Raw genomic sequence first — 72,089 nt, 5'->3', positions numbered from 1 at the left:
CACCCAGAAACTGGATGATCATCACTCCCAGAAACTGGCTGATCATCACTCCCAGGAACTGGCTGAACATCACTCCCAGATGCTGAGTGATCATCACTCTCAGAAACTGGGTGATCATCACTCCCTGAAACTGGATGATCATCATTCCCAGAAACTGGATGATCATCACTCCCACAAACTGGGTGATCATCACTCCCTGAAAGTGGGTGATCATCACTTACAGAAACTGAGTGATCATCACTCCCAGAAACTGAGTGATCATCACTCCCAGAAACTGCGTGATCATCACTCCCAGAAACTGGGTGGTCATCACTTCCAGAGACAGGTTGATCATCACTCCCAGAAACGGCATGATCATCACTCACAAATACGAGATGCTCATCACTTAGAGAAACTGGCTGATCATCACTCCCAGAAACTGCATGATCATTATTTCCAGAAACAGGTTGAACATCACTGCCAGAAACTGAGTGATCATCACTCACAGAAACCAGTTGATCTCACTCCCAGAAACTGCATGATCATCAATCCCAGAAACAGGTTCATCGTCACTCCCAGAAACTGCGTGAACATCACTCCCAGAAACTGCATGATCATCACTCCCAGAAATAGGTTCATCATCACTCCCAGAAACTGCGTGAACATCACTCCGAGAACCTGCATGATCATCATTTCCAGAAACAGGTTGATGATCACTGCCAGAAACCAGGCAATCATCACTCACAAAAACTGGATGATCATCACACCCAGAAACTGCAGGATCATCACTCCCAGAAACTGGATGATCATCACTCCCACAAACTGGGTGATCATCACTCACAGAAAGTGGGTGATCATCACTCCCAGAAACTGGCTGATCATCACTGCCTGAAACTGGATGATCATCACTCCCTGAAACTGGATGACCATCACTCACAGAAACTGGGTGATCATCACTCCCTGAAAGTGGGTGATCATCACTCCCAGAAACTGGCTGATCATCACTGCCTGAAACTGGATGATCATCACTCCCAGAAACTGGATGATAAAAACTCCCAGAAACTAGATGATCATCACACTCAGAAACTGGCTGATCATCACTCCCTGAAATTGGATGATCATCCCTCCCAGAAACTGGCTGATCATCACACGCAGAAACCGGGCGATCATCACTCCCAGAAACTGCATGATCATCACTTCCAGAACCTGGGTGATCAACACTCTCTGAAAGTGGGTGATCATCACTCCCAGAAACTGAGTGATCATAACTCCCAGAAACTGCGTGATCATCACTCCCAGACACTGCGTGATCATCACTCCCAGAAACAGGTTGATCTCACTCCCCGAAACTGGGTGATCATCAGTCCCAGAAACTGCGTGATCATCACTCCCAGAAACTGCGTGATCATCACTCCCAGAAACAGGTTGATCATCATTCCCAGAAACTGAGTGATCATAACTCCCAGAAACTGCGTGATCATCACTCCCAGAAACTGCGTGATCATCACTCCCAGAAACAGGTTGATCATCACTCCCAGAAACTGAGTGATCATAACTCCCAGAAACTGCGTGATCATCACTCCCAGAAACTGCGTGATCATCACTCCCAGAAACAGGTTGATCATCACTCCCAGAAACTGGGTGATCATCAGTCCCAGAAACTGCGTGATCAGCACTCCCAGAAACGAGCTGATCTCACTCCCAGAAACTGGCTGAACATCACTCCCAGATGCTGAGTGATCATCTCTCTCAGAAACTGGGTGATCATCACTCCCTGAAACTGGATGATCATCACTCCCAGAAACTGGATGATCATCACTCCCACAAACTGGGTGATCATCACTCCCTGAAAGTGGGTGATCATCACTCCCAGAAACTGCGTGATCATCACTCCCAGAAACTGGGTGATCATCACTTCCAGAGACAGGTTGATCATCACTCCCAGAAACGGCATGATCATCACTCACAAAAACTGGATGTTCATCACTTAGAAAAACTGGCTGATCATCACTCCCAGAAACTGAGTGATCATCACTCCCAGAAACTGCGTGATCATCACTCCGAGAAACTGCGTGATCATTATTTCCAGAAACAGGTTGAACATCACTGCCAGAAATTGAGTGATCATCACTCCCAGAAACTGTGTGATCATCACCCCCAGAAACTGGCTGATCATCACTCCCAGAAACCAGTTGATCTCACTCCCAGAAACTGCGTGAACATCACTCCGAGAATGTGCATGATCATCATTTCCAGAAACAGGTTGATTATCACTGCCAGAAACCAGGCAATCATCACTCACAAAAACTGGATGATCATCACACCCAGAAACTGGATGATCATCACTCCCAGAAACTGGCTGATCATCACACGCAGAAACCGGGCGATCATCACTCCCAGAAACTGCATGATCATCACTTCCAGAACCTGGGTGATCAACACTCCCTGAAAGTGGGTGATCATCACTCCCAGAAACAGAGTGATCATCACTCCCAGAAACTGCGTGATCATAACTCCCAGAAACAGGTTGATCATCATTTCCAGAAACAGGTTGATGATCACTGCCAGAAACCAGGCAATCATCACTCACAAAAACTGGATGATCATCACTCCCAGGAACTGGCTGAACATCACTCTCAGAATCTAGGTGATCATCAATCCCTGAAACTGCATGATCATCACTCCCAGAAACAGGTTCATCATCCACTCCCAGAAACTGCGTGATCCACATTTCCAGAAACAGGTTGATCATCACTGCCAGAAACCCGGCAATCATCACTCACAGAAACTGGATGATCATCACTCCCAGAAACTGGCTGATCATCACTCCCAGGAACTGGCTGAACATCACTCCCAGAAGCTGAGTGATCATCACTCTCAGAAACTGGGTGATCATCAATCCCTGAAACTGGATGATCATCACTCCCAGAAACTGGATGATCATCACTCCCACAAACTGGGTGATCATCATTCCCTGAAAGTGGGTGATCATCAATCCCAGAAACTGGTTGATCATCACTCCCTGAAACTGGATGATCATCACTCCCAGAAACGACATGATCATCAAGCCCAGAAACTGGATGATCATCACTCGCTGAAACTGCATAATCATCATTCTCAGAAACTGCGTGATCATCACTCCAGAAACTGTGTGATCATCACTGCCAGAAACCAGGAAATTATCACTCCCAGAAACCAGGCAATTATCACTCCCAGAAACTGGCTGATCATCACTCCCAGAAACCAGGCGATCATCACACCCAGAAACTGCATGATCATCACTCCCAGAAACTGGCTGATCATCACTCCCAGAAACTGGCTGATCATCACTCCCTCAAACTGGATGATCATCACTCACAGAAACTGAGTGATCATCACTCCCTGAAAGTGGATGATCATCATTCCCAGAAACTGGATGATCATCACTCCCAGAAACTGGCTGATCATCACTCCCAGAAACTGACTGATTATCACTCCCAGAAACTGAGTGATCATCACTCCCAGAAACTGGGCGATCATCACTCCTTGAAACTGGATGATCATCACTCACAGAAACTGGCTGATCATCACACCCAGAAACCGGGCGATCATCACTCGCAGAAACTGCGTGATCATCACTTGCAGAACCTGGGTGATCAACACTCCCTGAAAGTGGGTGATCATCACTCCCAGAAACTGGGTGAACATCACTCCCAGAAACTGCATGATCATCACTTACAGAAACTGGCTGATCGTCACTCGCAGAAACTGCGTGATCATCACTCCCAGAAACAGGTTGTTCATCACTCCCAGAAACTGTGTGATCATCACTCCCTGAAACTGGATGATCATCACTCACAGAAACTAGGTGATTGTCACTCCCAGAAACCAGGTGATCATCACTCCCTGAAACTGGATGATCATCACTCCCAGAAACTGGGTCATCATCACTCCCTGAAACTGGATGATCATCACTCCCTGAAACTGGGTGATCATCACTCCAAGAAACTGGATGATCATCTCCACAGTAACTGGCTGATCATCACTCCCAGATACTGGGCGATCATCACTCCTTGAAACTGGATGATCATCACTCACAGAAACTGGCTGATCATCACTCCCAGAAACTGAGTGATCATCACTCCCAGAAACTGGCTGATCATCACTCCCAGAAACTGGGCGATCATCACTCCTTGAAACTGGATGATCATCACTCCCAGAAACTGGCTGATCATCACACCCAGAAACCGGGCGATCATCACTCGCAGAAACTGCGTGATCATCACTTGCAGAACCTGGGTGATCAACACTCCCTGAAAGTGGGTGATCATCACTCCCAGAAACTGGCTGATCATCACTCCAAGAAACCAGTTGATCTCACTCCCAGAAACTGTGATCATCACTCCCAGAAACAGGTTGATCATCACGCCCAGAAACTGCGTGATCATCACTCCCTGAAACTGGATGATCATCACTCCCAGAAACTGTGTGATCATCACTCCCAGAAACTGGGTGATCACCACTCCCTGAAAGTGGGTGATCATCACGCCCAGAAACTGCATGATCATCACTCCCAGAAACTGGCTGATCATCACTCCCAGAAACCAGTTGATCTCACTCCCAGAAACTGTGATCATCACTCCCAGAAACAGGTTGATCATCACGCCCAGAAACTGCATGATCATCACTCCCAGAAACTGGCTGATCATCACTCCCAGAAACCAGTTGATCTCACTCCCAGAAACTGTGATCATCACTCCCAGAAACTGGCTGATCATCACTCCCAGAAACCAGTTGATCTCACTCACAGAAACTGTGATCATCACGCCCAGAAACTGCGTGATCATCACTCTCAGAAACTGGGTAATTATCACTCCCTGAAAGTGGGTGATCATCCCTCCCAGAAACTGGCTGATCATCACTCCCTGAAACCAGGTGATCATCACTCTGAGAAACTGGGTGATCATCACTCCCAGAAACTGCGTGATCATCACACCCAGAAACTGCATGATCATCACTCACAGAAACTGGGTGATCATCACTCCCAAAAACTGGGTGATCATCATTCCCAGAAACTGCGTGATCATCACTGCCAGAAACCAGGAAATTATCACTCCCAGAAACCAGGCAATTATCACTCCCAGAAACTGGCTGATCATCACTCCCAGAAACCAGGCGATCTTCACACCCAGAAACTGCATGATCATCACTCCCAGAAACTGGCTGATCATCACTCCCAGAAACTGGCTGATCATCACTCCCTCAAACTGGATGATCATCACTCACAGAAACTAGGTGATCATCACTCCCAGAAACTGAGTGATCATCACTCCCTGAAACTGGATGATCATCACTCCCAGAAACTGAATGATTATCACTCCCAGAAACTGAGTGATCATCACTCCCAGAAACTGGCTGATCATCACTCCCAGAAACTGGGCGATCATCACTCCTTGAAACTGGATGATCATCACTCACAGAAACTGGCTGATCATCAAACCCAGAAACCGGGCGATCATCACTCGCAGAAACTGCGTGATCATCACTTGCAGAACCTGGGTGATCAACACTCCCTGAAAGTGGGTGATCATCACTCCCAGAAACTGGGTGATCATCATTCCCAGAAACCAGTTGATCTCACTCCCAGAAACTGTGATCATCACTCCCAGAAACAGGTTGATCATCACGCCCAGAAACTGCGTGATCATCACTCCCTGAAACTGGATGATCATCACTCCCAGAAACTGGGTGATCACCACTCCCTGAAAGTGGGTGATCATCACGCCCAGAAACTGCATGATCATCACTCCCAGAAACTGGCTGATCATCACTCCCAGAAACCAGTTGATCTCACTCCCAGAAACTGGTTGATCATCACGCCCAGAAACTGCGTGATCATCACTCTCAGAAACTGGGTGATTATCACTCCCTGAAAGTGGGTGATCATCCCTCCCAGAAACTGGGTGATCATCACTCCCTGAAACCAGGTGATCATCACTCTGATAAACTGGGTGATCATCACTCCCAGAAACTGCATGATCATCACTCACAGAAACTGCGTGATCATCACTGCCAGAAACCAGGAAATTATCATTCCCAGAAACCAGGCAATTATCACTCCCAGAAACTGGCTGATCTTCACACCCAGAAACCGGGCGATCATCACTCGCAGAAACTGCGTGATCATCACTTCCAGAACCTGGGTGATCAACACTCCCTGAAAGTGGGTGATCATCACTCCCAGAAACTGGGTGATCATCATTCCCAGAAACCAGTTGATCTCACTCCCAGAAACTGTGATCATCACTCCCAGAAACAGGTTGATCATCACGCCCAGAAACTGCGTGATCATCACTCCCTGAAACTGGATGATCATCACTCCCAGAAACTGTGATCATCACTCCCAGAAACTGGGTGATCACCACTCCCTGAAAGTGGGTGATCATCACGCCCAGAAACTGGCTGATCATCACTCCCAGAAACCAGTTGATCTCACTCCCAGAAACTGGTTGATCATCACGCCCAGAAACTGCGTGATCATCACTCTCAGAAACTGGGTGATTATCACTCCCTGAAAGTGGGTGATCATCCCTCCCAGAAACTGGGTGATCATCACTCCCTGAAACCAGGTGATCATCACTCTGATAAACTGGGTGATCATCACTCCCAGAAACTGCATGATCATCACTCACAGAAACTGCGTGATCATCACTGCCAGAAACCAGGAAATTATCATTCCCAGAAACCAGGCAATTATCACTCCCAGAAACTGGCTGATCTTCACACCCAGAAACCGGGCGATCATCACTCGCAGAAACTGCGTGATCATCACTTCCAGAACCTGGGTGATCAACACTCCCTGAAAGTGGGTGATCATCACTCCCAGAAACTGGGTGATCATCATTCCCAGAAACCAGTTGATCTCACTCCCAGAAACTGTGATCATCACTCCCAGAAACAGGTTGATCATCACGCCCAGAAACTGCGTGATCATCACTCCCTGAAACTGGATGATCATCACTCCCAGAAACTGTGATCATCACTCCCAGAAACTGGGTGATCACCACTCCCTGAAAGTGGGTGATCATCACGCCCAGAAACTGCATGATCATCACTCCCAGAAACTGGCTGATCATCACTCCCAGAAACCAGTTGATCTCACTCCCAGAAACTGGTTGATCATCACGCCCAGAAACTGCGTGATCATCACTCTCAGAAACTGGGTGATTATCACTCCCTGAAAGTGGGTGATCATCCCTCCCAGAAACTGGGTGATCATCACTCCCTGAAACCAGGTGATCATCACTCTGATAAACTGGGTGATCATCACTCCCAGAAACTGCATGATCATCACTCACAGAAACTGCGTGATCATCACTGCCAGAAACCAGGAAATTATCATTCCCAGAAACCAGGCAATTATCACTCCCAGAAACTGGCTGATCTTCACACCCAGAAACCGGGCGATCATCACTCGCAGAAACTGCGTGATCATCACTTCCAGAACCTGGGTGATCAACACTCCCTGAAAGTGGGTGATCATCACTCCCAGAAACTGGCTGATCATCACTCCCAGAAACCAGGCGATCATCACACACAGAAACTGCATGATCATCACTCCCAGAAACTGGCTGACCATCACTCCCAGAAACTGGCTGATCATCACTCCCTCAAACTGGATGATCATCACTCACAGAAACTGAGTGATCATCACTCCCTGAAAGTGGATGATCATCACTCCCAGAAACTGGCTGATCATCACTCCCTGAAACTGGATGATCATCACTCCCAGAAACTGGGTGATCATCACTCCCAGAAACTGGCTGATCATCACTCCCAGAAACTGAGTGATCATCACTCCCAGAAACTGGCTGATCATCACTCCCAGAAACTGGGCGATCATCACTCCTTGAAACTGGATGATCATCACTCACAGAAACTGGCTGATCATCACACCCAGAAACCGGGCGATCATCACTCGCAGAAACTGCGTGATCATCACTTCCAGAACCTGGGTGATCAACACTCCCTGAAAGTGGGTGATCATCACTCCCAGAAACTGGGTGATCATCATTCCCAGAAACCAGTTGATCTCACTCCCAGAAACTGTGATCATCACTCCCAGAAACAGGTTGATCATCACGCCCAGAAACTGCGTGATCATCACTCCCTGAAACTGGATGATCATCACTCCCAGAAACTGTGTGATCATCACTCCCAGAAACTGGGTGATCACCACTCCCTGAAAGTGGGTGATCATCACGCCCAGAAACTGCATGATCATCACTCCCAGAAACTGGCTGATCATCACTCCCAGAAACCAGTTGATCTCACTCCCAGAAACTGGTTGATCATCACGCCCAGAAACTGCGTGATCATCACTCTCAGAAACTGGGTGATTATCACTCCCTGAAAGTGGGTGATCATCCCTCCCAGAAACTGTCTGATCATCACTCCCTTAAACCAGGTGATCATCACTCCCAGAAACTGCATGATCATCACACCCAGAAACTGGGTGATCATCACTCCCAGAAACTGCGTGATCATCACTCACAGAAACTGGGTGATCATCACTCCCTGAAACCAGGTGATCATCACTCCCAGAAACTGCATGATCATCACTCACAGAAACTGCATGATCATCACTCACAGAAACTGCGTGATCATCACTGCCAGAAACCAGGAAATTATCACTCCCAGAAACCAGGCAATTATCACTCCCAGAAACTGGCTGATCTTCACACCCAGAAACCGGGCGATCATCACTCGCAGAAACTGCGTGATCATCACTTCCAGAACCTGGGTGATCAACACTCCCTGAAAGTGGGTGATCATCACTCCCAGAAACTGGGTGAACATCACTCCCAGAAACTGCATGATCATCACTTACAGAAACTGGCTGATCATCACTCGCAGACACTGCGTGATCATCACTCCCAGAAACAGATTGATCATCACTCCCAGAAACTGTGTGATCATCACTCCCTTAAACTGGATGATCATCACTCACAGAAACTAGGTGATTGTCACTCCCAGAAACCAGGTGATCATCACTCCCTTAAACTGGATGATCATCACTCACAGAAACTAGGTGATTGTCACTCCCTTAAACTGGATGATCATCACTCACAGAAACTAGGTGATTGTCACTCCCAGAAACCAGGCAATTATCACTCCCAGAAACTGGCTGATCATCACTCCCAGAAACCAGGCGATCATCACACCCAGAAACTGCATGATCATCACTCCCAGAAACTGGCTGACCATCACTCCCAGAAACTGGCTGATCATCACTCCCTCAAACTGGATGATCATCACTCACAGAAACTGAGTGATCATCACTCCCTGAAAGTGGATGATCATCACTCCCAGAAACTGGCTGATCATCACTCCCTGAAACTGGATGATCATCACTCCCAGAAACTGGGTGATCATCACTCCCAGAAACTGGCTGATCATCACTCCCAGAAACTGAGTGATCATCACTCCCAGAAACTGGCTGATCATCACTCCCAGAAACTGGGCGATCATCACTCCTTGAAACTGGATGATCATCACTCACAGAAACTGGCTGATCATCACACCCAGAAACCGGGCGATCATCACTCGCAGAAACTGCGTGATCATCACTTGCAGAACCTGGGTGATCAACACTCCCTGAAAGTGGGTGATCATCACTCCCAGAAACTGGGTGATCATCATTCCCAGAAACCAGTTGATCTCACTCCCAGAAACTGTGATCATCACTCCCAGAAACAGGTTGATCATCACTCACAGAAACTGCGTGATCATCACTCCCTGAAACTGGATGATCATCACTCCCAGAAACTGTGTGATCATCACTCTCAGAAACTGGGTGATCATCACACCCTGAAAGTGGGTGATCATCCCTCTCAGAAACTGGCTGAACATCAGTCCCTGAAACCAGGTGATCATCACTCCCAGAAACTGCGTGATCATCACTCCCAGCAACTGGATGATCCTCACTCCCAGAAACTGGGCAATCATCACACCCAGAAACTGCGTGATCATCACTCACAGAAACTGGCTTAAAGTCACTCCCAGGAACTAGCTGATCATCACTCCCAGAAACCAGTTGATCTCACTCCCAGAAACTGCGTGATCATCACTCCCAGAAACTGCATGATCATCACTCCCAGAAACTGCGTGATCATCACTCCCAGAAACTGCATGATCGTCACACCCAGAAACTGGGTGATCATCACACCCAGAAACTGGGTGATCATCACTCCCAGAAACTGCGTGATCATCACTCACAGAAACTGGGTGATCATCACTCCCAAAAACTGGGTGATCATCACTCCCAGAAACTGCGTGATTATCTCTCCCAGAAACTGGATGATCATCACTCCCAGAAACTGTGTGATCATCACTCACAGAACCTGCGTGATCATCACTCCCAGAAACTGGTGATCATCACTCCCAGAAACTGGGTGATCATCACTCCCAGAAACTGGGTGATCATCACTCCCAGAAACTGGGTGATCATCACTCCCAGAAACTGGTGATCATCACTCCCAGAAACTGGTGATCATTAGATGGTAAGACCTTGGCAACATTCAGGCACAGGGAGAGGCTGAACAGTCTGGTGCGGTTGTCCCTGGAGCGTCCGAGGCTTAGGGATGATCTTATAGAGGTTTACAAAATTGAGGGGCATGGATGGGGTAAATAGACAAAGTCTTTTCCCTGGGGTTGGGGAGTCCAGACCTACAGGGCATAGGTTTAGGGTGAGAGGGGAAAGATATAAGAGAGACCTAAGGGGCAACTTTATCACACAGAGGGTGGTACGGGTATGGAATGAGCTGCCAGAGGATGTGGTGGAGGCTAGTACAATTGCAAAATTTAAGAGGCATTTGGATGGGTATATGAATAGGAAGGTTTTGGAGGGATATGGGCCGGGTGCTGGCAGGTGGGACTAGATTGGGTTGGGATAGCTGGTCGGCATGGACAGGTTGGACTGAAGGGTCTGTTTCCATGCTGTACATCTCTATGACTCTATGACTCTAAGTGGCAAGTAGCATTCTTTCTCCACAAGTGACAAACGACCATTTAATATACACCCTTGCCATTGCCATCACAGAATCTTCCACTATTGATATTTGCCATTGATCGAAAACAAAATTGCAGCTATATACATACTGTGGCTACAATCTCAGGGCCCAGCTGGGAATCCGAAAGGGAGTAACTCACCTCCTGACACTCCAAAGGCTGTCTAATATTGACACAGTCAAAAATCACACAACACCAGGTTATAGTCCAATAGGCTTATTTGACATCACAAGCTTTTGGAGCTCTGCTCCTTTATCAGGTGAAGTCCTCAATGCTCCGAAAGCTTGTGATTTCAATAAATCTTGTATCGTGTGACATCTGACTTTGCCCACCACAGTCTAACATCAGTATCTCCACACCATAACATCGACACAGCATAGGAGTGTGAAGGAATACTCCCCACCTGCCTGGATGGGGGCAGCTCCAACAACACTCAAGAAGCTCGACACCATCCAGGATAAGTTGCTCACTTGATTGGCACCACATCTACAACTATCCACTCCATTCCCCACCAGTGTACAGAGACCATCTACAAGGTCACAACTCTGGCTTCATTTTGATCAATCAACATACAACTTGCATGCTTTGGGACATTTGTCCATGGTAACTAGAGAGTCTGGTAAGTTCAGGATTTCTTCCACATCCCTAGTTGCCCCTTGAACCGCTGCTGTCCATGTGCTGTGGGTTGACCTACAATGTTATAAGGAGGGGTTTCCAGGATTTTGACCCAGCAAAGGAACTGCGATATATTTCCAAGTCAGGATGGTGAGTGGTTTGGAGGGGAAATTGCAAGGGGGTGGTATTCCAATGGATCTGCTGCCCTTGTCCATCTAGATGCGAGTGGGTTTGGGTTTGAAAGGTGCTGTCTAAGGTGCCTTGGTGAATTTCTGTAGTACACCCTGTAGACGGTACACACCGCTGCTACTGAATGCCAATGGTAGAGGGGTGGATGTTCAAGATAGTGAATAGGATTTGATCAATTGGGCTGCTTTGACCTGGATGGTGTTGAGTTTCTTGAATGGTGCTGAATAAATTTAAAATATCAAGTCAGTAACCACACTCAGCAAAGTAACATGGCAGATGGTGTGAGGGCAGCAAATATTTCAGCAAAGCAATCATTTTCAGAATGAAATTTCTTCTCACAAAAATAGGAAAATACATATTCATTTTTGCATTTATTGACTTCCTAATACAATCATACCCTGAGAAATTTTATTTTATAAAGGAACATATTAACTGCAAAGAAATCTAAAAAGTCTGACATTTTTCATTGAAAGAGGAAGCTTTGCTCCATTATTAAGAAGGCTAGATGGAATGTTATGTTGCCTTGAACTCTTTGTAGGCAAGAGTTCCATTAATGAGCCCAACAATTCGCCAAGATAATGAGGAAATAGACAACAGTGCCAGACAACATAGTGCTGGCTGTTGAACAACTGTAGAATCCTCTCATTAAATAAATCCCTTAATGAAAATGCATGTAATTAGACTAAAAGCTTTAATATCTAATATATACTGTCATTCAATGCATGCCAATATTTAATTGAAAATCTCTCATTCTCTATTCCCTGCATTTCATTAAAGAAATCCCTTTTAAAAACAGATCAAATTGCTTCAGCTCACAGACCATCTGATAGTTAATCAACTAATTGACACAACAAAGACCTCGCTTTAATTTGTGTGTTCTATTAAGGCCTTTATGAAATTTAATCACGTTGAAGCTTCTCACATTAATGATAAATTATTAAAAATTTGTTCAAATATTAAATATTTTGCTGCAGCAGGAACTTAAATTTCTGTGCTGGTGAAATGTGATTGTTTATATCACTAAGAAAATAAAAGCTGTTCTATTTGCAAGGAACACAATGTGAATGCAAGGTGTAATCGAAAGGTTAAACTTTCAACTTCAAGTCTACTTATAATATTTGAAATATGATTTGCTGCACATTTTATATCGTATCTCACACACAGCTCATACACTTCCTTCCAAAGATTCAAATAGATGTCAAGATGCAGAAATAATTGTTAAAGCAATTTGTTGTGATGCAGTGTTCTGCTGTATATCATCTCAGTCCTTCAATTAGTCAGGATTCTTCTATTGTTCATCCACCTATGTCCATTTCAAGACTGAAGTGGTTTGTTTATCCTCAGTTGTGTGTGAACGTGTTGTCGGGACACTCACATTTCTTCACTGTGGCACTGTCGTGCTGCTTTGACCCTCGATGCCAATGATGCAACTGACAAGGACAGAGTCTGCAGCCTGAACTTTTTATTAAGTCTTCCTTCTATCCTCTGGAATTGACTTGGCTCAAAGTTACCATGTGTAGCACTGTTGTGTAAGCTCTAACTCGCTAACTAGGTGATGATGTGTAGTTAACAAGATACTGCCAGAATTCAGTTTCAGGTCTTTGGGTTTTACTCACCATCACCAACCCGGAAACGGCCTTGAGGGTTTTTCAGCAAATGGATTAACTGCTGCTTTGTCCTCAAACGGTCTGACCCAATCCCTACTGGAAACATGGTCCCAACTTCGATCTACTTTCAAACACTGTTCTCGGTCTTTTGTTACAAAGAACAGTTTGACAAGCAAACCACTTCTTAATAGAAGCCATCAAAAATGCCACAAATTAAATCTTCACCTGTGCAAACATTGACTCTTGTATCTTTCCCAACTCCAGTAAGTCTTGTGGACACACAGCTCTTGGGTTTACTTTCATGACCTTGACCTTCCTGATCTTTTACCCTCCTCCATCCTCACATCAGCACCTGACAAACTCTCCGCTCTCCAGGCACATCCTCCCTGAATCGTTTTCTGCAATTTTTATCCCTACTGTTTGAGTAAGTTCCTCAAAACCCTTTTCTTTGACTTTGCTCTTAATTGTTCCTCTAACGTGCACCACTTAATCTCCTTCTTGGAGTCATTACTTCCTCCATTGAAATGTGAAGTACTTTGAGATTCACCAATTGGTGGTAGCAGAGGAGAGGAGGCTATTTGGTTCGTCATGTTCATACTGGCTCTCTCCAGGAGTATATCACCCAGAGCTAATCCCCATACCCCTCCACAGATTTCCTTCTCTCATAACAACCCCATTCCCTCTCAATACTTTGACTGAAGCTGCCTCCCAAGATGTCAGGCAGGTCTTTCCAAATCCTGACCATTCACTGCAGCAAAGACATTCTCCATGTTGCCTTTGCTTCTTTTGCCAATTGCCTTAAACTTGCAACTTCTGGTTCCACCAATGGCAATGGTTCCTCCCTCTCTACTGCATTCCTCATGGTTTTGAATACTTTGGTCAAATCTCCCCTCAGCCTTACCTTCTCCAATGGAGATCAGTTCTCCAACATGGCGAGTCTTGAAGATAAAGCACTAACTATCACCTAGTGATGTTGATGGTGAGGACCAACATCAGAAATCCCTGAAGCAGCTCCTCATTGATCACGTCTATAGCCCAGTGGTGAATCTGATCCTCATCCCTGTTGTGGTATTGATGAAGACAATACAATTCATTTCTTTTTTATTTATTCACTTGTGGGATGTGGGTATCCCTGGCTGGCCCAACGTTTATTGCCTGTCTCTAGTTGCCCCCTTGGGAAGGTGGGGGTGAGCTGCTTTCTTGAACCACTACAGTCCATGTGCTGTGGGTTGACCCAGAACGTCCTCAGGGAGGGAATTCCAGGATTTTGACCCAGCAACAGTGAAGGAACACTGATAAATTTCTAAGTCAGATGGCGAGTGGCTCGGAGGGGAATTTGCAGGGGGTGGTGTTCCCATGTATCTGCTGCCCTTGTCCTTCTGGATGAAGTGGTCCTGGGTTTGGAAGGTACTGGGGATCTTTGGTGAATTTCTGCAGTGCAGCTTGTAGATTATACACACTGCTGCTACTGAGCATTGGTTGTGGAGGGAGGGGATGTTTGTGGATGTGGTGCCAATCAAATGGGCTGCTTTGTCCTGGATGCTGTCAAGCTTTTTGAGTGTTGTTGGAACTGGTGGTCTTCACTTAAAGACAAGAAACCAGTCAATGCTGAGTAGTCATAGAGTCATAGAGATGTACAGCATGGAGACAGACATTCAGTCCAATTCATCCATGTCGACCAGAAATCCTAAATTAATCTAGTCCCACCTGCTAGCACCCAGCCCATATCCCTCCAAACCCTTCCTATTCATATACCCATCCAGGTGCCTTTTAACTGCTGTAATTATACCAGCCTCCACCACATCCTCTGGCAGCTCATTCCATACACGTACCACCCTCTGAGTGAAAAAGTTGCCCCTTAGGTCCCTTTTATATCTTTCCCCCCTCACCCTAAACCTATGTCCTCTAGTTCTGGACTCTCCCATCCCAGGGAAAAGACCTTGTCTATTACTTTACCCATGCCCCTCATATTTTATCAACCTCAATAAGGTTTATAAACCTCAGCCCCCAACGCTCCAGGGAAAACAGCCCCAGCCTATTCAGCCTCTCCCTATAGCTCAAACCCTCCAACCCTGGCAACATCCTTGTAAAATCAGCAGATAAGTGATTTAGACCCATCTGTTGGATGCATTTGTGAGTCTTTATACAATTAGTCAATTTACATTAATACAAAAAGTTAGAAAAGGTAACAAAGTTTACTCGGTAAAAATTCAGTAATGCATCCATATTAGCAATGGCAAAATGACCAGTGCGTCCTCAGGACAGTCCATTCATTTGTGAGTTTTTCATTTTAAAAGTAACCAGCAGCACAGCTTTAAACTCTAAATAAGATCAAAGGTTAGTTTATCAGATAACTATTGCCGGAAGATACAGAAGTAAATAATTCATAAGGCTCTTTGTTAAATACAGGTAAAAGGTTTGAAAGTAATAAGGCTAAAAGAAACTAGTGGTTTCCCAGACTGGTTCTGAGGATGACAGGTCTGACGCATGAAGAGACACTGGATCAGTTAGGATTATATTCACTGAGAGTTTGTAAGAATGAGCGGGATCTCAATGAAAGATACAAAATTCCATCAGGACTAGACAGGGCAAATGCAGGAAGGATGTTCTTGATGACTGGGGAGTCCAGATCCAGGAGCTCACAGTTTAAGGAAACAGGGTAGGCCACATAGAAGTAACATGAAGCAAAACGCCTTTATCCAGAGAGTGGGGGAGCCTGTGGAATTCTCTGTCACAGAAGGTGGTTGAGGACAAAAACATTAAATGTTTTCAAGAAGGAGGCAGTCACTGTTCTGAGGGGTAAAGGGTATGGGGGCAACAGCAGGAACAGGATAGTTTTAAAAATTTATTCATGGGATGAGGAGCTCACTGGCTAGGCCAGCATTTGTTGGCTATCCCTAATTGCCAAACCGATCAGTTAACAGTCAGTGACATTATTGTGGGTCTGGAGTCACCTGTAGGTCAGACCAGGTATGGGTGGCAGATTTCCTTCCCTGGAGAACATGAGTGAACCAGATGGGGTTTTCCCCAACAATGACAATGATTTCATGGTCAGAACTTTTTTATTGAATTAAATTCCAACCTCTCCCATGCTGGGTTTCAAACTTGGCTCCCCAGTACATTCCCTGAGTCTCTGGATTAATAGCCTAGCTACCCATGGGGACTGAGTTGGACGATCATATTGAATGAAGGGCTGAATAGCCTGCTCCTGCCACTGGTCTCCATGTTTCCGTATAAAGGTGAAGGTGAAGAGGAAGTCAGTTTCTAATACAGGCCTGGCTTACTTCAAGATGTTCTTTCTGATGTGAAAGGGCTGGACCTCAAAGTGAGATTCAGCAGCTGCTATAGCCCCTGTAATGGGATGATTGGAGGTTTTCTTCAGAGATGGACTCAGTCGATGCAGCAGCTTCAATGAATGAATAAAGGCCCTTTTGCCTCACTGAGACAGCTGGAACAACACTTGAATTCTTTACCAACAGATCGAGCAGATTGAGGGGCATGTTCCTCTCTAACTCCTGGGTTCAGAGAGAAAACCAAACTCGACCTGTGACAGACACTAATTCAGCTGAGGGTGGTGGCTCCCACAGGCTCCCCTCAGAGCTCTGCACAAAATAGCTCATAACACTAAAGTCGGTGGACTAGTGGACAGTGTGGAAGAATGTTACAGGTTGCAGGGGGACTTGGATAAACTGCAGAATTGGGCTGAGAGGTGGCAAATGGAGTTTATTGCAGCTAAATGTGAGGTGATGCACTTTGGGAAGAATAACAGGAAGGCAGTGTACTGGGTCAATGGAATGATTCTTGGTAGTGTGAATGTGCAGAGGGATCTTGGAGTCCATGTACATAGATCCCTGAAAGTTGCCACCCAGGTTTGATAGTGCTGTTAAGAAGGCATACATTGTGTTAGGTTTCATTGGTAGAGGGATTGAGTTCCGGAGCTGCAATGTCATGCTGCAGCTATACAAAATTCTGGTGAGGCCACACTTGGAATATTGTGTACATATTTCGGGAAGGATGTGGAAGCATTGGAAAAGATGCAGAGGAGATTTACCAGGATGTTGCCTGGCTGGAGGGGAGGTCTTATGAGGAAAGGCTGAGAGACTTGGGTCTGTTCTCACTGGAAAGAAGAAGGCTAAGAGGGGATTTGATAGAGACATACAAGATGATCAGAGGATTAGATAGGGTAGACAGTGAGAGTCTTTTTCCTAGAATGATGACATCAGCTTATACGAGGGGCATAACTATAAATTGAGGGGTGATAGATTTAAGACAGATGTCAGAGGCAGGTTCTTTACTCAGAGAGTGGTAAGGGTGTGGAATGTCCTCCCTGCTAATGCAGTCAACTCAGCCACATTAGGGAGATTTAAACAATCCTTAGATAAGCACATGGATGATGATGGGATAGTGTAGGGGGACGAGCTTAGATTAGTTCATAGGTCGGCGCAACATCGAGGGCTGAAGGGCCTGTTCTGTGCTGTATTGTTCGATGTTCTATCACCCAACCATTACACAATTCAAATCTTTAAAATGGAGGTTAGAAGGATGCGGGGGGATCTGACTGAAATTTACAGAATACTGAGGGTCCTGGATAGAGGGGACTTGGAGAAGATGTTTCCACGAGGAGGAGAGACTAGGACCCGAGGGCACAGCCTCAAAGTGAAGGGATGATCCTTCAGAACAGAGATGAGGAGGAATGTCTTCAGCCAGAGGTTGGGGACTCTGTGGAGAGGGCTGTGCTGCAGAGGGCTGTGCAGGCCAAGTCATTGAGTGTGTTTTAGACAGGAAGAGGTTCTTGATCAGTAAGGGTTGATCAAGGGTTATGGGAGATAGGTAGGAAAATAGGTTTGAGAATCACATCAGCCATGATCAAATGGTGGAGAAGACCTGATGGGCCAAATGGCCTAATTTGCGATCCCAAAATATTCGATATTTGGTTAGCCCTGGTCTGGAGCACAGACCAATCCACTGGCTTTTAGCTGAAGTAATTAATTTTGTCACAGCCATTAATCTGGAGAGTCCTCAGTCTTTCAGAGTCTTCCTGAGACAAGAAGAGCTATGTACACCTCTGGGGCAGTTACTGTCAATGAATTCCTGTTTAGCCTCGAAAATGTTAATTGAATTTAAGAAGGTCCCTTGTGATTCTTCCTGGAGTCATTTCATTCTGGTTCCAGTTCCAGTTGAATTCACTCAGGAAATCAGGTGGCTTTTGGGAGACCCTCTATGTCCATTTCAAAGTCAGATTATTTTTCTTTACAAATGTATACAATATTATAACTACACATTTGTGATCAGTTACTAATGGTGTGATTGTTATGAAAACAATAGAAGATATTTATCTTTTGGTTAATTTCCAGGTTTTTTGTTTCTAGATGTTAAAGAAGTGTCCTTTGACGCATGGACTAGATAGATTGGTATTTGCCAGGTGGCTAACTGGATAAATTCAGGTTTGGAGAGTAGACCATCCACTGTGCACTCATTCCCACCGGCGGGCCAATTCTGACCAGGGACAAACCCACATGCAATGAACCCTTTACACAGTTCCACTGTGTGGACAATCAATATCACCAAAAACAGCAACGTCAACTCGCAATTTTCAGATATTCAAGATGATTGACGTGGCAGTGATAGTTGGAGATAAATTACCAAAGCCCAGATCATTCTCAAGAATCTGTGGGAGATTCTCAATAAATTATTCAGTGTTCATTATTCAGCTTCCATCTCAGCCTCTTCAAGAGGCCCCCAGCCAAGGTCGCAGTATTCAGCCAATTCGATTCACTCCACATGAAAGCAAGAAACAGTTGGAGACATTGGATACTGCCGAGGCTATGGACCCTGACAACATTCTGATAAGAATGCTGAAAACCTAGGCTCAAGAGCTTGCTACTCCCCTAGCCAAGCTATTCCAGTACAGTTACAAAACTGGTATCTCCCGACAATGTGGAAAATTGCCCAGATATGTCCTGTATATAAGAAACAGGAGAAATCCAACCCGACCAATTACCGCCCCATCAGTCAACTCTCAATCATCAGTAAAGAGATGGAAGGTGTCATAAATAGCGTTATCCAGCAGCACCTGCTCAGCAATAACCTGCTCAGTGACGCCCAGTTTGGGTTCCCCCAGGGTCACTCAGCTCCTGACCTCATTCCAGCCTTAGGTCAAACGTGGACAAAACAGCTGATTTCCAGAGGAGAGGGGAGAGGGACAGCCCCTGACATCAAGGTTGCATTCGACCGAGTGTGACATCAAGGAGCCCTGGCAAAACTGGAGTAATTGGTTTTAGGGGGCAAACTCTCCACTGGTTAGAGTCATACCTGGCACACAGGAAGATGGCTGTGGTTGTTGGAGGTCAGTAATCTCAGCTCCAGGACATCTCTACAGGAGTCCCTCAGGGTAGTGTCCTAGGCCCAACCATCTTCAGCTGCTTCATCAATGACCTTCCCTCCATCATAAGGTCAGACATGGGAATGTTCACTGGTGAGTGCACAATGTTCAGCACCATTCGTGACTCCTCAGATACTGGAGCAGTCCATGTTCAATGCAACAAGATCTGGACAATATCCAGGCTTGGGCTGACAAGTGGCAAGTAACATTCGTGCCATACATATGCTGGCAAAGACATCACAAATAAGAGACAATCTAACAATCTCCCCTTGACATTCAATGATGTTACCATCACTGAATCCCCACTATCAACATACTGGAGTTACTATTGACCACAAACTCAATGGGACTCACCACATAAACACAGTGGCTACAAGAGCATGTCAGAGGCTGGGAGTACTGCGGTGAGTAACTCACCTCCTGACTCCCCAAAGCCTGTCCACCATCTACAAGGCACAAGTCAGGAGTATGATGGAATACTCCCCCCTTGCCTGGATGGGGGCAGCTCCAACCACACTCAAGAAGCTCAATGCCATCCAGGATAAAGCAGCCGCTTGATCAGCACCACATCCACAAACATCCACTCCCCCCACCACTGACAGTAGCAGCAGTGTGTACCATCTACAAGATGCACTGCAGAAACTCACCAACGATCCTCAGACAGCACCTTCCAAACCCACGACCACTCCCAATGGGAAGGACAAGGGCAGCAGATACATAGAAACACCACCCCCTTCCAAGCCACTCACCATCCTGACCTGGAAATACATCGCCATTCCTTCACTGTCATTGGGTCAAAATCCTGGAATTTCCTCCCGAAGGGCATTGTGGGTTATCCTACAGAATATGGACTGCAGTGGTTCAAGAAGGCAGCTCACCCCCACCTTCTCAAGGGGCAACTAGGGACGGGAATTAAATGCTGATCCAGCCAGCAACAACCCTGACCCATGAATTAATGAAAATAATTATGAAGTCAGGCAGATCTCCGATAATTTCCATGGTGTACAGCTCCATTCACCACTCCGATTATAATGAAAGAGCCCACACAACTGCAAGAGTTGGACAATATCCAGGTTTGGTCCGATACATGACAGGCACCATCTGTGCTGCATAATTACTGTCACGTAAAAGACCATTTCAAATACAGCTCTCTAGACCATCAACACCTCTCCCACAGCATCAACCTCTTGTGAGTCACCAGTGACCAGAAGCTTACACTGGGTAATAATTTTTGTGTACAGGAGTAACAAAGTCTTACTGTAGCAGTATGGGGCCTTGGTGAGACCTCAGTTGGAATAATGGGTGCAATTTTGGTCACCTTATTATACTTGCAATACTTACTATACAAGCTATACTTGTCATAGAGAGAGTACAGTGATGGCTGACCGGACTTATTCCTGGTATTGTAAGGCTGTCCTGTGAGGAGTGATTGGTCAACTGGCTTTGCATTCACTGGAGTTTAGGAGAATGAGAGGGATCCCATTGAAACATTCTGATAGGGCTGGAGCGACTGGTCAATGGGAGGATGGTTGCCCCTGGCCTCAGGAGTCATAGTCTCAGGTTATGGTGTAGGCCATTGCAGACTGAGATGAGGAGAACTTTCTTCCCTCACCAGAGGGACTGGTGGGCTGAACAGCCTTCTCCTATTTTGCTTGTATGATAGGTACATCGCTGGTTGGGAATTGCTCTTGAACTGACTGGTTTGATCAGCCATTTCAGAGGGCAGTTAATGGTCATCCACATTACTGTGGGTACTGAAGTCACAAGTAGGCCAGAGCTCCTTCCCCAAAGGGCATTACATGGTCACTATTAGACGAGCTTTTTAATTGCAAATTCTTATCTGAATGGTAGGATCAGAATCTACCTGGTCAGGACGTTAGCCTGGGGCTCTGATTTCCAGACCAGTGACATTACCACTACGCCTGCCCCTCCCCATGTTCAGTAGCATCAACATTTTGGCTACAAGAGCACACAGGAGGATGGGTGATCTCTGATCAATGACTCATTTCAAGATCCTTTAAAACTTCATCACAATCCACAAGTCAGGAATGTAATGGAACAGTCATAGAGTCAGAGAGTCATACAGCACAGGAACAGACCCTTCGGCCCAACTAGTTCATGCCGACCATAATCCCAAACTAAACTAGTCCAACCTGCCTGCACTTGGCCCATATCCCTCCAAACATTTCTTATTGATGAACTTATCCAATATTTTTTAAACATTGTAACTGTATCCACATCTATCACTTTCTCTGGAAGTTCATGACACATACAAACCACTGTCTGTGTAAAAATATTGCCCCCCTGACTTTTTTAAATCTTTCTCCTCTCACCTTAAAAATATGCCCCTGAGTCTTGAAATCCCTCACCCTCTGGAAAAGACACCTGTCATCCACCTTATCTATACCCCTCATGATTTTATAAACCTCTATAAGGTCACCTCTCAACCTCCCACACTCCAGTGAAAAAAGTCCCAACCTATCCAGCATTTCCTGATAACCCAAAACTTCCATTCCCAGCAACATCCTGGTAAATCTTTTCTGAACCCTCTCTAGCTTAATAATATCCTTCCTGTAGCACAGAGACTACAGCTGGACACAGTACTCTACAGGAGGCCTCACCAACATCCTATACAACCTCAACGTAACGCCCCAACTCCGAGACTCAAAGGGCTGAGCAATGAGAATAAGCATGCTAGCCACCTTCTCAATCACCTGGTCTACATCTGATGCAAACTGCAATCTGTTACAGAATTATGCAACTGAACTCCTGGGTCTCTCTGTTCCACAACACTACCCAAGGAGAACATGAGGACTGCAGATGCTGGAGATCATAGTTGAGAGTGTGGTGCTGGAAAAGCACAGCAGGTCAGGCAGCATCTGAGGAGCAGGAGAATCAATGTTTCGGGCAAAAGCTCTTCGTCAGGAATGAGGGCTTCATGATGAAGAGCTTTTGCCTGAAACATCGACTCTCCTGTTCCTCAGATGCTGCCTGACCTGCTGTGCTTTTCCAGCGCCACACTCTCAACACTACCCAAGGCTCTACTTTTAAATGTATAAGTCTTGTTTTTGTTTGTTTTACTAAAATGCAATACCTCGCAATTATCCAAATGAAACTCCATTTGCCACTCTTCAGCCCACTGACCCAATTGATCAAGATCTCTTTGTAATCTCAGATAACCTTCATCACTGTCCACTATACCACCAATCTTGGTGCCATCCACAAATTTACTAACCATGTTTTCAACATTTTCATCTACATCACTTACACAAAGGACAAACAAAAGAGGACCCAGAACCACCTCCGGTCTGAAAAACCACCACTCTCTGTCTCCTGCCATTAAGCTAATTGTGTATCCAATTGGCAAACTCACCCTGAATCACAATCAAAAAGTGTGGTGCTGGAAAAGCACAGCTGGTCTGGCAACATCCAAGGAGCAGGAGAGTCGATGTTTTGAGCATATGCACTTCGTCAGGAATGATGAAGGGTTTATGCTCAAAACATCGACTCTCCTGCTCCTCAGATGCTGCCTGACCTGCTGTGCTTTTCCAGCTCCACGTTTTTTGACTCTGATCTCCAGCATCTACAGTCGTCATTTTCTCCTTACCCTGAATCACATGTGACCCAACTTTACTAATTAGCCTATCATGTGGAGCTTTGTCAAAACCTTTACGAAAGTCCAAGTAAATAACATCCACCACTCTGCCCTCATCAATCTTCTTTGTTACTTCCTCAAAAAACTCAATCAAGTTTGTGAGACATGATTTCCTTCACACTAAATCATGTCGACTGTCCTTATTCCGACTTCGTTGGATGAGAACAGCTGCAAGAGCAATCAAAACCTCAGTGACATTCAGAGTAGTTTGCTTCCTTGTGCCTTGCCAACAAATTCATTATTCTCCACAACCATCAGTAGGGCAGTGGGACTGACATTTCAATGCAGTGAATCACTAAAGTTACTTCACCTGCATCTCCCACCACAGTGACCTCTACTATTCAGAAGGACAAGGGGAAGCACCAGCTCCTCTAAGTTCCTTTTGGAATCACATACCATTCGACTGGAATGGATATCACTCTTCCTCCTTGCTCATTAAGGCGATATTCCAGAATTCCCTCCCATCAGGGGAATTCCATCAGCAGCTGGTCAAGGAGCAGGTCAATGAGCAGGGACCAACAGGTTCTGAACGACAGTACTGTCCAGATCCCAAACACAGAGAAGCACTGATACAACACCAGCTCACTGTCGGGTGGCATGCAGCTACTTTGGCCTTTCCCTCAAAACTATATTTTTTTAAAATCCTATAATCCATCCCCTCTGATCCCCAGGAATCTCGTTAAAAGGTCAGATATCATAAAGATTTGACAGACGGTGCTGTGAGTTTTGATTTGGCTTTTGAAATAATTAACTGTCAACTGAACAGCAGAAAGGTCACTACAAAGGTCTCCCAATGAGTGTCCCTAATCTTTTAACCAGTTCATTTTATCCAAAAACTCTAAAAATGTTATTAATTTATGATAGTTTTAAAATTGTTATATGACATATAAGGCTTTTCAATAAATGTGGAGAAAAAACTTGAACTTTATAATGACATGCACCTCCTGTAACATTCACAGAAACTTCATTTTTAAATGATACATCAATTTTAAACAGGACTGAGCTGCAGGATGAATCCAATAACTTGATGTTAATATCAATCAGATCATGAGGTGATAATGCTACAGTCAAAACATGTCGAGGGTATACAAATGCACAAAATTTCTGACATTAAAGATTTAAAGCCGAGATGGGAGAAATTACTTTTCTCAAAGGGTCATAAATCTGTAGAATTCATTGTCCCAGAGTGTGGTGGCTGCTGGGACATGCAGTAAATTTAAGGAGGAGATAGACAGATGTTTAATTAGAATGGGTTGAAGGGTTATGGAGAACAGGCAGGAAAATGGAGTTGAAGCCGAGATTGAATCAGCCAGGATTGTATTAAATAGGAGCAGGCTTGAGGGGCTGAATAGAGAAAGTGAGGACTGCAGATGCTGGAGATCAGAGTCCAGAGTATGGTGCTGGAAAAGCACAGCAGGTCAGGCAGTATCCAAGGAGCAAGTGAATCGATGTTGCTTGTGGGCCAAGGAGATGGAGAGAAAAATAGGAGGGGGGTGGGGCTGGGGGAAGGTAGCTGAGAGAGCAATAGGTGGATGGAGGTGGGGGTAAAGGTGATAGGTCAGAGAGGAGGGTGGAGTGGATAGGTGGGAAGGAAGATGGACAGGTGGGACAGGTCATGAAGACAGTGCTGAGCTGGAAGGTTGGATCTGGGGTAACATGGGGAGAGGGGAGATGAGGAAATTGGTGAATGGCCTACTCCTGCTCCTAGTTATTATGTTCTCAAAATCATAAGAATGGAGCACACACCAACTTACAAAATTAACTCTGCTCCAATATTGTCATACAACAGGAAGAAAGAATTAGTGACTATCTTTGAAGCATCACTTTTAACCTTTCAGGACCTTTCAGGGAGGTCAGCTGTCAGCGAAGAACATCTTTTGCATTCATTAGCACCTCATGAATATTCATTAACACCCAGCCCAGAGGACTTGTTTTCATGGATATCATCTTATTAGGTAGTAATAGGAAGCATGTGTGCACGTAAACATGGCTATGTCTACGGGGTGTATGCCCCATGTGAGAGACTTCCTCCTGTAGGCTCTAATCAGTGCAAACTCCTTCAGCAACTTGGCTCCTTTGTAACTGAGGCATTCCTTTGTTCAAGCACTCAGAGTGAAGCCTATCTGGGTCGATCAGCCCATGAGAAGCCTCAGCTAAGCAGCTTTGCTTATTATTGGAATGGACAGCAACTGCTTTTTGTGCAGGAACCCAGGATTGACCAGGGACCTTTAGACTTCAGTGTAAAGCTCTCTTAACCGAACTGTTCCAGCTGTTGTCACACACTAACTGTGTAAAGGGTGAAGCCTCATAAGGCCAAGTGAGGCAGACCCTTGGCTGATGTGAGCAAACCAGATTGGGACAGGCAAACAGGACTGAACTCAACACTCCACTGAAAAGAGTCCGATAAGGATGGGTTAGGATGTGGTAGCGAGGGCACTAGAGGGACTTGGGGAATAGAGGAAGGAAAATGAAATGCAGTGGGGAGAGTCACAGTGATAGGGAAGGGGGAGAAGGGAGGAGGCGAGTTGCAGATTTACACTCTGGAATAAAATGGGGTAAGGTGTGCTGGGAGGGAGAAAGAGCGGGTGAATTGAGGAAGGGGGTGGCATAAGGCAAAGGCCAGGCCTGAGGATCTCGATAGGAATGGGATCGGGTCACAGCAGGAGTATAAAGGCAGATAATGAAAAGGCTGCTTGTCACAGGGAGAGATCGATGAAGGACAGAGGGGAACCCGAGAGGAAGGGAGGCGGCCATCCGCCAGTGTCAGTGGGAACACAAAGTATGGAGGGGGAATGTAGATTGTGACCAAGTTAAATGAAACATTAACAACAACCATCTTATTCCCGAAAATAGCTCAGAAAGAAAGTCATTAAGAAGATGCACAGAAGAAATGGGAAGAACCCAAGATCTGTTTTCATGTTTCCCTGCACAGGGGAGCCGCTAATGACAAACAGAAACTGACTAATCTTATTGTGCAAAGTCTCAGCTCAGGACTTGTTACAATTGTGATAAAAATGGACTGTTGATATTCAACTTTCACCAATCCCTCCATGGCCTTGCCTTTCTCTCTCCCTGGAATCTCCTCCAGCCCTTGGAGAACTCTGCAGTTCGGTAATTCTGACCGGTACAGTGTTGCCTACCATTGGCCTTAACCGATGGGATTCCCTTCGACCTACAACCTCCCCTCTTCTTTGAAAATGTTCCTTAAAATTCATTCCTTCAGCCAAAATTTTGGTGATCCATTTTAATATCTTCCTCTTTGTCCCCGTGTCACTGCTGAGCTGATTATAAACCTATGAAGAGCCCCTACTTGTGGTTTTGGCCAGGAAAAATTGGAACAAAAGGAGCTGAGCGAAACTAAAGTGTCAATACACAACAACCTGATTTTTTACAATGAATTTTTAAAAAGCAGTGGTTATGTATCAGTCACAGCTCAGTCTGTGGCATCCTGCCTCAGAGACAGTTTTGGGTTCAAGTTCCACTCCAAAACTTGGCTGACGCTCGAGGGCGATGACAGTTTTTGGGTGAAATGTTAAACAGAGACCCTGACTGTCCCCTCTCTGTTAAGATCCAGTCTTTCAAAGGGAAGAAAAGGAGATCTTCTCACTGTCACGCCAATACTTAACCCTCAATCAACAAGACAATCAAATGATTATTTGATAATGATCACATTGATGATTGTAGGAGCTTGCTGTGAGCAAATTAGCTACAGTACAACATTTCAAAAATGCTTCACTATGATCTCCTAATGTCATGAAATTAGAGCCTTTCTTTCTGAAAATGATACTTGTCTGACAGCAGTGGAAATGTCGATATCACTGTTAGATCTGGTTACATGTAGCTCCAGGATCACACAGTGTGCATTAACATAGAGACCCTGTGATGTGGTCCAAAAACATCACGACTTTGGCTCAGTCAGCCAAGATCCTTAAAGATTCATCGGTATCATCACCTTCACAGGTCACCACGGGGCAGAGATGTTGTAGCTGCCAGCATTGCCTCAGGAGAACACGAGGAAAGAGGCTTCGAGATAAACTGATGATCCAAAGTAATAGAGTCATAGAGTCATGGAGATGTACAGCATGGAAACCGACCCTTCGGTCCAACTTGTCCATGCCAACCAGATATTCCAACCAAATCTAGTCCCACCTTCCAGCACCCAGCCCATATCCCTCCAAACCCTTCCTATTCATATACCCATCCAAATGCCTCTTAAATGTTGCAATTGTACCAGCCTCCACCACTTCCTCTGGCAGCTCATTCCACACACATACCACCCTCTGGGTGAAAAAGTTGCCCCTTAGGACTCTTTTATATCTTTCCCCTTTCACCCTAAACCTATGCCATCTAGTTCTGGACTCCCCAACCCCAGGGAAAAGGCTTTGCCTATTTATCCTATTCATGCCCCTCATAATTTTGTAAACCTCTATAAGGTCACCCCTCAGCCTCCGACACTCCAGGGAAAACAGCCTCAGCCTGTTCAGCCTCTCCCTATAGCTCAAATCCTTCAACCCTGGCAACATCTTTTCTGAACCCTTTCAAGTTTTACAACATCTTTCCGATAGGCAGGAGACCAAAATTGCACGCAAGATTCCAACAGTGGCCTAACCAATGTCCTGCACAGCCGCAACATGACCTCCCAACTCCTGTCCTCAATACTCTGACCAATAAAGGAAAGCATACCAAATGCCTTCTTCACTATCCTATCTACCTGCGTCTCCACTTTCAAGGAACTACGAACCTGCACTCCAAGGTCTTTTTGTCCAGCAAAACTCTCTAGGACCTTACCATTAAGTGTATAAGACCTGCTAAGATTTGCTTTCCCAAAATGCAGCACCTCACATTTATCTGAATGAAACTCCATCTGCCACTTCTCAGCCCATTGGCCCATCTGGTCCAGATCCTGTTGTAATCTGAAGTAACCCTCTTCGCTGTCCACTACACCTCCAATTTTGGTGTCATCTGCAAACTTACTAACTGTACCTCTTATGCTCACATCCAAATCATTTATGTAAATGACTAAAAGTAGAGGGCCCAGCACTGATCCTTATGGCACTCCACTGGTCACAGGCCTCCTGTCTGAAAAACAACCCTCCACCACCACCCTCTGTCTTCTACCTTTGAGCCAGTTCAGTATCCAAATGACTAGTTATCCCTGTATTCCGTGAGATCTAACCTTGCTAATCAGTCTCCCATGGGGAACCGTGTTGAAAGCCTTAGTGAAGTCCATATAGATCACATCTACTGCTCTGCCCTCATCAATCCTCTTTGTTACTTCTTCAAAAAACTCAATCAAGTTTGTGAGACATGATTTCTTACACACAAAGCCATGTTGACTATCCCTAATCAGTCCTTGCCTTTGCAAATACATGTACATCGTGTCCCTCAGGATTCCCTCCAACAACTTGCCCACCACCGAGGTCAGGCTCACCGGTCTATAGTTCCCTGGCTTGTCTTTACCGCCCTTCTTAAACAGTGGCAATGTCATCAATAACTTCCTTGACAGTAATAAACTCCGACTAAACATTGCAAAAATAGGATCTTTTTATTCTTATTCTTTCACAGGATGAGGGCATTGATGGTCAGGCCAGCATTTATTGCCCTGAGGGCAGTTAAGAGTCAGTTAAGACTCCAGTGGGTCAGGAGTCACTGGTAGGCCAGACCAGATAAAGATGGCAGATTCCTTCCCTAAAGGACATTAGTGACCCAGATGGGTTTTTCCAACAGTTGACAATGGCTTCATGGTCAACATTAGACACTTAATTCCACAAATACCCTCCTAAATAAGGTTGCTGAAACAGTGAATAAAAAGACAACAGAGTGCTGTCACTCTGAGAACTCAGGTGAGAAACAGAGTATTTGACCTGTACAGAAATCAAAAGAGCTGGAAATTAGGCAGGGTGGTTTGGGGTGATTGGGGGTGGGGGGTGGGAGCTAGTTTCACACAGGCTTGGGATTCTCCCCTAAACTCTACGATACCATCTGCACCTCCTCCTTCAAAGACTTCAATTTCCCCTCCCATATGGTTGATGGTGCCCTCCAGCACATCTTGTCCGCTTCCTGCACCTCCACCCTGGAACCACACCCTTCCCGACACAATAGGACAGAACCCCCCCCCCAACCCCCAGTCCTCACCTTCCACCCCACCAACCTCCAAATACATCACATTATCCTCTGTCATTTCCACCATCTACAAACAGATCCCACAATATTTCCATGCCCACCCCAACCGCTTTCCATAAAGACCATTCCCTCAGCGACTTCCTCATCAGGTCCACGCCCCCCTCCAACCCACCCTCCCCTCCCGGCACCTTCCTCCACCACCGCAGAAATTACAAACCCTGCACCAACACCTCCCCCTCACCTCCGTCCAAGGCCCTAAAGGATCCTTCCACATCTGACAGAGATTTACCTAAACTTCCACACATGTCATTTACTGTATCCGTTGCTCCCAATGTGGTCTCCTCTACACTGAGGAGACAGGACATCTACTTACGGAACACTTCAAAGAACATCTTTGTGACACCCGCACCAATCAACCCCACCGCCCTGTACCCAAACACTACAACTCCATAAGACCATAAGACATAGGAGTGGAAGTAAGGCCATTCGGCCCATCGAGTCCACTCCGCCATTCAATCATGGCTGATGGGCATTTCAACTCCACTTACCAGCGTTCTCCCCGTAGCCCTTAATTCCTTGAGACAACAAGAATCTAACAATCTCTGCCTTGAAGACATTTAGTGTCCCGGCCTCCACTGCACTCTGCGGCAATGAATTCCACAGGCCCACCACTCTCTGGCTGAAGAAATGTCTCCGCATTTCTGTTCTGAATTTACCCCCTCTAATTCTAAGGCTGTGCCCACGGGTCCTAGTCTCCTCACCTAACGGAAACAATTTCCTAGCGTCCACCCTTTCCAAGCCATGTATTATCTTGTACGTCTCTATTAAGTCTCCCCTTAATCTTCTAAACTCCAATGAATACAATCCCAGGATCCTCAGCCGTTCCTCATATGTTAGACCTACAATTGCAGGGATCATCCGTGTGAATCTCCGCTGGACATGCTCCAGTGCCAGTATGTCCTTCCTGAGGTGTGGGGACCAAAACTGGACACAGTACTCCAAATGGGGCCTAACCAGAGCCTTATAAAGTTTCAGTAGCACATCGCTGCTTTTATATTCCAATCCTCTTGAGATAAGTGACAACATTGCATTCGCTTTCTTAATCACGGACTCAACCTGCATGTTGACCTTTAGAGAATCCTCGATTAGCACTCCCAGATCCCTTTGTACTTTGGCTTTACGAGTTTTCTCACTGTTTAGAAAGTAATCTGTGCTTTTATTCTTTTTGCCAAAGTGCAAGACCTCGCATTTGTTCACGTTGAATTCCATCAGCCATTTCCTGGACCACTCTCCCAAACTGTCTAGATCCTTCTGCAGCCTCCCCACTTCCTCAGTACTACCTGCCCGTCCACCTAACTTCATATCATCTGCAAACTTTGCTAGAATGCCCCCAGTCCCTTCGTCCAGATCATTAATATATAATATGAACAGCTGCGGCCCCAACACTGAACCCTGCGGGACACCGCTCGTCACCGGCTGCCATTCCAAAAAAGAACCTTTTATCCCAACTCTCTGCCTTCTGTCAGACAGCCAATCCTCAATCCATCCCAGTAGCTCACCTCGAACACCATGGGCCCTCACCTTGCTCAGCAGCCTCCCGTGTGGCACCTTATCAAAGGCCTTTTGGAAGTCTAGATAGACCACATCCACTGGGTTTCCCTGGTCTAACCTACTTGTCACCTCTCCAAAGAATACCAACAGGTTTGTCAGGCACGACCTCCCCTTAGTAAATCCATATTGACTTGTTCTAATCAGACTCTGCTCTTCTAAGAATTTAGAAACCTCATCCTTAATGATGGATTCTAGAATTTTACCAACAACCGAGGTTAGGCTAATTGGCCTATCTTTTGTCTTGATCCTTTCTTGAACAAGGGGGTTACAACAGCGATCTTCCAATCATCCGGGACTTTCCCTGACTCCAGTGACTCTTGAAAGATCTCAACCAATGCCTCCGCTATTTCCTTAGCCACCTCTCTCAGAACTCTAGGATGTATCCCATCGGGGCCAGGAGATTTATCAATTTTAAGACTTTTTAGCTTTTCTAGCACTATCTCTTTTGTAATGGCAACCATACTCAACTCAGCCCCCTGACTCTCTTTAATTGTTGGGATATTACTCATGTCTTCCACTGTGAAAACTGACGCAAAGTACTTGTTAAGTTCTCCTGCTATTTCCTTATCTCCCATCACTAGGCTTCCTGCATCAGTTTGAAGTGGCCCAATGTCTACTTTTGCCTGTCGTTTGTTTCTTATGTATTGAAAGAAACTTTTACTATTATTTCTAATATTACTGGCTAGCCTACCTTCATATTTGATCCTCTCCTTTCTTATTACTCTCTTTGTTATCCTCTGTTTGTTTTTGTAGCCTTCCCAATCTTCTGATTTCCCACTGCTCTTGGCCACTTTATAGGATCTCTCTTTTTCTTTAATACATTTCCTGACTTCCTTTGTCAGCCCTGGCTGTCTAATCCCTCCCTGGACATGCAGGTTATGGGCCTCCTCCACTGCCACTCCTTTACCACCTGTCACCTGGAGGAAGAATGCCTCATCTTTCACCTTGGGACCCTCCAACCACACGGGATCAATGTGGATTTCACCAGTTTCCTCATTTAACCCCTCCCCCCACCTTATTCAGTCCCAAACTTCTAAGCAGCACCACCCTCTTAACCTGTCCTTGCTGTCCAGCAAAACAGCCTCTAGTAGCTTGCAGAGCCTGTTTTGATTGCTGAAGGTGCTACTTTGTAATTTTTGGTTGTAGTTCAGTTCCACACTCTCGCTTATTGGGCATGGAATGCAGCAAGGGACAGGCACATCCGACAATGACCTGCTTGTGGGTCATCTCCTTGGCTTGGCTGAGGTAACCATTTCGAGGCGGAAGTAGTAGGTTGTGGAGAGGGTCATTAGACCTGACAGGCTGACTCACTTTGATGGTCACACCCAACGCTGGGGAGCTGTGGTGAGGGGTCATTCACTGGCACACCTGCCTCACCACCAGTGGATACCACCCGATCTTGAGTGCATCATCTCTCCCTCCAAAGAAATTTAAACTTAAATTTTGCAGGTATCTTTTGAGGGTCTGAATTACAGTGTCCATTAAAGGGAGTCATTTGTTAATCTGCTTTCATTTAGGTTTAACAAGGCATATAGGAACAGACAGCAACTTGTTGATTTTAAAAGTGCCAATTAGTAACATGTATCTCTACAAATAAAAGCTTACAATCGTGTATAGATTAGGTTCCAGTTCCAGCCTTCATCACCTATCGATCTAGAATAGAATAGAATTTAAAGTGACACCTCTAATTTTTCAGGAACTTTAATGGGCAATTTGCAATTTGACTATCATGAAGCAACTGTAAAAATTCTGCTGCCACTTACCTCAAAAATGCAAGCAGATCAATGAGAAAATTGGCAAGTATGCTTGTTTTGTTGATAAATTATTTGGTTTGGTTTAGATATTAGGCGCCATCAGAGGGTTTTGGGTTTTTAATATACATTGTGCCTGAGAGTGGAGTTTCCCTTTAAATAGCCACACACTTGAAGAAAATGTTTCAAAACCCACAAATAATCAAATATCTTACTGGTGGGGCCAGTTCCCACAGACTCTGTCGTCACGAGAAATGTCTTTGTCCCAACTATGGGGCTTACAGCCAATAAAAGCTTTTGTAATATTGCAAACATCACTAGCAAATAAATCTTGTCTTTCATCCTGACCCATAAAAGCTCAGAGGAATGGAACTCTAGATTCATCAAATGATTCCCCCTCTCCTTCACGACAACTAATGCAAAATGCTGTATATTTAAAAAAGGAATGATCTGTACATGAAAGCCAATAGCATACAGGATGCTGCTATTTTGAGAGGTTGGTGAGTCATGTTACAGCCACGATTTAAAGGTTACATGACGTACCCTAATTGTAGCAAATGTGTTATAATTCTGTGGCAAATGCATCCCTTCAGAAGTCACAGAGGTGCAAATCCTTTCTGCTGTTTTAACTTTCTCGATATCCTTGAAAAATACATGAGTGGCTAGTAACAAATTGTCTGAGTCCATGCAATGCAAACATATCTCTATCATTTTAATTACATCCAGAAAATGGCTTTGTGACCCAGTCACAGGCACTTACGGGTAAAGACAAGCCTCCTACTGCATAATATTTACATATCTTTACATTCTGACTGCATTATTCTTTGATTTTTTTGAGGGGAGAGAACCCAACATGCTATTTCTGTGCAGGATTCTGCAAGTAAAATCTGTGCAAGATAGATAGAATTCAAAGTATAATTGTTTGAAATCTACAAATAAAGCCAATGCATATTGTTAGACTCATCTACTAGTTACAATTAAGTCGACTTCTTGTCCCTGTCATTTCTTATTGGTTTTCCATTTCACTGTAAGTAATAACTGTGAATAGGACTAATTAGATAAAATCTAAATGCAGGGTTTGAAATGAATGGGTAATTTTTACTAAGCAATTCAGTCAGATTGGATATAATCTCCAGTTCCACAGGATACTCTGTAAAACACTATGGGCCCTCACAAAGGACAATAACCCTGTTTGCCATAAAGATTAGTCTCAAAGTCATTGCAGGTCAGATCTATTGAGATTTTTGCACACATCCTTTCTTCCTCGCAATCTGGAGAAATCTCACTGTCTGGGTCCGACATTTTACTTTCCAATGTGCTGGCAATGATTAAGGAAAATAGTTTACACAATAGAAGATTTGCAAAGGGACCTGAATCCCAGTTTCAAGCACAAAGGCTTCAAAAGACCTTTCCAAAATTGAATTCAGAGTCTCCCTGTTTTGCAGTGACATTTTTACACACATTGGGCAGTTGAACTGGGTAGCAAAAGCTATGAAATTCTGCAACTCAGTTACCAGCTTGGCTTAAAGATGCCAGTTACAAGTTATTCTTGCGTCTGAGTGGTTGTTTATTCATTCACTGGCTGGTCCAGCATATATTGCCCATCCTTAATTGCCCAGAGGGGAATTACTTTGCTGTGGGTCTGGAGTCACCTAGGCCAGACCTGGTAAGGATGGTAGATTCTTTCCCTAAAAGTCATTAGTAAATGACACGGGTTTTTCTAACAATGAACAATGGTTTCACAGTCATCATTAACCTCTTAATTCAAGGTTTTTAAAAATTGAATTCAAATTCCACTATCTGCCATGGTGAGGTTTGAACCTGAATCCTCAGAACACAACCTGGATCTCTGGGTTAATAGCTTAGTGACACTATCACCAGATTGTCACCGCTCTTCAGAAGGGCATTGATTGGAGTAGGGCCCAGAAGCAGTGGCCAGCAATGGTGGGGGTAATAAGAAAGATTTGTCCCAATTTTAATAAAAGCAGTTCAGTTCCCTGACCCTCACCACTCAAACCATCTCACCCACCCACTCACCTCAACCCTCACACTCTCCACGCCAATTCAATGCCAACTCATGGCCTCTTCCATGTCTATTCACCCAGTTTTACATTGTGCATGAAGCTGACAATAATAATGGAATTGCTGAGTAAAAAAGGCAATCCATGAAACCTCTTTGAAAAACAAGTGATTCCTACACCCCTGTTAAAAAATGCCAAAGAGACCATTAAAGAGTCAAAATAGTTACTTCAAAAACTTCCTACACTGAATCTTTATTGAAAACATTCACTCTTACCAAATAAACATTATGACATTAACAGAAGAGATAACAGAAAGAACAATATATTATGATCACTTAAAGATGTCAATCAAACGATGTTAATGACTAACTCCACTTGTCAAAACAGACACCTTGTGGAATTAATGCTTTTGGTGGTCTGGGCTCTCAGATAAACATGCTTCATGAGGACAGATGCAGCGCCTCAATGTTAATTTGGACAAGATTATGAGTTGTGAAGTGTTTGAAGCCTCTGTTAATGATACTTAAATGGTCTGTCTAATTGATGGCTTTATAGAGATGTAGGAACAGGATTTGTTTAACAACCAGCATTCCTAAACGGGTGATTTTTTTTTGGAGACAATTCAAACACAATCACCGTGATCCACCTGTGAAAGAGCAAAGGTCAAAATCACACCTCTACTATCTTTTTTAAGAGCAGTACAGGGGTTAGGAGAATAATTTGTTGAAATCTCAATTTTGGAAGGAGACTCTTTGGTTTCCATCACAATGTCACACTGCAGTGCTGTCCAGAATGCATGGGTAAGTCATTTTGACCTTTTCTTTCCAAATCTTTCCTCATCCAGACGCTGGTTCAAAAATCCTCTGATGGACAATGAACCATGAGCCATGGATAAGCTGGTCCAACTCCAGGAAAATGCTGGGAATCTCAGAGATGCTTACCGCAGTGATGGTGCTTGCTGGGTTGGGAGCACTGATTGCTGACCTGCACCTTTATCTCACACGGTGGAAAATTTCCAGGAAATGGATTCTGAAATTTATAGCCCATCCGCCATTTTTAAATGGACCTCTGAAACAATCCAACCCCTTCTTATGTGAATACTCAACTTGATAGAACATAGAACATAGAACATAGAACAATACAGCACAGAACAGGCCCTTCGGCCCACGATGTTGTGCCGAACTTCTATCCTAGATTAAGCACCCATCCATGTACCTATCCAAATGCCGCTTAAAGGTCGCCAATGATTCTGACTCTACCACTCCCACGGGCAGCGCATTCCATGCCCCCACCACTCTCTGGGTAAAGAACCCACCCCTGACATCTCCCCTATACCTTCCACCCTTCACCTTAAATTTATGTCCCCTTGTAACACTCTGTTGTACCCGGGGAAAAAGCTTCTGACTGTCTACTCTATCTATTCCTCTGATCATCTTATAAACCTCTATCAAGTCACCCCTCATCCTTCGCCGTTCCAACGAGAAAAGGCCAAGAACTCTCAACCTATCCTCGTACGACCTACTCTCCATTCCAGGCAACATCCTGGTAAATCTTCTCTGCACCCTCTCCAAAGCTTCCACATCTTTCCTAAAGTGAGGCGACCAGAACTGCACACAGTACTCCAAATGTGGCCTAACCAAAGTCCTGTACAGCTGCAACATCACTTCACGACTCTTGAATTCAATCCCTCTGCTAATGAACGATAATACTCCATAGGCCTTCTTACAAACTCTATCCACCTGAGTGGCAACCTTCAAAGATCTATGTACATAGACCCCAAGATCCCTCTGTTCCTCCACCTGACCAAGAACCCTACCATTAACCCTGTATTCCGCATTCTTATTTGTTCTTCCAAAATGGACAACCTCACACTTGGCAGGGTTGAACTCCATCTGCCACTCCTCAGCCCAGCTCTGCATCATATCTAAGTCCCTCTGCAGCCGACAACAGCCCTCCTCACTGTCCACAACTCCACCTATCTTCGTATCATCTGCAAATTTACTGACCCACCCTTCGACTCCCTCATCCAAGTCATTAATAAAAATTACAAACAGCAGAGGACCCAGAACTGATCCCTGCGGAACTCCACTTGTAACTGGGCACCAGGCTGAATATTTACCATCTACCACCACTCTCTGACTTCGACCGGTTAGCCAGTTTTCTATCCAATTGGCCAAATTGCCCTCTATCCCATGCCTCCTGACTTTCCGCATAAGCCTACCATGGGGAACCTTATCAAATGCCTTACTAAAATCCATGTACACTACATCCACTGCTCTACCCTCATCCACATGCTTGGTCACCTCCTCGAAGAATTCAATAAGACTTGTAAGGCAAGACCTACCCTTCACAAATCCGTGCTGGCTGTCCCTAATCAAGCAGTGTCTTTCCAGATACTCATAAATCCTATCCCTCAGTACCCTTTCCATTACTTTGCCTACCACAGAAGTAAGACTAACTGGCCTGTAATTCCCGGGGTTATCCCTATTCCCTTTTTTGAACAGGGGCACAACATTCGCTACTCTCCAGTCCCCTGGTACCACCCCCGTTGCCAGTGAAGACGAAAAGATCATTGCCAACGGTACTGCAATTTCCTCTCTTGCTTCCCACATAATCCTAGGATATATCCCGTCAGGCCCGGGGGACTTGTCTATCCTCAAGTTGTTCAAAATGTCCAACACATCTTCCTTCCTAACAGGTATCTCTTCTAGCTTATCAGTCCATTTCACACTCTCCTCTTCAACAATACGGTCCCTCTCGTTCGTAAATACTGAAGAGAAGTACTTGTTCAAGACCTCTCCTATCTCTTCCGACTCAATACACAGTCTCCCACCATTGTCCTTGATCGGACCTATCCTCGTTCTCGTCATTCTCAGGTTTCTCACATACGCATAGAATGCCTTGGGGTTATCCTTGATCCTATCCGCCAAGGATTTTTCATGCCCTCTCTTAGCTCTCCTAATCCCTTTCTTCAGGTCCCTTCTGGCTATCCTGTATCCCTCCACTGCTCTGTCTGAACCTTGTTTCCTCAACCTTATGTAAGCCTCCTTCTTCCTCTTTACTAGACATTCAACCTCCCTCGTCAACCAAGGCTCCCTCACACGACCATTTCTTTCCTGCCTGATCGGTACATACATATCAAGGACACGTCGTATCTGCTCCTTGAAAAAGTTCCACATTTCCACCACATCCTTCCCTGACAGCCTATGCTCCCAACGTATGCTCCTCAAATCCTGTCTTACAGCATCGTAATTTCCCTTCCCCCAATTGTAAAAACTTCCTTGTTGTGCGCACCTATCTCTCTCCATAACCAAGGTGAAAGTCACAGAATTGTGGTCACCATCACCAAAATGTTCACCCACTAACAAGCCCACCACTTGTCCCGGTTCATTACCGAGTACCAAATCCAATATGGCCTCCCCTCTGGTTGGACTGCGTTAGAAAAGCTTCCTGGACACACTGCACAAACACCGCCCCATCCAATCTACTTGATCTAAAGAGCTTCCAATCAATATTTGGGAAGTTGAAGTCGCCCATGACTACGACCCTGTGGCTTCTGCACCTTTCCAAAATCTGTTTCCCAATCTGTTGATCTATTCCAGAAAGCTCCATACAATTTTAGGGAGAATTTTGTAGACGTTGTTATCTGTCGATGAGCAAGCAGCCTCATGTTTAATTCACTTGAATTATTATAACAACCCTGAACTCTAGTCAATATTTCAAATGCTGCTTGTACTGAACTCCTGATTAGCTTACAGGAAGTCCTGGGTTTCCTGTCTTAATTGTCATGGCCCTGACTAATATCACAGATCTGGGCAGTGGTTTATTTCGGTATGACTCCATTCTTAATTCACTTCACAAATCGTTATAATTCGATCTGCTGCTATGTGCCTGTACTGTGTGCTTTAAATCCACAGTAACCTGGGATTTTACAGGAGAGTTACTTTGGGGCATGAAGATCGTGTTCTCACTGTTTAATTATACTAAGCATTCTTAACAGTGTCTGCTTGTACCCCACAGTATCTGGCATCTATCAGGCTGACCACACTAATTACAAATACACGTGGGTTTCCTCTGAGTCTCCAGTAGCTTAGATGCTGATTCCAAATGTGCAACCTACAATCCTGAGGAATGGTTAACTGTGGGATTGTGAGATGTATGAGCCAGCAACTTCAAGCCATGTAACCAATGTAATAATAAGCCCATGGAGTGCTGTCACTAAGTATTTTCACACCAGTCTTTTATTTTACTTTAATGAAAGTTATAACTAACTCTAACAATGACTCAAGCCATCCGCAACATGAGCAATAATATAAAGCAAACCTCCTTCACTTACAATGACAAAGACCAACGTTAACTTAAAGCAACTGGAAAACTTCAACAGAACTGACAACAGAAACATTACAATAAAATAAAGAACTGTGGATGCTGAACATCTGCAACAAATAAAAACAGAAATAGCTGAAGAAACTCAGCAGGTCTGGCAGCAGCTGTGGAGAGAGAAACAGTTAACGTTTTGAGTTCAGTGACTCTTCATCAGAACTCAACTGAGGAAGAGTCAGATCAGATGTGAAAAGTTAACTTTGTTTCTCTCTCCACAGCTGCCAGACCTGCTGAGTTTCCCCAGCATTTTTGCTTTTGTTCAGAACACAATTATTGTGCTTGATTCTAGATATCTTTAGTTTCGCACAAGGTGTTATTCAAGGTAGAGTTAACAATGGACTTACACCCTGGGTTACCAACCACAGTTAGTTAGGACAGTGCTCAGTGCTCGCCCACATGGTGGGTTGGTGTTATTGGGGGTAGGGACCCACCACCTTCCCTCCTCCATTTCCATTTTGTCCATGGCTGGGAAATCTGTGTGCACAAACGTCTTCTCTGATGCCAATTGAGGCCTTTAGTGATCAGTAAATGCCCAGGTTAACCCATAGATCCCACAGGATCTGCTGAGTGTTTGGAGTATTCTCTGGTTTTAGGCAAAAGTGCTGGCATCCACAGTATTTTACTCTTCCTCCATCAGAGTTTGTTGCATCATAGTTTCATTGGTTTGAACTTCTAGTGTGGTTTACTCAGCCTATAATCATCAAGAGTCATGCAACTTTGTTCTACAGAAGCAAGTTGTGGTTAACTTGGGCTGCAAACAGGGATAGATATTTATTATGACCAAGAAGTGTTCAGTTAATAGGAATAAACAGCCACAAGCATTCACTTAAACAGGAAAGGGTAAATTAATGTGTGAAGATAATGAGTGCTACTTGTTTTTTAGTTAAGTCAGCAACTGGCTCTGTAATAGCTATTAGATCACACTCATTAATTTCTATCTGTGCTATTATTCACCAATTGTTTTCTGAATTTTCCACATTTGAACATTATCTTTAGCCTTGTTTTCCCCAACTTATCCTTTCAGCCAGAGCAAGTCTGTAATGGTCCACGACCTTGATTAGGTTTTCTACCCTTTCTTGACCCACAATACTTATTTTTATCCAAATTTCCTCATCACAGCCTCAACATTTCACTGACGGCTGTGAAGTTAAATTCCTGGAATTTGCCACAAAAGGACTAGTTGAAATGAGTTATAAAGATGGATTTAAGATTAACACCAGGGTGGAGGGGTAAATGAATAGAGGATTCTGCTGATAGAATCCTAAGTGGAGGAGTAATATGAGCATGCACTGGATGGGCTGAACAGCCTGTTCTTGTGCTGCTAACCTCTGTGCTGTATTCACATGAAGGCTGATTGCAGTCAGCAAAGGAAATGAGGGAAACTTATGAAGTATTCCCATTTAAGTGATCCACAAACACAGATGCAACACAGGTTAATTTTATCAATGACCATAAAATATCTTAAAATAAAATGTGCAGGTCAGGTGAATTGGCCATGCTAAATTGCCCGTAGTGTTAGGTGAGGGGTAAATGTAGGGGAATGGGTCTGGGTGGGTTGCGCTTCAGCGGGTCGGTGTGGACTTGTTGGGCTGAAGGGCCCGTTTCCACACTGTAATGTAATCTAATCTAATCTAAAATAGTTACAGTTCAACTCTCTCATTAAAGACAGAAAGAGAACAATGGTGGTGGTTTAACCTGAGGGTCACCATACCTCAGACAAGGGGAGACCTTCATGATAACCTCAGCTGATGCAAGACTTAAACCCATACTGTTGGCATCATTCTACATCACAAACCAGCTATCTAGCCAACTGAGCTAACCAATCACCAACCACCAATCACTCCCCCCACCCCCGGCACCCTAACCCCGCCCAAGTCCTGCCTAAACTCTCCGATGAATAACCAACTGGGTGGTACCGATGCCCCAACATAAGGGAAATCTGTAGCAGGGCAAAGCAGAAAACTGAGGAGGAAAGCAAATCCTCAGCTCCCAAATAGCCACTGGGTTTACAGTGGTCATGCTTGGAAGATTCTGGAAGGAGCGCCAAAGAAATAGAGGGGCCACTGACTCTGGTGGGTTTGCAGTCAGTCATTTAGAGGCAAGACCCTGCAGCCTACTCTTTACCCGGGTGACCAGGTGCCTAGGCAGGGGCACAATACCCGACACCAGGAATTCCCACTTGAACAGCTGGGGTCAGTGTCAGGACCATCCTGGAGGCCAGTGCAAGGTGTGCTGCATCAGTTCCAACTGAAGGACCCATGCAAGAAGAACAGACTGTAATCCTGAGCAAAGGTGAGTTTTCTAAATCAGATCAACCCTGGTATACAGTCAGCTGAGACAGGGCAGTGGGCAGTTTCAGGTGAGAGAGGGCAGTGGGCAGTATCAGGTGAGAGAGGGCAGTGGGCAGTATCAGGTGGGACAGGGAGTGGGTAGTTTCAGGTGGGACAGGGCAGTGGACAGTTTCAGGTGGGACAGGGCAGTGGACAGTTTCAGGTGGGACAGGGCAGTGGACAGTTTCAGGTGGGACAGGGCCAGTGGACAGTTTCAGGTGGGACAGGGCAGTGGGCAGTTTCAGGTGGGACAGGGCAGTGGGCAGTTTCAGGTGGGACAGGGCAGTGGGCAGTTTCAGGTGGGACAGGGCAGTGGGTAGTTTCCTTTGCAGAGTGGACACTCGAGAAAATCTTTGCTCTCCCAGGAAATACAGTACCCAGATTTGCCCTGAAAAGGAACAGCTAACTCATGGTTTGCAGCACTTCAGGAAGGCAGGTCACCACCAGCCACTCAAGGGCAATTATGGAGGGCAATAAATAAATACTGGCCCAGTCAGCGACTGTCAACATTCCCTGATCAAATTAAAAATAGTTCAATCAGCTGATGTGTAGGATTCTTTTGCATTCATCTCCAGGTATTAGTAACTTCAGAACTGTCCTGAGCTGACAGCAGCCCTGACTGACCAAGGATGAGAAGGGTTCAAGTATCGTTTCAGGATCAGATTGTCATGAAGGGGGTGTTAAATCTTTTATGCTGAGATTGTCATGTCTGATAGGCCTGTCAGGGTCTTACAGCAAAGACACACATAAAGTGAGTCAAAGGACAGTGGTGAGTTCTTTCAGAATCCCAGCCAATACATCCCAAAGCCAACAGGCACTTGTCTGTACTGCTGGAGTATCACTATGGGAGGGTATCTCCCCCAAATGATGGGGCAGTGACAAGTCAGTTTGGAAAATATAGTAAAATCAGAAAAATGAACATATCGACTTTAAGAAAAATGTTCAATTCTGCGACCACGTTTTGAACAGTGAGATGGGAATCTTGTTAGTGAATGATATGAAGCTTATTTACATCCATTAACATATCATTAACGTACCATTAATTCCTCAACCATAGGCAGTTGCCCTTCCTCCCAGCTCATAGACAGAAACCTCACAGTAACAAGCCCCAACATGAAAGTCAGGTTAGCACTTGGGGCAACTCCAGCTTGATGCTTGCTCCTCTGGACCATCATCTTGGACAACAGGGCACACTCAATGGACAGCAACTGCCCACATCCTTCTCTGACAATGGAGGTTGGCATTGGACATGTACCAGCTTCACCACATCAGCATGTTCCATCTCTGCCCCAGTTACAATCCGATCCTGCATTTCAATGCTGCACAATCAGGGAACACCTCTGGGACACCCGGACCAACCATCCCGTGGCTTAACACTTCAACTCCCCCTCCCACTCCACCAAGGACATGCAGGTCCTTGGACTCCTCCATCGCCAGACCCTGGCCACACGACGCCTGGAGGAAGAGTGCATCTTCTTCCGCCTAGGAACCCTCCAACCACAAGGGATGAATGCAGATTTCCCCACCTTTCTCATTTCCCCTAGCCCCACCTTATCTCAGTCCCAATCCCCAGATTCAGTACCACCCTCTTGACCTGCAATCTTCTTCCCAACCTCCCCGCCCACAACCCCTCTCCAGCCTATCACCCTCACCTTAACTTCCTTCCACCTATCGTATTCCCAGTGTCCCTCCCCCAAATTCCCTCCCCCCTACCTTTTATCTCAGTCTGCTTGGCACACCAGCCTCATTCCTGAAGAAGGACTTCTGCCCGAAACGTCGATTCTCCTGCTCCTCGGATGTTGCCTGCTGTGTTTTTCCAGCACCACACTTTTCAAATCTGGTCTCCAGCATCTGCAGTCCTCACATTCTCCTAGAGAAACTTGGGGAGTCAATTGTGAGGAATGGGGGCAGCATCCTGGAAGGTGGAGAGGATGATAATTGTGAAGGGAAACTCCATTTATAAGTTGAGCAGCATGGTGGCTCGGTGGTTAGCACTGCTACCTCACAGCACTAGGGTTTGATTCCACAACTGGGTGATTGTCTGTGTGGAGGTTTCGCATTCTCCCCATGTCTGCGTGGGTTTCCCCTGGTTTGCGGTTTCCTCCCACAGTCCAAAGATGTGCAGGTTAGGTTGGATTGGCCGTGGGAGATGCAAGGTTACAGGATCAGGCCTGGATCTGGGGTGGGATGCTCTTTGGAGTGTAGATGTAGAGTCGATGGCCTGCTTCCATACTATAGGGATTCTGTGAAGGAGGCAGTGATAGTGCATTGAAGGGGATGGATTACTGGGGGAAGGAGCCTTGTTCTGACCAGATACAGCTCATCATCAAGGTTCGTATCACTAAGGTGGAAGCCTGGAACTCAGGGGGACACGTTGGTGGATGAGGGTGTGAATGTGTGGAAACTCAGTGCTGATGGACTCGAGAAGGGTTGTAGAGAAGTTTTGTGGGTGCCTGGTGATTACGAGGCTGAATCTGTGACACTTTGCACCAAATGCAGCCCACTGTGACCTGTGATCATATTAAATCAGTCTAACACCCAGGGGAAACTTCAGAAAATCTGACTGCTTCCTGATCTTTCTAACTTTGATGAACAATGGGAAGAAAATGAGGAATTTTGAATAACCTATTTCTTTAATCCTAACATTCAAGATTATACCACTAATGTGACCTTCAGTTGTGCTATGATGATTATCCTCAAAATATTTCTCAACAGCTTGCTTACTGGGGAGGCAATGGCCAAGTGGTGTTATCACTGGACTGTTAATTCAGAGACCCAGGTAACGCTCTGAGGAGCTGGGTTCAAACCCCTGCTACAGCAGATGGTGGAATTTAAATTCAATTTTAAAAATCTAATGACTAGGAATCCATTGTCGATTGTCTAAAAAAAACCTACCTGACTCATTTGGAGGGGCACAGTGGCACAGTGGTTAGCACTGCTGCCTCACAGTGCCAAAGACCTGGGTTCAATTCCCACCTCAGGTGACTGACTGTGTGGAGTTTGTACATTCTCCCCGTGTCTGTGTGGGTTTCCTCCCACAGTCCAAAGATGTGCAGGTCAGGTGAATTATTCCTGATGAAGGGCTTTTGCCCGAAATGTCGATTTCACTGCTCGTTGGATGCTGCCTGAACTGCTGTGCTCTTCAAGCACCACTAATCCAGTATTTGGTTTTCAGCATCTGCAGTCATTGTTTTTACCTATGCTAAATTGCCCATAGTGTTAGGCGAAGGGGTAAATGTAGGGGAATGGGTCTGGGTGGGTTGCTCTTTGGAGGGTCGGTGTGGACTTGTTGGGCCGAAGGGCCTGTTTCCACATTGTAAGTAATCTAATCTAATTAATGACTTTTCGTGAAAGAAACTGCTGTCTTTATCTGGTCTGGCCTATATGTGACTCCAGACCCACAGCAAAGTGGTTGACTCTTGCCTGCCCTCTGGGCAGTTAGGGAGGGCAATAAATACTGCCCTCATCCAATTAATGACTTTAAAAAGCTTTTAATTTTAATGTATTGCATTTAAAAGCAGTACTACAGAAAACCTATGGTTTTAAATTCAGTTACTGTCTGGTTTGTGTGAAGGCCATGGAATGTCACGTGTGTAACATCTAAAGGTTTCAAACAAATTTCAAACAGATTGCACTATGACCTCTTATGACTGTAAAGATAAGTGACTGTCTGCTCAACAGCATACCATCCATGTGGATTATGATCCAAACTGCAGACACATTTTGTCTTTTTTCCTTTGAAGAATGCACAAAAGAAAGGGACTAAAAGCCAGTTCCAATTCTACTGGGGTGGACTAGTGAGACTGAATGCTCTTGTGTGTACCATCCTGGGTTCAATCATGACCAGGCTGTGAAGGTCACAGGTAAAAACCTATTCCCTGATTGTCCCTGTGTTGCAGGTAAAGATCAGTCTGAGAGCTGTTAACCAGTCTAAACAAAAATTGGATAACAAAGGACTCTTTCCCATGCTGAAGGTTGGAATTCAATCAAAAAATTAGAGACTGAAGGCAACTGTTCACACACTGTTGTCAATGCTGCTGTTGACCATCACTATAATGGCTGCAATGTTTAACAATCTGCATTTCACAATTCAGAGACTGGTCTCTATATAAATAATAGAAGCTAAATACTGCAGATGCTGGAAATAAACAGAGACTCCTAGAGAAAGAGGCTCACATTGGGCTCAAAACATTAACTTGGTTTCTCTATCCACAGATGTTGCCAGACTCAGTGAGTTTTCCAGCAATTCCTATTTTTGTTACTGACCTCTGTATTTTGTTTTATCTTTTCTGCCTCCCCTCTTATTTCTAGTCTATATGCCTGAGTGTTGCATTATTAATTATATTCATGTGTAGTGATTAACAAGCTCAGTCTTTGTCTGTTTAAACTGGTTCCTTTTAAAACAAAAGTTCTTTCTGGGCTGGGCGAAAGGTATCTCAAGGGAAGGGATTCTTTTAAAATTAACCAACCGGGGCACAGGCAAATAGAGAAGGTAAGCTCATTCATCGCTCCCGCCCAGAGTTTAACAGTTTGGAGTGATCTCATCTGGAACCATATTGAAGTGTGGAACCATGCCCAGGGTCTGATTGTAATCTTGTCAACTGAGCCCAGTGTTAAAATATCCAAGAAACCGTCTTTGCAAAACTCCACTTTTCCTTAAGTAATCGTTATTCTCTTTCTTTGATGAGCAGGTGATCTTTTTGATGAATGCATCATTGTTACTAGTCAATTACAGAGTCACAATGTTCCCTTTCTTTGTAACTCGACAGATCCCATGTATTTTTACATCAAACTGATCTCAGCATTGGAGTGGTGGAAGTGACAAGTTGCACACTCTGTTCTCCTTCCCAATTATTAGCTGTGCAAAGTCAAATTTCCCTAAAATACTGTTCCATTTCAGTTACCACAGTCACTCACATTTTAAAGTGTACATTAATTCAACATGAGTTTGAAATGTATTTGCACATTATTTTGTGGAAGTGTTCTACCCTCGAACCTTGATTGTTTCTCAGTCCCGTCTGGATCCCACATAAAGATCATGCAGCAAGAGTGACCTCTCCATCTCCATTTTTTTCTACTCTTCATCAGGAAATATTGCAGATTCCACACAAATCAACTCAAAAACACTGACAGCAGAGATACAGACTAAGATATGAATCCTGCCAATCCATCAGAGTCTACACCCATCACATCACTGCCCTCCAGTCAAGGAAGTAAAACCATAAGCTTTCAGGTTTTTGATTTGATTTCAGATTAATAGCCCTGCTATTTTGTAAGGAACAAATGAAACCTTTCAAAGGTTAAAGAAAAACTAAATTAACATTTGATAGAATAAGATCAATAATTGAAATTTTGAAAAGCAATTATTTTGCCTTATAATTTAGTAGAGTAATTATTCCAAAAAGTATTTTAAGTGTTTGATACAGGAAAAAAAAATGAAAGATCATTAGAGGAAATAAAAGAATGCACTATTAGCCTTCTCATTACAATTTTACTGAAGATTAAAGTGAGTTGGCTATTCCGAGTCTTGAAACCTCCACAATTATGGAAATTACTGCATAACAAGGTCCTGTTTTAAAAGACATCTGTAAGTATACATTGTCATTTCTCTAATGAGGCTGCTAAATAGCATACATTGATTTCAGTTAGAAAATGAAGTCTTTTGAAGTGAACATGTAACATGCAATAAAGTTGTCACAATCGATCGTCTCTGATTAAAACAGAGTGGGCTGCTACTTCAGAAGGAAGAAAATGTACAGCATGGCTCCTACTTGAGCATTCTAATGAGAGTAACAGGATGAGGGAGTAATCATGGACAGTTCACAACACACACAGTCCTTTTCCATTTGAGACTTGTATCAGACAAAGCCAAAACCGATTCCAAAATTTGAAACTGAGAGAGGGCTGCTGTGTCTCAACAAGAGCTCCTAGAGCAGCTACTTATCCATATCATGAAGTCAGTGAGCTCAAGGACCCTCTAAAGACTCTGTACAAACCCAGGGTCCTATCAGCAGCATGCCTTCAGTTGGAACAACCTAACACTGAATGTGCTGAAGAAACTCAGCAGGTCTGGCAACGTCCAGGGAGAAAGAAACAAAGATTACGCTTCAGGTCTCAATGACTCTTCCTCAGAACAAGAAGCAGCAAGAAAAAGGTGGCATTGATGTTGATGGTGGGGTTTGGAGTGGAGTGGGGGAACAGTGACCCAGGTAATCACGGTAAGTGTTCATGGGGCTATGAGTATCACAGAATCCCTACAGTGTGGAAACAGGTCATTTGGCCCATTGAGTCTATACTGACCCTCCAAAGAGCAGCCCTTCCACACCCGTCCCCCTACCCTATTCCTGTAACCCTGCATTTCTAACAGCTAACCCACCTGGCCTGTACTTCTCTGAACATTATGGGGTAATTTCCCATAGCCAATCCACCGAACCTGCACATCTTTGGACTGTGGGAGGAAACCCAACACAGACGAGGGGAGAACGTGCAAACTCCACACAGACAGTTGCGCAAGAGTGGAATCAGACCCAGGTCCCTGGTGTTGTGAGGCAGCAGTGCTAGCCTCTGAGGCACCCCAAGAAGTTGAAAAAGGGTTGGCTGTGCTGATAGCAATCTGTTTCATGCTAGATCCTGAAATGGTGGATTAGAGTGGTGCTGGAAAAGCACAGTGGACAATAGACAAGGAAGGTGTTTAGGCATCAAATGTACATGTGGATCTGGCTCATAGCCATGCTATAGACACACAGGGAAACTGGCTGGAAAACTGAAAGACCTTCATATTCTCACACAGAACCAGAATATTCCTGCACAAAACATACTTATCGGTTCTTCTACATCCCTTTAAACTTTACCCAGCAAGTGTGATACTAGTTTGAAAATAATTGCTCAGAACAACCTCATGGTACTGTGATCCAGCTAATGAGTCTCAAAATGTTTCTAAATGTATAAGAAATTAGCTTTGAGCTTTTTTTCCTTGTTCTGTTCTTCATGTTCAGGTTATTCACTTGTCAGTGATTTAGCAAAAACAGATTTATGGGACAAACAGATCAAAATTAGCTCCAAAAATGTGTATTATTAATAAAGATGTCAGAAATATGGAGATAAAAATCTCCAACAAAATACTGAATCTCCAACTGTGTACAGACTGAGTGCAAAAGATGTGTGAATGTTGGCACCCAAAACTCCAGACCACTATGTGTACTTTGTTCACGGGTAACCAGGGAAGCAGGTCAAACGATCAAATTTAAAATCTAGGAAAGAGATTTTCCAAATATAATTAAACTTTGAGGTAATTCAGTGAAGAAACTGCTCTTAAAACTGAAATCCTGGATCTTAAATTAACTCAAATAGTGTGCATCGGAGAGATTTAATCCAGAAACACCATTCTCAGGTTTGTCATTGCTGTCAAACAAAATTTGTTGCCCTCCATGGAACATAAATCTTTTAAAAAAAGCACAACTTGAAGCCCAGAGAGGGAGAAGGTCATTTTCCTAAAATGACCTTGATCTAAATTCTTTGACTTAAAATGAAACTTGAATCGCATTTAGCACAACCCCAGCCCGCGGTGTTTATTACAACAAATAAAATTCACTCCATATAATATCTCTACCTTTGAGTTTATTCATGAACCTCACAGTAAATCATCTCAGCAACAAGACTCATTTCTGCTGCTCGCTGAATCTTGTGCTGTAGTGTTGGGCATTCTCGCTAAAAACAATTGCTCATGGAATAATGTGCACTCACATAATTAAAATAATTCTGTTCAACTGTCACATTTGTCTTCAACTATTGCACACATCCTTCAGAATGTGAAACTTTAACAGCAGCTAGCAGACCAAAGTAAAAATAGAGTCGTTCAAAACAACCTCTACACCATTGCCCTCAGCCCTGCAAACGTCCGCAGTCTGCAAATCTTGGGTCTGAATAGATCAGGAACTCGTTGACCTTTGGCATTGCTTTGAAATGGCCTGTCGCAGTAAATGATCTGGTTGTACACACGTGAGGCTGTGATCCACTACCTCAACAACACAACAATGCCTTTGAGGTTATAAAATATCTTATATGTGCATTTTAAGATAGCAAATAAAAGCAAAATACTTCTAACTTACTTTTAAAAATATAATTTCAAGCTCGATCCATTCTCAAAGAAGCATCCTATTAGAGTCAAAACATTAACTCTGTTTCTCTCTCTCCTCAGTTCCTGCCAGTCCTAGGCAAAAGTGAGGACTGTAAATGTTGGAAACCAGAGTTTAGATAAGAATGTCGATTTTCCTGCTCCTCGGATGCTGCCTGACCTGCTGTGCTTTTCCAGCACCACTCTAATCTAAAATCCTGCCAGACCTGCTGAGTTCCTCCAGCACTTTTTTTTTATTAAAGTTGCAAATGGCCTTTTATAACAGCATGAAAAATGTCTAACTTCTGCTTAATTTACACACAAAACCATAGGATAATAATGTGTAAAGGAATGACATTCTGAGAACAGGTGTTTTTCTGTGTACGGTGAATATTTGAAAGACTGGTTTTATTAACAGTGCATGAACTAAAGAGCACCTGTAACTGCGAGAAAGAGGTACTAGTGGCTCCTGGATATCAAGAGAGTTCACAAATTTGATAAAGCTTTGAAATTTAGGATAAAGGATAACCCCAAGACCTTTTATAAACATATTAAGAGTAAGAGAATTACCAAGGAATGAGTGGGACCCATCAGAAACCAAAGAGAAATCTGTGTGTGGAGTCAGTGGACATGAGTGAGGTCATAAATTAATATTTCTCATCTGTATTCACAGAGGAGATAGACATCGAAGCTGAGCATTTCAGTGGGATGGGCGCAGTTCTAGAACATGTTAAGATTAAGAACGAGGAGGTATTGGATGTTTTGGATGGTATATAGGTGCATAAATCCCTGGGACCTGATGAGATGAATCCCAGACTGCTATGTGAGCTAAGAAGGAGATTACTGGGGCCTGGCACAGATCATCATAGAATCCCCACAATGTGGAAATACGCCATTTGGCCAAACGAGTCCATACTAACCCTCCAAAGAGCATCCCACCCAGTCCCATCCCCCTACCTATCTCTGCATTGCCCATGGCTAATGCACTATCCCTGGACAATTTAGCATGACCAACCCATCCAACCTGCACATCTTTGGAATATGGGAGGAAACCAGAGCACCTGGAGGAAACCAACGCAGACACGGGGAGAATGTGCAAACTCCACAAAGACAGTTGCCTGAGGATGGAACTGAACCCGGGTCCCTGGCGCTGTGAAGTGCCGGATGACTGGAGGATAGTTGGTGTGATTCCTTTGTTCAAGAAGGGAGCAGGGATAGGCCAGGTAATTACAGAGCAGATAATCTGATGTCAGTGGGAGGGAAATTATTGGAAAACATTCTGGGAGACAGAATTAATCAACACAGAGACAGTCATTATAGATTTGTTGAGGGAGATCCTGTCGAATGTAATTGAGTTTTTTGAAAAGATGACTAAATATATTGATAAGGATATTGCAGTGGATGTGGTTGACGTGGGCTTCAGTAAGGCCTTTGACAAGGTCCCACATGGAAGGCTGGTCCAAAAGGAAAGAGCCACTGGGATCCCAGTCAAGTTGTCAAACTGGATCCAAAATTTGCTTCCAGACAGGAGGCAAAGGGTGTTGGTGGAGAGCTGTTTTTGTGGTTGGAAGCCTGTGACCAGCAGAGTACCACAGGGATTGGCGCTGAGACCTTTACTGCTTGTTATATACATCAACAACTTGGATGTGAATGTAGAAGGTAAAATCAGTAAGTTTGCCAATAATGAAAATTGGTGGTGTTGTTGATAGTGAGGAGGATTGATCCGCTGGCAAATTAGGAAGAACAATGGCAGATGGAATTTAATCCCACTAAGTGCAAGGTGATGCATTTTGGGAGGTCTAAAAAGGGAAACACATACACAATGAATAGCAGGCCCCCAGGTCGTACTGAGGAACAAAGGGACCTTGGTGGACAGGTCCATAGATCCCTGAAGGTGTCAGCACAGATAGACAGGGTGGGGAAGAAGGCTTGCCTTCACTAGCTGGGACACAGAATATTGGAGCAAGGAAGACTTGTTACAACTCTATAAAATATTGGTTTGGCCACAGATGGGACACTGTATGCAGTTCTGGTTGCTACATTATTAGAACAAGGTGATCGTACTAGAGGGGGTGAAAAGGAGATTCACCAGGATGTTGCCTGGGATGGAAAGTCTGAGTGATGAGGAGAGACTGGATAGGCTGGGTTTGTTTTCCCAAGGAGCAGAGAAGGCTGAGGGGGGATCTCACTGAGATATGCAGAATTATGGGAATATAAACAGCGTAGATTGTGAGTGAGAATCTTTGCCCCCTGGCAGACATGTCAGAGACCAGAGGGTATACGTTTAAAATGAGGAGTAAGTGGTTTAGAAGAGATATGAGAATTTGTTTTTTACCCAGAGGCTGGGAGAAATATGGAAGGTGCTGCCTGAGAGGATGGTGGAGGCAGGTACTCCTACAACATTTTAAAAGCATCTGGATGGGCACTTAAAATATCAGGGCTATGAACCAAGTAAATAGGATTTGTGTAGTTTAGTGTTTGTTGTTATAGACATGATGGGCTGAAGGGCCTGTTTCTATGCTGTATGCCTCTGTGACTGTGTTTTTTTTAATTAATCTGTTGCGAGTTGCTATCATGCACATCTGGAGCAGGTGGGACTTGAACCAGAGCCTAGTCCAGGGATAGGGACACTACTATAACAGCAAAAGAACCCTCCTTCTATGACTATGTGACCAATGGAAGACAATGCAAAACCTTTGAAAATGTCTTAAAACCCTAAGCCTCCTTTGGTAAGAATACAAGGAGCAAGTAATGTAAATTACAGCAGAATTCAGCCACTTAAACACTTAAATGACTTGTTTGTGTATTTTATGTTCTTTATGATAAGGAATATTATGCTTATTTGGGGGAAGGTCAACTATACCAATATTCGGCAAGACCTGGGGAATGTAGATCGGGAGCAGCAGTTTGAAGCTAAATCCAGATTTGATATGTGGGAGGCTTTCTAAAGAGAGGTTGATTAGAGTGCAGGAGAGATATGTCCCTGTGAAAATGAGGGATAGAAATGGCAAGGTTGGGGAACCATGGATGACAGATGAAATTGTGAGTCTAGCTAAGAGGAAAAAGGAAGGGTACATACGGTCTAGGTGACTGAAGACAGACAAAGCTTTGGAAGAATATCAGGAATGTAGGACCATTCTGAAACGAGGAATCAAGAGGGCTAAAAGGGGTCATGAGATATCTTTACCAACAGGATTAAGGAAAATCCCTAAGCCTTTTATTCAAACATAAGGAGCAAAAGGGTAACTAGAGAAAAGGTTGTTGAAAGAATTTGATGTCAGTGAGTGCAACACCAGAATAGAACAAAGAACAAAGAAAGCTTCAGACACAGGTAGGCCCTTCGGCCCTCCAAGTCTGCACTGATCCTGAACCCATGTCTAAATGTGTCGCCTATTTCTAAGGGTCCAATTCCCTCTGCTTCCTGCCCATTCATGTATCTGTCTAAATACATCTTAAATGATGCGATCATGCCTGCTGCTACAACCAAGGATAAAGGAAGAAAGTTATGTGTGGAGTCAGAGAACATGGGAGAGATTCTTAATGTATCGGTATTCATCGAGGAGAGGGACATGAAGGATGTTGAGGTTAGAGATAGATGTTTGATTACTCTAGGTCAACTCAGCATAAGGAGGGAGGAAGTGTTGGGTATTCTAAAAAGTATTAAGGTGGATAAGTCCCCAGGTCTAGATGGGGTCTATCCCAGGTTTCTGAGGGAAGTGAGAGAGGAAATAGCTGGGGCTTTAACAGATATCTTTGCAGCATCCTTGAACATGGGTGAGGTTCCGGAGGACTGGAGAATTGCTAATGTTGTCCCTTGTTTAAGAAGGGTAGCAGGGATAATCCAGATGATTATAGACCGGTGAGCCTGATGTCAGTGGTAGGGAAGCTAATGGAGAAGATACTGAGGGATAGGATCTATTCCCATTTGGAAGAAAATGGGCTTGTTAGTGATAGGCAGCATGGTATTGTGCAAGGAAGTTCATGTCTTACCAACTTAATACTTGAGGAGGTGACAAAGTTGATTGATGAGGGAAGGCTGTACATGTCATATACATGGACTTCAGTAAGGTGTTTGATAAAGTTTCCCAGTAGGCTGATGGAGAAAGTGAGGTTGCGTGGGGTCCACGGTATACTATCTAGATCAATAGAGAACTGGCTGGGCAACAGGAGACAGAGTAGTGGAAGGGAGTTTCTCAAAATGGAGACCTGTGACCAGTGGTGTTCCACAGAGATCCGTGCTGGAACCACTGCTGTTTGTGATATACATAAATGATCTGGAGGAATGTATAGGTGGTCTGCTTAGCAAGTTTACAGATGACACTAAGAATGGTGGAGAAGCAGACAGTGAAGGGGATTGTCAGAGAATACAGATGTAGATATAGAATATTGATAGATTGGCGAGTTGGGCAGAGAAATGGCAGATGGAGCTCAATCCAGGCAAACGCGAGGTGATGTATTTTGAAAGATCCAATTCAAGAGCGAACTATATGGTAAATGGAAAAGTCCTGAGGAAAATTGATAAACAGAGAGATCTGGCTGTTCAGGTCCATTGTTACCTGAAGGTGGCAACGCAGGTCAGTAGAGTGGTCAAGAAGGCATACGGCATGCTTTCCTTCATCAGACGGGGTATTGAGTACAAGAGTTGGAGGGTCATGTTACAGTTGTATAGGATTTTGATTCAGCCACACTTGGAATACAGTGTACAATTCTGGTCGCCACATTACCAAAAGGATGTGGATGCTTTGGAGAGGGTGCAGAGGAGGTTCACCAAGATGTTGCCTGGTATGGAGGGTGCTAGCTATGAAGAGAGGTTGAGTAGATTAAGATTATTTTCATTAGAAAGTTGAGGGGGACCTGATTGAGGTCTAGAAAGTCATGAGAGGTCTAGAGAGGGTGGATAGTGAGAACCTTTTCCCCCAGAGTGGGCAACTCAATTACTAGAGGTCACAAGTTCAAAGTGAAAGGTGAAATGTTTAGAGAGATATACATGCAAAGTTCTTTACACAGAGGGTGGTGGGTGCCTGGAATGTGTTGCTAGTGGAGGTGGTAGAGGCAGGCACGATAGTGTCATTTAAGATGGATCAAGACAGATACATGAATGAGCAGGGAGCAGAGGGATACAGGTCCTTTGAAATTAGGTGACAGATTTAGATAGAGGATCAGGATCAGCGCAGGCTTGGAGGGCCAAAGGGCCTGTTCCTGTACTGGAATTTTCTTTGTTCTTTGTTCTATTCTGGTGTTGCAATCACTGACATCAAATTCTTTCAACAAACAAGTAAAAATAAAGCCGGTAACTGTAGCAAACAAACACCAAATCAAAGGTTTAACCAGGGTGCTGGAACAGGACCTTCCAACCTGGTTATCATTGTTAACAAAATCTAAAGTCAATTAAAAATGTTGCACATAGTGCACACTTCCTATCAAGCCAACTTCCTGCTATGCTTTCCCTCTCACATACTCTCAATCACACTTTACTAACAACAACTGTATTGCTATAAAACCATATCCTTCTAACTCACAAACAACAAAAGCAAAGCAAGTACACCCAGGAATGGAGATAGATGAACAGGAAGTTGGCAAACCAGACTCAGGTAAGACTCCTGATGCCTTCATTCCCAAAGTCAGGAGATGAAACCATATTATTGAACATTCCATTAGACACAACTTGATGGGATGAGAAAGTAAACCAAAGAACTGATGATGCTGGAAATCAGAAACAAAAACAGAAAATACTGGAAAAACTCAGCTGTGGGGAGAAATCAGAATTAACATTTCTGGTCCAGTGACCTTTCTTCAAATTGATTGGACAGCTTGGTAGCTACATCTAGCCAATGGCAAAGAGCTTCCATTAAGGCTGTCAAGCTGAATGAACCCAGGGACTTTACAGCACAGGGGGAGGCCAGTGGCCCGTCATGTTTTCTCTGGTTTTTGGAAACTTACTCAGTTTGTTCCATATTCCCTTTGCCCTTCAATTATTACCCTGTTCAAGTATTCATTTCTGAAATTTATTACATAGTCTGCTTCCACTGCACATGCCGGCACTGCCTTCCTGATCCCAACAACTCACTGTCTCAGCAAGTACTTAGCTCAGGCTCTGGTCATTTTGCAGATCAACGCTGTTCCATATCTTTGGTGTCAAAACATTCGGCCACTGGGAACAATTTCTGCTTATTCATTCTCTCAAAACCCTGTATGATTCTGAACACTTTTAAAATTTCTTTGCTTCAAAGAAAACAATCACTGTTGCTCCAGACTCCCTGAAATGCAAATTTCACTAAATCTTTTCTAAATCTTTTCCACGACTTTAACATTCTCCATGAAGCATTGCTGCATAGAATTCGACACATTTCCAACCTGGTTCCTAACCTTCATCTGATCTAAAGGTTTAGCGTAACTTCGCAGCTGTTGTAATATATAAAGCTAATGATCCCATGTACCTCCACACAGCCTTTTTAATTCACCTTCCCATTGCTAGGTCCCTCTATTTCTGCACTCCATTTAAAACTGTACCCTGTATTTGAGCATTGTCCCCTCGTACTGCACTGCCACAGGAAGTCTCCACCATTGACACCATCAACGTGTGCCTGGAACCTGAAGTCAGTATCACTACATGTGTAATGCCATTGGTACTCAGACACCTGAGGAAGGGTTTGAACCACACTTTAATCCCTGACCTGATCAGTATTCCACTTTAAGTGTGTGGATTGCTCTTTGTGCTCTTCATTAGTCACTGAACCTTAGGATAAACAGCCACACTTCCCTAAATGCTCCCCCCATAGCCATTTTCTGTTTCATTTCTCAGGATAATGCCTTGACTACTCAGAGTCAACCTACCTCTTTTAAAATGTAAACAGAGTTCGGCTATCTACTGTCAGGTATCATTAACTGGTGCATTCTCCCTAACAAGACTTATACCAACCTCACTCCACTTGCCAACAAATCAGACCTCTCCTCTCATGAAGTATAGATGTTGTTTTCCTTTTACTTTGGCATTCTTGAAAATTGTCCTGATGAATAGAAGATGCAAAGCCTTGACAAGAGTTCTTATTTTGTGTAGCAATCTTTAATGTGACACTTTATTAAATGCCCTCTGAAATTCTAAATGCAGTACATCTACTGGTTGCCCTTTATCCACATGACCTATTACTTTCTGAAAAAACACCAAGAAATTAGTCAAATGTGATTTCCCTCCCACATAACCTGTTGACTCTGCCTCAGTGCACCAGCTTGTTTAAGGGCATTGCTTTAGCTGCCCCAATAATGAATTCAAGATGTTTCCTATGGACACATGATAAGTTAACTGACCTGCAGTTTCCTGCTTTCTGTCTCCAATCTTCATTGAGTAGAGGAGTCACAAGCACTATTTTCCAATCAGGTAGGACCATTCCAGAATCCAGGCAAATTGGAATATTCAGGTAATATCATCATCCATAGCTGCTCTTGAGAAGGTGGGGGAGAGAGCTACCTTCTTAAACTGCTGCAGTCTATTGGCTGTGGGTTGACCCACAGTGCTCTTAGGGAGGGAAGTCCAGGAGTTTGACCCAGTGACACTGAAGGAATGCTGGTATATTTCCAAGTTAGGATAGTGAATGGCTTGTTTTTTGATTTGCTTTATTAATCGTCATGTGCATTTTGTTACAAAATTCAGTGAAAAGTGTTGTGTAGTGAAGGGAAAGGGCTTGGAGGAGAACTTGTAGAGGGTGGTATTCCCATGTATCTGTTGCCTTTGTCCTTTGAGATGCTAAAAGGTATGAGTTCAGAAGGTGCTGTCTGAGGATCTTTGGTAAGTTTCTGCAGTGCATCTTGTAGATGGTACACACTGCTGCAACTGAGCTTCAGTGACGGAGGGAATGGATGCTTGCCAATCAAACATCTAATCTCTGAAATCACTTATAGAGTCAGAGAATTATACAGCATGAAAATAGACCCTTTGACCCAACTCGTCCATGCCAACCAGATATCCTAACCTAACCAAGTCCCATTTGCCAGCACTTGGCTCATGTCCCTCTAAACTCTTCCTATTTATATACCCATCCAGATGCCTTTTAAATGTTGTCATTGTACCAGCCTCCACCACTTCCTCTGGCAGCTCATTCCATATACGTACTACTCTCTTCATGAAAAAGTTGTCACTGAGATCCTTTTTAACCCTTTCCCCTCTCACCCTAAACCCTGTGCTCTCTAGTTTTGGACTCCCCCACCTCAGGGAAAAGACCTTGTCTACGCACACTATCCATGCCCTTCATGATTTTTATAAACCCCTCAGCCTCCGACGCTCCAGGGAAAACAGCCCCAGCTTATTCAGCCTCTCCTCCAGCTCAAATCCTCCAACCCTGGTTTCATCTTTGTAAATCTTTTCTGCACTCGTTCAAGTTTAACAACATCCTTCCTATAGAAGGGTGACCAGAATTGTACGCAGTATTCCAAAAGTGAAGTAACCAATGGCCTGTACAGCTGAAATATGATGTCCCAACTCCCATACTCAATGGTTGAAGAGCTTCAGAGCAGAGGAAATGACCTGGGAGTTGCAGTGGGAGAGGGACTCCCTGAGATTCGTTGGATGCTGCCTGAACTGCTGTGCTCTTCCAGCACCACTAATCCAGTATTTGATTTTCAGCATCTGCAGTCATTGTTTTTATCCCATACTCAATGCACTGACCAATAAAGCCAAGTGAGCTAGTCCCCAGGATCTGGGGACATGTCAAGTTACAATCCTCATTTCTCAGTAAGCTTTCCCTTTTTTTTCACTCATGGGCATAGCTGGCTGGCCATTATTTATTCTCCGTCCCTAGCTGCCCTTGAACTGAATGGCAGGCTAGGCTATTTCAGAGAGTAGTTGAGAGACAACCACATTGCTGTGAGTCTGGTGTCACGTGTAGCCCAGACCTGATGAGGATGGCAGTTTCCTTCCCTGAAGGACATTAGTGACCCACCTGGTGGTTCCATGGTCACCAGTAGATTCTTAGTTCAGCTATTTTTCTTAAAATTTAATTTAATTTCCACCATCTGCTGTGGTAGTGCGATTTGAACTCAGATTCCAGAACAATGGCTGAGTTTCTGGATTAACAATCTAGTGATAATACCACCAGTCTATCACCTCTCCTTATGATTGTGATTGTTTAAGGTTCCTCCCATCTCCTAACAGTATCTGGGATGTTATTTGCATTTTCTAGAGTGAAGAGAGACAAAACAAATCTGTTCAAATCCCCAGCTATTTCCTTCTTTGCCATTATTATTCCCAGACACACTCTCTATAGGGACCAGCACTTACTTTGCTTACTCTCTTTATATATCTGCAAAAGTTCTTTCCATCAGTTTTTATCTTTTAAACTTGCTTTCTCCTTCACTGTATATTTTTCTTTTCTTACTTATCTTTTTATCATGCTTTATAGGTTTTTACTTCTCTGTCCAATTTTCTGTTCAGCCTCTCATCTTTGCAGCATGATGTTTTTCATCAATTTGATAATTCGCTTAGTTTGTCACAGACAATGTATTCTTCCCTTTGAATTTTTCTTCCTCACTGGATTCTATCCTATCTCATTCTATAGTATCTTCTTCAATGTCTGCTTCTACTGACCTATCCCATAACCCAATTCCATAGTACACTCTGTCTTCACGTCCTCGTAATTACTTACATTTGTAAGTTTAAAACACTAGCCACAGATCAACAGTTCTCTCCCTCAAATTGAATGTGAAATTCAATTTTATTATGATCACTACTACCGAGGGGCAGCTTTGTGCCGAAGTCATTAATTAACCCTGCACATTATAGATCGAGTACAACCTACTCTCTGATTGGCTATAAAACATGCCGTTCTAAGAAACTGTCCTGAAATTTTAATCTAATGACTGAAATGTATAAGAATAACTGAACAATATTACAGTGTATACCAATCTGATTCTGGTCAACTTCCCTTGCAACCAATGATCAGGACTGTCCTTATAATTATTCATGCACGATTATTACTGGACGACCCTATCGGCATTGTTTTGCAAGTTGTATACTAGTGCTATCTAATATCACCCGAGACAACATAAAATGATGGAATAACAACTCTGAATGACCTCCTAGTGACATACAAAGACCAAGTGGTTGCATTAGCATATCATCACTGGATTCGGAAAGGGGAGCAGCTCCACGTGCTACTGAAACATTCTTAAAGAGAAAATATGAGCCAACTAGCTACATTAACACCACTGTACTACGAGAATGATCAGCCACATGTGGTTTTTGTTTTTATATGTTTTTGTTGTTTCACAGCTACCTGTGGAAAATTCTAACCTGGTTAAAAATGGTGAAATTCTACACTGTGTAGGTTTGTACCCTTCAAGTCAGTGTTAAGTAGGTTATTTTCCCCCTCTCTGAATGTGGCAGTTAGCAGCAAACTTGCTTAATGTTTCTTTCAAGATGTGAAAGGAGGAAAATAAACAAAGATAAATGTGGGACCTTGACATGTGTCGACAGGAGAACTTATAGTGGAGACCAGAGAAACGGCACAACTATCTTTTGAAAAGAGTTGAAGGAAACTGGGTCTAAGTTCTCTAGAGTTTCACAGAATGAGAGGCAATCTTTTAGAATTAGCTTTATTGTCACATAGACTTACCACGACTACAATGAAAAGTTTGCAAGGTGCCACTTGCAAGGTCATCTTAGGTACAAAGGCCCCTAAAGATTCGAAAGTACAAATTCTTACAGAAAATAATTAGAAAAATAAAGAAATAAGAAGTCCAGCATTAATAAATTATAAAAGTAAAGAAACTTATAAAATTATTACAGGCTGTGATAGGGTGGATGTAGTGGGATGTTTACCCTGACTGATGGATTATAAGTGTCCTTGGACCTATGTTCCACAGAGAATTGAAATGGGTAAACCAACAAAATATTTCTGTGTATTTTTGGCAGGGCTGAGTTGAGCAGGGAATTGTCTTTGAATAATATATAAACTCATGAGCAGCTTAGTCTTGCTTTTAAAGCTTTAGCGACACTAATTGAAGAGAAGAATTGCCCCAATTTCCTGCCAATCTTGTCCCTCAAACACAATAACATTAATTGATCATTTATCTGATCTTTGAGGGTTCTTGATGCAAGAATGTTGTGTTCTGTATTTCTACACACAGTTATAAAGTCAGAGTCAGACAGCACAGAGAGAAACCCTTTGGTTCAATCAGTCCATATCGAACATAAACCCAAACTGAACTAGTCCCAGCTGCCTGCTCCAGGCCCATATCCCTCCAAACCTTCCCTATTCATGTACTTATCCAAATGTCTTTTAAACGTTGTAGTTGTACCCACATCCACCACTTCCTCAGGAAGTTCATTCCACATGCGAACCACTCTCTGTGAAAATAAGCTGCCTCTCATGTCTTTTATCATGCTCTCTCCTTTCACCTTAAAAATGTGCCCCCTGACCCTGGTGGGAGGATCCAAGATGGCGATGTCTTGTTAGGATCGCATTTACTGGGCTCCACGCTGTAACACCAACCCGACAGAGCCAGGACCCATCCCAAACACTTTATTGTGAGTAAAAACTCAGTAAAGGAGCTAGAAACCAGAAAACATCTACTTCCCTCTGTCCTTGCAGCTGGAGAATGTCAAAGAAAGAAGGAAGCTCACCCAGGGCAGGGCCCACAGCACAGCTCTCTGAAACAGTGGGCTTGCTTCCTCACCAGAGCCTGGTTGAGGAACTGGCCAAACCTTGTGAGGTCCTGAGGAGACAGATTCAGGAAAAATCGAGGAGAAGCTGCCTCCTATATCTGCTATGCTGCAAGACCTGGGAAAAAGGCCTGATGATCTCGAGTGTTGGCCCACCGGGTAGAGGCAGAGACTGACTCCTCCAAGAGCTAGATTGAAGCCCTCAAAACACAGCTCCGGTGTCTGTTGGATCTGGTAGACGATCTCAAAAACAGGGGCAGAAGAAAGAACCTGCGCTTAGTTGGTATACAGGAGGGGACAGAAGGTGAGCGGCCAGTGGAGTTCTTCGAGAAGTGGTTCCTGGAGTTCCTTAGTTTGGAGGTTGAGAAGGGAAGTGCAACAATTGAGAGAGCCCATCGGATCACACCACAAAAGCAAGGTGTGGATCAGTGCCCACACTCTGTCCTGTTACGGTTCCAACATTATAAAGACAAGCAGCGGGTCATAAAAGCCTCTCAAGCCCAGGGGAGGCACCCGAGGGCGTTGATGTGTGATGGCACCAGGGTCATGTTTTCTCAAGACTTCTTGGCAGCAGTCATCTGGAAAAGGAAGTCCTACAATGGTGTCACGAGGAGATTGGGAGAGCTTGGGATCCAGTATTCTTTAAGATATCCAGCAGTGCTTCGGATCAATCAGAACAGATCCATACATTTGTTCGACTCGCCAGGGAAAGTGAGGAACTTTGTGGACACGCTGACTTCAGTCGAACAGCTGAATTGGTTTAGAAGGGAGAGCTGTTCGGGTTTGTATAGGGGAGAGCTGTTCGGGTTTGTATAGGGGAGAGCTGTTCGGGTTTGTAGAGGGGAGAGCTGTTCGGGTTTGTAGAGAGCAGAGCTGTTCGGGTTTGTAGAGGGAGAGCTGTTCGGGTTTGTAGAGGGGAGAGCTGTTCGGGTTTGTATAGGGGAGAGCTGTTCGGGTTTGTAGAGGGGAGAGCTGTTCAGGTTTGTAGAGGGGAGAGCTGTTCGGGTTTGTAGAGGGGAGAGCTGTTCGGGTTTGTAGAGGGGAGAGTTGTTCGGGTTTGTAGAGGGGAGAGCTGTTCGGGTTTGTAGAGAGCAGAGCTGTTCGGGTTTGTAGAGGGGAGAGCTGTTCGGGTTTGTAGAGAGCAGAGCTGTTCGGGTTTGTAGAGGGGAGAGCTGTTCGGGTTTGTAGAGAGCAGAGCTGTTCGGGTTTGTAGAGGGAGAGCTGTTCGGGTTTGTAGAGGGGAGAGCTGTCCGGGTTTGTAGAGGGGAGAGCTGTTCGGGTTTGTAGAAGGGAGAGCTGTTCGGGTTTGTAGAGGGGAGAGCTGTCCGGGTTTGTAGAGAGCAGAGCTGTTCGGGTTTGTAGAGAGCAGAGCTGTTCGGGTTTGTAGAGAGCAGAGCTGTTCGGGTTTGTAGAGGGGAGAGCTGTTCGGGTTTGTAGAGGGGAGAGCTGTTCGGGTTTGTAGAGGGGAGAGCTGTTCGGGTTTGTGGAGGGGAGAGCTGTTCGGGTTTGTAGAGGGGAGAGCTGTTCGGGTTTGTAGAGGGGAGAGCTGTTCGGGTTTGTAGAGGGGAGAGCTGTTCAGGTTTGCTCTTCTTTAAAAAGGGATTGGTGGAGTCTCCTTTCTGGTAATAAGTTGTGTGAAATGATGTCTGGGATGGATCAAGTATTTATCTTTAATCTCTAAGTTATGTTAAGGAATGGGTGACATATTTATTTTTAGTTTACTTGTTTATAGTACTAACCCTGCTTTAGGGTGCTCTTTTTTCCTACTGGGTGATTGGTGTATGTGGCATGATCCGAGCTGGCAGGGGTTGGGAGGGCAGTTGGGATGGTTAGCAGGGTTGTCAGATGTGTAGTTACTTTGAATGGGGGGGAAAATTCCTCCAATCAGTGCCTTTGGCGATTTTTTGGTTTTTCTTTTTTGCTGTCACATAGTTTATTTAAGCTTGTAGATTTGGTGGCTGTAGTTATTTTACTCTGCATAGTTTTTGGGCTTTGTGGATTTTTTTGCATTAAAGCTCAGCGATCTGTAGTTTGGGTTCTTCCTCTCTGGAGTCTAGATGGTGCTATAGAGGATAATGCTATGGATGTGTTTAAGTGGTGAACCTGGAATATTAAGGGAAGTCATTCACCTGTCAAGAGGAACTTGACAGCCTTGAAAGGGAGAAGGTGGATGTTGCCTTATTACAAGAAACACACTTGGATGATGCAGAGCATTTGAAGCTACAACAGAATGGATATGACCAGGTTTATTTTTCATCTTTCAATACGGGGAGTAGAGGAGTGGCCATTTTAGTTAGACAGAATCTCCTATTTAAGTTATTAGAGTGTATTAAAGACACACATGGGAGATTTATAATCCTTAAAGCTTTGATACATGAGGAAGAATACAGGATCTTAAATGTTTACTGTCCCCAAGCCCACTACCTTAAATTCCTGACAGACGCACTTTCTAGATTGGTTAACCTTGCATCTAAACATATCATCGTAGGAGGGGATTTCAATTGTTTCATAGACCCTGTGGTAAACAGATTGCCCAAAGGCCTGCTGACATCTTCTTTGCGATCCAAACAATTAAGGGATTTGTGTACTGAATTGGGGTTGGTAGATGTTTGGAGACACCTTCACCCTACTGACAGGGACCTCTCATTCTTTTCGAACCTATATAAATGTCGTACCAGGATTGATCCTTTTTCTGACCCCCGCAGCATACCTGGGCTCAGTGGCATCATGTACAATTGGCAAGACCACTATTTCCCATCACGTCCCAGTGTGTTTAATGGTTCAGAGTAAGGATACGGCGATAGGCTCAAGGCACTGGTGACTAGACCTCTTCATCCTCAAGGATTGTAAGTTTATTTAATTCTTTTCTACTGAGTTCAGGGCTTTTTTCGATATTAATTCAGGCTCTGCCAGTAGCCCATCCACTGTTTAGGAAACAGCGAAATCCTATGCTGGGGGTTTGGTTATTTCCAATTCAGCCACTGACTGATGGGTGAGCAGCAACGCTTGCTTGAGGTGCATCTGAAAGTTGCTGAAAAGGCATCCTTTGACAGGCCCTCACTGGTTAAACTGCAGGGGATCACGGCACTTCAGTCTACACTGAACTCCATGCTCACACGGGCAGCCAAGAGGGAACATAGATTTGCAAGTCAAAGGCTGTTTGAGCATGGGGAGAAGCCAGGCAAGTACCTAGCATACCTTGCTAGGAAAAGGAGTGCTCCCCTAGCCATTACCTTGATCAGAGAGGACACTGGAAATTTGACCTACAATTCTGAAAGGATTAATGCAGCATTTCAGAAAATTTACTCTGAATTATACCAATCTGAAACCTGTGAGAGTGGGCAGGTTAGGATGGAATCTTTCTTTAATAATTTGGACTTTCTGGGAGTGACCCCTGAACAAGAGTCAGAGCAAGAGGTGCGGGAGGCTGAGAGGCAGCTCCAGGATGGGAAGGTGCAGGGCCCTATTAAAGGAATACTATTAAAGGAATTTATAAGTATATTGTCAGGGCCGATGCTCAGTATGTTTAATGACTCACACAGTCGTGGCCTCCTCCCACCATCACTCAGAGGGGTGAACATCCCTCTCATTCTTAAAAGAAGGAAGCCCCGGAGGACTGTGCTTCCTGTCAACCCATCTCACTCCTGAATGCCAACTTCAATATCCTCTCCAATACTCTGCATTAAGGCTAGAAACTGTACTGCCCTCCATCATTAAGAGGAGGACTAGACGGGGTTCATAAAAGGTCGCAGATCAACGGATAATGTCAGGAGGTTACTGAAAATGATCCAAGTATGTCAATAGTGATCGGTACAGGGATTGGTGATCTCTTTAGATGCAGAAAAGCCATTTGACTGGGCCGTGTGGCCATACCTTTTCATACTTCGAAGTGGTTTGGTCCAGGAGAGACCCTCATCAGGTGGGTGAAGGGTTTATATAGTCAGCCTCTTGCCACAGTCCTCACCAATGGTGGACGGTCAAGCAATTTTAATATTTGTAGAGGCAGTCGACAGGGCTGTGCCTTGTCACCATCGCTTTTGACATTGGTGATTGAACTGCTGGCAGAGGGAATAGACAGGGATCCCAATATAACCATTCCAGAAGTGGGGATGAAGTCACTGAAGATCGCACTGTATGTGGATGACATTCTTATCTTCTTATCAAACCCAACAGTCTCAACAGTGCCACACCTGATACAATGCATCAATTTATTTGGGGGTTTCTCGGGTTATAAGATCAATTTTGCAAAGTCAGAGGCCAGGCCCATGGGTGGTCTCCCGAGAGTGCTTGATCCTGACGGTGAATCTCAATTCCTTCTTAGATGGTTGCAGGAGGGCTTTCTCTACTTAGGTATATTTATTACTCCCATTTTTGATCATCTATTTAAAGCCAATTTTGCCCATTTATTCAACAGAATTAATCCCGTCATAGATGGAGGTGCTTCTGATCTCTTGGTTAGGTCGGATACCCACTATTAAAATGAACATTGTGCCCCGCCTGTTGTATCCTGTGTGAATGCTTCCTCTGCTTTTTACGAAGTAAATATTTAGAAGACTGAGGGCTGGGTTAGTTGATTTATCTGATATTGCAAGCAGCCTCTAATTAAATTGATTAAATTGCAGTTCCCTTACAGACTGGGGTGAGTGGGCCTCCCAAATATCAGAACTATCAGTTAAGCTTGTTGCTATCTTACATGAATGATTGGGCTTGGGGGGACCCTCACTCACTATGGTTCGATATTGAAGCATCTCAGGCAAGGTGCCGCATTATTAACCTGCTGTTTGTAGACAAAATGAGAACAGTTAAGGAATATTGCCATAGCCCAATGGTCATCAATACCATCAAGGTGTGGACGGCAATGTGTCAGGGTGAGGGCAATATTGCCAAAGCATCATTTTTGACCCCGATAGTTAGGGGTATGCTGGGCTTTCAGCCAAGGGTGATGGACTCTGGGTTTAAACTACGGGCAGCTAGAGGTGTGTCTTGCCTGGGTGTTTTATTCAAAGGGGACACACTAATGCCGTTTGACCCAGTTGGCTCGGAAATATGAACTGCACAGGAGGGACCTCTTCAGTTTTTTTCAAATTGGAAACTTTATACAAAAAGAGACAACACTTCTAACTGATCCTTATAGGACCAACATGGAGCAGAGGTGTTGAGTGCTGAGGATATGTTATCTATTAGCAATGAGAGAGGGTCGCTCGGACAAGACCAAACAGCTCTGTAAGTATGGGAGAGGGAGTTGGACATTGAGATCTCTTCTGAAGTATGGGAGGATATCTGGGAAAATGCAAGAAGGATCTCGATTTGCAATAGGACCCACATGTTGCAAATGAAGATTCTCCACAGGGTCTATCTGGTCCCAGACCACCTCGCTACACTTAAAGCAGGAGCATCTCCAAAGTATCCTAAATGTAAAGTGAGCAGACAGTAAAGGCTTCCACATACTGCGGGGACGCTGAAGCGCTGTGGTAGGCCAAATAGAGAAGGCCTTGGGGACAGAGGTGGAGATGGACCCAGTGTCTCTTCTTCTTGGCTTTGTTAATTCACTTTCATTAGATGCACACAAAAAAGGCTTTTTAGTATCCTCATTTTTTGTGCCAGAAAGAACATTCTGTTAGGGTGGGTGTCGGAAAGTCCCCAGGGCTGGCAGGCTGATGTAAGATAGTCACGGAGCACATTGCCTTGGACTTTCTGACGAGTATTGTGCACCGTAAAACTCAGAATTTCTATAATAAGTGGTGGCTTTTTTGGACTACCCGGATATGGCAGGTGGGACTAGATTGGGTTGGAATATCTGGTCGGCATGGATGGGTTGGACCGAAGGGTCTGTTTCCATGCTGTACGTCTCTATGACTCTATGACCCTATACTAATAAGAGTCTTTATATAGCCATGGCAATTCTATGTAATGGGTTTGGAATCCACAGGAGAGGAACTACAAACATATGAACATGTATAAACTTGATGATCAAAGGCTAATGCTTGTTTTGCTGAGCAGTGTTATGATTATTATCATTATTATTATTATTATTATTATTAAGACTTTTCTTTTTTAGCTTAGCTATTCATTGATATTTATTTATGTAATTAGCAGGTTTTTTTAAATATTAGTTTGAATTGTTTGGTTTTGTATTTGTTGTAATATTCAAAAGAAAAACATTCTTTTTTTTAAATAAAAGTATATTTTTTTTAAAATGTGCCCCCTACTCTTGAATTCCCCCACCCTAGGGAAAAACCAACTACCATTAACTCTCATTATTCTATAAACGTCTATCAGGTCACCTCTCAAACTCCTACGCTCCAGTGAAAAAAGCCTATTCTGCCTTTCTTTATAACTCAAACCTTCAGGTCAACATCCTGTTAAATGTCTTCTGAACCCTCTTCAATTTAGTAAGATCCTTCTTCCAACAGGACAATCTGAACTGGCCACAGCATTCCAGAATGTCACTACATTTCAAAATAATATGAATTCTTTTAAGATATTTCACAGGAAAATGTTAGTTCAGATGTTCCTTCGTTTTGAATGGCCTGTCTAAAAGTTCGAACAACATAAACACAAATGAAGAAGTGCACGTACTGACTGGATACGGGATTTGAAGGGCTTTTGCCCGAAATGTCGATTTCACTGCTCGTTGGATGCTGCCTGAACTGCTGTGCTCTTCCAGCACCACTAATCCAGTATTTGGTTTTCAGCATCTGCAGTCATTGTTTTTACCTTGGATACGGGATTTACCCAGTGCGGAACCATCTCCAGGATGACAATAACAGCTTAGAAATGCCCAATGGGGAGGGAATCACGGTGGGACTGTCTCCTGCAGGAGGCAATGTGAGTGACCTTAAACAAGGACCAATCCATACATGGCCCTCCCTCAGAAGCAAGGAAACGAGGAAGGACTTGCAGTGTTGAATTTAAACTTCAAAATCTTTGTTATTGTAAATTAAGTGAAAGAATGAATAAATGGAAATGTGTGGAATAGAAAAAGCACTTTAAGATACAGGAGCAGAATGAGGCCATTCGGCCCAGCGGGTCTTCTCTGCCATTCCATCATGGTTGATATGTTTCTCCACCCCATTCTCCTACCTTCTTCTGTAACCCTTGACCCTTCTTACTAATCAAGATGCCATCTACCTCTGCCTTAAACACAATGACTTGGTCTCCACAGCCCGCTGTGACAATGAGTTCCACAGATTCATCACCGTCCTGCTGAAAACATTCTTCTTTATCTCAGTTCTGAAAGATTGTCCCTTCACCCTGAGGCTGCGCCCTTGGGTTCTAGTCTCTCCTTTAGCCATCTTGAACAGACCCTTTTATCTCCACTCACTGCCAGTCAGCCAATCCTCTATCCATGCCAGTACCTTCCCCCTAACATCCTGGGCTCTTATCTTATTTAGCAGCCTCAAGTGTTGCAGCTGGAAATCTAAGTAGATTGCGTCCACTGGCTCTCCTTTGTCTAACTTACTTGTTGCCTCCTCAAAGAACTTGAACAGATTTGTCAGACATGACCTCCCCTGGATGAAGCCATGCTGACTCTGCCCTATTTTATCATGCACTTCCAAGTACTTCACAAACTCATCTTTAATAATAGACACTAAAATCTTACCAACAGCTGAGGTCAGGCTAAGCAGCTTATCGTTTCCTGTCTTCTGCCTCCCTCCCTTCTTAAACAGGGGTGTGACATTAGCCCTTTTCCAGTCCTCTGGGACTCTCCCTGACTCCAGTGATTCCTGAAAGATCACCACCAATTCCTCTCCAATGCCCTGAGTTATCTCCTTCAGAATTCTGGGGTGTAGTCCCTCTGGTCCAGGTGATTTATCCACCTTTAGACCTTTCAGCTTCCCCAGCACCTTCTCCTTAGTGACAGCTACTACACTTACCTCTGTCCCCTGAGTCTCTTGAAGTTCTGTTGTGCTGCCAATGTCTACTCACTGTGAAAATTGATGCAAATACCTATTCAGTTGCTCTCCCATTTCTAAGTTCCCCATTACTATTTCTCCAGCCTCATTTCCAGTGCTCCAATGTCTACATTTGCCTCTCTCTTACCTTTTATAAATATAAAAATACTTGTGAAATTTTCTTCTTTGGTACCAGTTAGCTTACTCTCATATTTAATCTTCTCCATTCTTGTTGCTTTTTTAGTTATCCTCTGCTGGTTTTGAAAAACTTCTCAATTCTATGGTTTCCCACTAATCTTTACCGCATTGAATGCTTTTTCTTTTCTTTTTCTGCTGTCTCTGACTCCCTTTGACAGCCACGGTTGCCTCATCTTCCCCTTAGAGTGTTATTTCTTCCTTGGGATGAGTTTCTGCTGTGCCTCCCAAATTATGTTCCCAGAAACCCCTGCCATTTCTGCTCCACCATCTTCCCTGCTTGGCTCCCCTTCCAGTCAACTCTGGCCAGCTCCTCCTTCATGGCTTTGTTGTCCCTTTACTCTATCATGTTATGGTCACTGTCCCATAGGGATTCCTTCACCTTAAGCTCCCTGAAGTCTGAGTCATTGCACAACACTAAATCTAGAACCGTCCATTCCCTAGTGGGCTGTATCACAAGCTGGGTAAAAACAATGACTATCACAAGCTGCTCCATAAACCATCTCACGAACATTTTACAAATTCCTTTTCTTCAGATCTGTTACCAACCTGACTTTCCCAGTCCCCCTACATATTAAAGTCCCTCATGATGATTATAATAGTGCTTTTCTTACATGCCTTTCTATCTCCTGATTCATTTTCTGACCACATCCTGACTAGTGCTGTACACATCTCCCATTAAGATCTTTTTTTCATTTCTGGTTCCTCAACTCTACCCACACAGATTCTATGCCTTCCATCTCTGTCTTACTTCTTGCTATCGATTTAATTTCATTTTTTACGAACAAGGCAACACCGCCCTCTCTCTTCATTGGCTTGGCCTTCAGATAAGGCATGAATCCTTGGATATTTAATTCCCAGCTGTGATTCCTTTACAGCCACATCTCTGTGTTGGAAATGGAAATATAATGATGTGCAAATAAAGCAAGGGTGAGGTGGGAAAAACCTTTTCCACACAGCGAGTAGTTAGGGCCTGGAACGCACTGCCTGGAAATGTGGTGAAGGAAAGTTGAGGTATTCAAAGGGGACATTGGATGATTATTTGGACAGAAGTAATGTGTAAGATTGTGGAGAAAAGGCACAAGGTAATAATGCTTGTCTGAAGAGCCGGTGTGTGCACAATGGGCCGAATGTCTTCCTCATGCACCATAACATTTTTGTGAGAAAAGGAAAATGTCGCCTATGAAATCTGGAGTAAACGACAGGAACTAAATAACCAGCAGAGGCTGGATTGAGGGCGCAGTGCATGTTGTCAGTGCTCTATCTGAGGGGAGTGAGTGATCTGGGGATTTTAGATCAAGAGGTGACCTTTTCAACATTTGGATAACTGCAGTGTGTTATCAAGGTTTCACAGCATATTCTAGTCTCATTGACACAATATGACCAAGGATTAACACAGTTGATATCACTCTCATTTGTGGCTAAATTTCAGTTAAAACTAGAGATGTGCCAGAAGACTGAATTAGGTAAGCAAATTATCAAACTATAACACAGAAACATTTAAATGGTAAACTCATCTAGAAATACATGAGTGAGAAAGATTTACAGTATCTGGAACATCTCCACATCACACCACTCTGAATATTAACATACAACCCTAGAACTGCATAAAACCACAGTTGACCTTCCATTTATTTAATTTACAATCACAAAAATTTTGAAGTTTAATTCCAACATTGCTGGTCTTTCTTCTTTCTGAGGGTTGCTCCATATATTTCCATGGGTTTGGACCATGCTTATGGTTTTGCCAGACTGCCGACCAAGAATATCTCCCGGTCTTCCTGCCTGCCATCGGACATTTCGGAAGAATGGACAGCCTGTCTGGCTATGTGACACACACGCCCCATGGACAAAACATTCTGAGGTGGGATTCAAAAACAGAGCTTCAGGCCCAGAGTGGGGTCACTGTCACTAAGTTACATCACTTTCAAATCCAACATTCTCCTTTGTGTCAATAGGTGACTGTGCAGCCAGAGAAATGGCCTCATGTGTGTTTAACACTTTGTTCTTTTCATACCCTGGGAGAGGAGTCTGAATTCCATTTCAGATGTTCCTCAGTTAGTTACAAGGGTTCTTCTTGAGGTCAGCTGGGACACTCACAGTTACCGAATTACTCTAAAGTTTTGCTGAAAAGTACAAAATGTTACATTGAAGTACAACACGGAGTTTATTCTGAATCAGAAAGCTGCTGAACGTGGTTTTGGGGTCCTCAATTGTGACAATAAGTGCAAACTACTGACATCCTGTTCCTCAACCACCATAAACATCATGCAAACTACAAGATATAAATACTTTAAAGGAGAATGTGTGAAATAAAAGACAGGAAATTACTTGTTTTCTACTGCATAGAAATTCTTCCTATACCAGTTATCAATTTTCACCTTAATCACAAAGCAAATTCTGCAACCCTTCCCAAGTGCCTAAGAATATGATTGCCACAGGAAACAGCTGCCTTTTTAGCCTCAGCTATGAAAATGTCAGCTCAATCATTGAAAATGATAAAGAAAGTCCAAATGCTCAAGATTTTTTTCTGAAAAA

Source organism: Chiloscyllium punctatum, chromosome 37, assembly GCF_047496795.1.
Source record: "Chiloscyllium punctatum isolate Juve2018m chromosome 37, sChiPun1.3, whole genome shotgun sequence".
Taxonomy (NCBI): Eukaryota; Metazoa; Chordata; class Chondrichthyes; order Orectolobiformes; family Hemiscylliidae; genus Chiloscyllium; species Chiloscyllium punctatum.
The sequence above is the reverse complement of the archived record's forward strand: the minus strand, read 5'-3'. Positions refer to the sequence as shown.